Genomic DNA, 65,081 nt, shown 5'->3' with positions numbered 1-65,081 from the left:
CACGTGTTTGTGTCGTGATCAGTAAACTACCGGAACCCCCTAACCGATTAAAGATGTCTATTGATTAATTGGCGACGACACCACCGAAGCTATCCCGAAATATCCTGTCACTGTCATCGCCCTATTGATTTCCTGCCTGTTTGCGCCAACACTTCGGCTTTCTGTCTCCACCGTTTTTAAAGCTATAATCATCCCATTTAAAGGTTGATTTTTTTATAATTTTCTAAATTTTGGGGGATGCATTTTTACCTTATAACACCTATAATTGTACCTATAATGATTTAAATATGCCTACCGACAATGACTGCAGAAGAACTACTATTCTAAAAATATTAGCTTCCGAGGTGATGTGGCTGTCAAATCGGCTGTTTCAATCAGATTATTTTGATTTGATACCTCTGATTGACCAATCAAAATCGAGTATTTTCAAAATTCATGGTAGAAACGACAATTGTGGTTTTCTAGGACGGCGGTCTTGGGTAATAAAGAAATTATTACACTCGCATATGTGTCATACTGGTTTTAGGAAGCTCGTGTAAGACCGCATGTGTTACACACGCTCTCGCTCATTTTTCGTAAAATCAGTATGACACAAATGCTCGAATAATAATAATCCCTATATATTGCTCGTGATATTGCTAAAAGCGGCCTGAAACCTAATCTCATTAAAATAAGATCTATAGTCTCGCTGCCGCTAAACAAAGAACTAAGACCTGATTTTAATGAGATTGCCTAAAACCATACTCACTCACGCACATTTGTGAAAAGATTAAAACATAAAATTAACACAAAGGAAGCATTTAGTCCCGTGGTTATAGTTTGTGATAGATATACATCAACATCGGATACAAGATGACATGAGAGCCTACACGAGAGCTCATCCTCGATTATCAAGTGTAGTACATCTCCACTCTGTCATAATACATCAAAGCGTCGTTTCAGAAATGACGTCAGCATCTCAATCTATCCTATCACTAGCTAATGACCGAATTTCTCTCGTTACTGAGTGCAAGCTGATTGGACGGCTAGTGTCATGTAATTTGAACCTGACTCAAATTGAGGTCGACACATGAAGATTCGGGCTAGAATAGATCTTCAGAAACCCATGCTTGCCGTAAGAGGCGACGATGCTTTTTCGTCAAGAGGCGAGTAACGGGATCGGGTGGTCAGGCTCGCTGACTTCGTTGATGCAAGTCATCGTATCCCAATTGCGTAAATCGGTGCTCACGATATCAATCACTGGATTGTCTGTATGCATAAGGTACATTAAATGTACATATACATTTCATGTCTGTAATCATATTCACCCCCAAATTTACCTAAACTAAGCGGCAAAAGAAAGTATAGGCTGGCAATTTGTATTTTCCTAAAAACAGCGATAACTAGTGGAAAGTGGGCATTGGGAATATGACTGCCCAGGAACAGGTACCAGAAAACACCTCACCCGAACGCGCCACCTTTGACGGCGCTCGTGCGGTGACAAAAAAAATGGTGTAACCGATTTCCCGCCTATGGCATAAACTGCACGTGCATGTTAGCTGTATAAATGCCTTCGTCTGCAGGGTATAACCACACGTGATGAAAGCACACAAAACAAATGCCACGACTGTCACAGGAGCAGAGAGAGAGAGCCATCGGTATGGCCGATATGGGGGCAACACAGGTCCAAATTGCCAGAAGGTTTGGTTGTACACCATTTAAAGTAGCCAGGCTGGTTCAACGGTACAGGCAGACAGGGAGGACATAGGACAGGCCTAGAACCGGACGACCCTGGCAACACAACTGGAAGACGGTCAGATACGGCTAATTCACCTGCGAAACAGATTCGTAACGGCGACGGCGACAGCAGCAACAGCGTTGGGACATCCCCATTAGCCAACGTACAGTACTACGACGACTTCCTGCTGCTGGAATCCGAGCGTATCGTCCTTTCCGAGGAATGGTACTGACTGCTCAACATCCACGCCTGAGACTGCGATGGGCGAGGCTGGTTCGACGCTGGCAAGTGAGAAATTGGCGTCGAGTGCTGTTTACTGATGAAAGTCGGTTTAACTTGTTTCGAAATGACGGCAGAGAACGAGTTTATCGACGCAGAGGGGAACGTTTGGCTCAGGCGTGTTTTCGAGAGGTCCATCCATTCGGCGGGGGAGGTGTCATGGTGTGGGGCGGTATTTGTGGAGATCAGAAGACTGATTTGGTGATTATACAGGGAAACCTGAACGCTGTGCAGTACAGAGACCAAGTGTTGCAGCCAGCTGTGCTTCCGTTCTTATAAAGCCATGGTTTCAACACGACAATGCCAGGCCCCGTACTGCAAGACTGACTCGGAACTTTCTAAACCATCAGAACGTTGACGTTTTGCCCTGGCCTGCCCTCTCACCCGATATGAATCCTGTTGAACATCTGTGGGACCATCTTGACAGAAAGATTAGAGCACGCCATCAGCCTCCCGTCAACAGACAAGAATTGCAGCAGGCCCTGAAAGACGAGTGGCAACGGATTCCAGTCCACGTCATCAGAAGACTGACGTCATCGATGAGGCGGCGTATCACAGCATGCATTGAGGCAGCTGGATGTCATACACGTTATTGAAGGCAAGTGTGTCGACAAGGAACTTGTAGTGTGTCTGACAATTTTTGGGTGACATTTCAGACAACTTTTGAAAATGAAATTTCTTACCCCACCATTGTTTACCTTAGCTTACATTACCTGTGATTGCACAATTTCATTCAAACTGTGGTTGATCAATCATTTGTTACCCCTCTTCTTGTTATTATTTTTAACGATCATGGAACTCGACCTATATTATCTTTTGCCGCCCAGTTTAGTTTGTACCCTGCCCTATGACGGTGTTCTGTAAAATAACAATTCTGGATTCTTGATTTTTATGGCACCACTCCCCCTCCATCAAACTAAGCCCCGATGGAGGCACGACAGCTGTGTCCCCTGCAACCCAACCCTGGGAGAGTAACTTGACACGACAGAACACTACCTCTCGACAAGCACAGGAACGCGCGCCTGGGACACTATGGAAGCGAGGTGCTCGTTTCACGGATCGAGAGTTCTGGCTCAGAAAGAAATATTTGAGAAAACTCGCTACAAGCATTAATTCAACATCAAACGCTCAGCATGACCAGGAAGATGTTAAATTTGTATGTATGTTGACCTTGAAATCAGACATTTTAAACAAGATACAAAACATAAATAAGTGTTTCTTGAAAATGATTCCACTCGCTTCTTAAAACATGGTTCATGAAACAGTTTTGGGTGTTTACAATTTGAAGTGAACGTGAAGGAGACATAAACGAAATGCTGTTTATCAACAGGTAGTCATTCAAGCGAGACTGTGATCCTGCATTCACTGATCACTAAGTGTTTACATGAGTGGAACCACATTACCTTACCTTTGTTTACCACAGTGCCTTTGTTTACCACAGAAATCCCAAGCCTCCTTCACCAACTGGCATCGGCTGACATGTTTAAAGTTACCTGTGCTCGCTTGTCTGTACAGTGAGACGATCGACGGCAGCTCCAAGATTCCTCCGTCCTGTAACGACTGCCACTGCCACGGAGATGCGGGTCCGGACAGGCCGATGAGGGAAGAGACGGGGGAGATGAGAGGGGGGAGGGGGAAGTTCTCACCGTGTCATGTTACGGGTTTCCGCTTCTGGACAGGGGGGGAGATGGGAAGATAATGAAGGGAGCTCTACAGGACAGTTTCCTCACGGCGAGACACTGTAGACAGATCCTGGTACCTCCATCACAAGGTCTCTGAACCGATGCTGACTGACGCTGAAAGTACACGTTTTTACTTCTCTGTTGTTTACATCTCGCGCAATCACTATAGCAAACACACCTAGTTGTGGTGAAACGCTGATTTATTGACACTGATAGACAAGTCACAGATGGACACACAAGTTATATCTAAACACATACATATAGAACTAAATGTTTATACCGTACCATTTCCCTAATTTAATGATATAAAGTAACTAGCATATTTCCGCACTAAAAAAATGGGACACAAACCTGCAATTTTTGCAGGCGAAAAATGTCACTTTGGGGAAAGCGTAAATTAAACACCTACAATAATGACTGTACATTAATGTTAGATGTACCAGCCACTACATCCGTGGCCGCACCACTACTACTACTACTACTACTACTAATGTACCAATAACCTGTGAACATGTTTCTAAATTATCTATTGATTAATAACATTCAATTTAAAATTTGATCTGACCAGTACTACTACTACTACTACTACTACTACTACTACTACTACTACTACTACTACTACTAATGTACCAATAACCTGTGAACATGTTTCTAAATTATCTATTGATTAATAACATTCAATTTAAAATTTGATCTGACCAGTGTGCTATCTGCTTGTAGACTGAAAACTTCTCCCCACTCTACCCCTCTTGAAACCTATCCCAACATCCGTTCCCACAGAAGTTCGTCTGTCCAGAATCTATCGCCGCCCACTTGTAAACATGTGGCACAAGACCCAAACCTCAAAAACATTATCTTCTGTCTAATCGTTGAAATGTAAGAAGATATATTTAACAAACTGTTTGTGTTCTGATATTTGTCCCGTATTGACGAAAGAATATTAACCATAAGGGCGCGGATTTAGATGACATTATTTCCAGTTGTTTGTAATGAACATCATAGAAAGGCTTCCATTGTGGTCATTGTTAGCGAAGAGACCCATAGCAACGTGACGTCATAGGAACGCTGTATCGCAAGTAATTGAAGATAACGTCATCCATTCTTCATGACGTCATGTGCGTGTGACTTTGTTCCAACAATAGTGTGTGTGTGCGTGTGTGTGTTCGACTGTTGTTTAACACACACACACACACACACACACCCCCCCCCCCCCCCCCCCACACACACACACACACGGATGTCAGAGAGACCATATATCCCCTCCTCTTCAACCCTCACTTTGAAGTCGTGTAAAATTCAAAACACATCATGCACACACACCAATATTCCAGCTATACGACGGCTGTCTGTACATAATCGAGTCTGGACCAGACAATCCAGTTATTAATATTATGAGCATCGATCTACACAAATGGGATACGATAAAACGCATCAACCAAGTCAACGAGCCTGACCACCCGATCCAGCTTGTCGCCCCTTACGACTAGCATAGTCACCTTTTACGGCAAACATGGGTTGGTGAAGACCTATTGTAACCCGGGACTTTATGGGTCCCCACATCCAGTGAACCTACCTGGGCTCCGTGTGGTCACGGTGTCATTACTTCACGTTGTTATAGCCTGAATCATACACGTATCTAGGACGTGAAAAAAACCTCACTTGTCCATACAGGCAGCTGAAAGTTCTGGCGTGTCTTCATACAGCCACCTGAAGGTTCTGACAACCTGTCTACACAGCCACCTAAAGGTTCTGACAACCTGTCTACACAACCGCGTGGAACTTCTGACAACCTGTCTACACAGACGCCTGGAGAGTTCTGACAACCTGTCTACACAGACACGGGACAACCTGTCTACACAGCCACCTGACGGTTCTGACAACCTGTCTACACAGCCACCTGAAGGTTTTGACAACCTGTCTACACAGCCACCTGAAGGTTCTAACAACCTGTCTACATAGACACCTGGGGGTTCTGACAACCTGTCTACACAGACACCTGAAGGTTCTGACAACCCTTCGACACAGTCACCTGAAGGTTCTGACAACCTGTCTACACAGACACCTAAAGGTTCTGACAACCTGTCTACACAGACATCTGAAGGTTCTGACAACCTGTCTACATAGACACCTGAAGGTTCTGACAACCTGTCTACACAGACACCTAAAGGTTCTGACAACCTGTCTACAGACACCTAAAGGTTCTGACAACCTGTCTACATAGACACCTATATGTTCTGACAACCTGTCTACACAGCCACCTGAAGGTTCTGACAACCTGTCTACATAGACACCTAAACGTTCTGACAATCTGTCTACACAGCCACCTGTCCGTTCTGGCCTGTCTACACAGACACATGACGGTTCTGACAACCTGTATACACAGCCACCTGAAGGTTCTGACAACCCTTCGACACAGTCACCTGAAGGATCTGACAACCTGTCTACATAGACACCTAAACGTTCTGACAATCTGTCTACACAGCCACCTGTCCGTTCTGGCCTGTCTACACAGACACATGACGGTTCTGACAACCTGTATACACAGCCACCTGAAGGTTCTGACAACCTGTCTACACAGACATCTGAAGGTTCTGACAACCTGTCTACACAGACACCTAAAGGTTCTGACAACCTGTCTACACAGACACCTGAAGGTTCTGACAACCTGTGTACCCAGACACCTAAAGGTTCTGACAACCTGTCTACACAGCCACCTGAAGGTGCTGACAACCTGTCTACATAGACACCTATAGGTTCTGACAACCTGTCTACACAGACACCTGAAGGTTCTGACAACCTGTCTACACAGCCACCTGAAGGTTTTGACAACCTGTCTAAATAGACACCTAAAGGTTCTGGCAAACTGTCTACACAGTCACCTGCAGGTTCTGACAGCCTGTCTACACAGACACCCGACGGTTCTGACAACCTGTCTACACAGACACCTGAAGGTTCTGACAACCTGTCTACACAGCCACCTGAAGGTTCTGACAACCTGTCTACACAGCCACCTGAAGGTGCTGACAACCTGTCTACATAGACACCTATAGGTTCTGACAACCTGTCTACACAGACACCTGAAGGTTCTGACAACCTGTCTACATAGACACCTAAAGGTTCTGACAACCTGTCTACATAGACACCTAAAGGTTCTGGCAAACTGTCTACACAGTCACCTGAAGGTTCTGACAGCCTGTCTACACAGACACCTGACGGTTCTGACAACCTGTCTTCACAGACACCTTAAGGTTCTGACAACAAGTCTACAGACACCTGAAGGTTCTGACAACCTGTCTACACAGACACCCGGAAATTCTGGTATACTCTCTATACACACAACTGAGCACTCTTACAGCCTGTCTATACACAGACACCTGAAAGGTCAAACACCCTGTCTACACAGACATCTCAGAGCTGAGAGTTAGTGAGTATATTTTATCATTATCATGACTGGAGACACATTAAGGAATGGAACCTAGACTTCTGTGTGACACACGAATGCTTAAACTACCAGGCTACACTACCATCTGTCCATCTTGTTTGTTTGTTTGTTTGTTTGTTGTTTAACGTCACACTCATCAATATTCCAGCTATATGATGGCAGTCTGTGAATAATGGAGTCTGGACCAGAAAATTCAGTGATCGATACCATGGGCATCAATTCACACAATTGGGATACGAAGACATGCATCAACCAAGTCAGTGAGTCTGACCACCTGAAGTCGTTTATCACCTCTTACGACAAGCATGGGTTGCTGAAAACCTATTCGAAGTTGGATCTTCACAGGTGTAAAATATTAAGGACACACCAGAAAATAACTTCATTTACTTTTATTAGAAAAAATGAAAATGAGCACAAATGGCGTAAAGAAACATTCATCATTATTTGTACAAGAAACAGACTACACAGCATAGTCAGCAGATGGCTGCACTTGCATCTTAGGGACCAACCATTTTATAACTGGGGGGTGGTAGGGATGTTATCGAAAAAAATATATTGTCCCCGAAAATTGACTGTTGAAAAAGAAGAAATTGCCTGCCACAGAAAAATACATTGTTGCAACGTATTTTTCAGGCTCTTAGTTTAAAAAAAAATATGTCTGGTTTTGTAGCTGTAGCTGAAAAAATATCTAATCTTAATACAAAATCCTGGCTCACCCCCTCGAACATAAAATGGTCAGTCCCAATGCACATCTCTCCTGGGGTAATACGATTCACCGAACAATTGGCTCATCACGATACGCTGTGCCACAATACAAGCATCATATGGTGAGGTTATGTATTGACACAAAACCATACACCTCTGTATAATAAGGGTCACATGTTTGTTTGTTTAAAGCCGCACTCAGCAATATTCCAGCTATATGACACCGGTCTGTAAATAACTGAGTCTGACCTGACAATCCAGTGCTTGACATCATGAGCATTAATCCATGCAACAGGGATACAGTGACATGCCTCAATGAGTCAGTGAGCCTGACCACCCAATCCTTTTGGTTAGGTTGCTTGGGACCTATATTCTTACCAGGAACCCCCACAGGTTACGAACAATATTGTTTACCGGTAGTTGCTGTTGCCAGGTCAAGCAGTATCAGCAGGTTGTCATGATGAGCAGATCCCGTGTTCATTCACCGGAAACTCCTACTGAGCCTCTCACGGCTACGTTACACGTCTAAATGCATGCAGGTGAAACAGGAGTAAGAAAAATGGAGAATAAGTGAGTGAATGAAAATGATATAAAAAAGCTGCTGGTTTGTGGTTCAGGTAAGCAGGTGTGTAAAGGCTTCAAAAGTGTATTACAGGCTTATACATGTTTGATAAAGCATTCAAAAGGTTTCTTCAAATCCTTATCACAAGTACTAGACAAACCACCATATTTAAGGTTACCCTTACATAAACTAATAGATCCGAGATACAGCGATAACTATCTGTCACAATGATAACTATCTGTCACAATGATAACTATCTGTCACAGTGGTAACTATCTGTAACAATGGTAACTATCTGTCACAATGGTAACTGTCTGTCACAATGGTAACTGTCTGTCACAATGATAACTATCTGTCACAGTGGTAACTATCTGTAACAATGGTAACTGTCTGTCACAGTGGTAACTATCTGTCACAATGATACTATCTGTCACAATGATAACTATCTGTCACAATGATACTATCTGTCAGAATGATACTATCTGTCACAATGATAACTATCTGTCAGAATGAAAACTGTCAGAATGATAACTATCTGTCACAATGAAAACCGTCAAAATGATAACTATCTGTCACAATAACTATTTATCACAAGTATCTCTTCTGTCAGAATAAAAATGTTTCTTTATTAGACATATGCAATGGCAAGTTTCCATATTTTAACAGTTGATTTCTTGTACGTAGAAACAGAGAGTGGACAAATAGTACTTAACATGCATAAAGAAGTTGCAAAGTTGTCTTCTTTGGGGTGGACACAATGCAGGGGACACCCTTGAGAACCCATCTAGATTTCCATAGTAGCTACTGCATCACATAAACCTACCACAAACACATTGAACACTGAAACATACAATATCCTGGACTGACACAACCATGTCTTGTTCACAAGTTTCCTCTTGTCAAGTGACACATGTGCAGATGTGACCGAGAGTAAGTCTACAGCCACAGTCCTAGCCAGAAATCCACTGGACAGGACAGCCATGACCTGTGAGTATGAACGTGAAGGAAGCACGCAGCGCCTCAGTTGGGGACGTCGATGATGAGGTCGGTGTCATCCTCCTCCCCTCCCATGATGTCACTCAGACTGAAATATACAACACTCCATCACGAACACGGCGTTGACAGGCTGATTCAGCAGCTCAGAGCTTCCCCTACACCTTTGATAGTCTCATCCAGTACTGACAGCACAGCTGGCAATTTAAAGACTCAGCATTTTTCTTAAAGATTTGTTCTTCTCTGCAATAATTATCTTTTTTTTTTCACATGGGTTCTCGTGTATGTAGAGAATTTCCAATTTCAAAATTGTCAATTCAGAACTGTGAATTTTGATATATACTCAACATAATCATTAATATCTTTGGGACATTTCTGGTCATGAAGGCTGAGCCCACAATTTCATACACAGATCCCTAACTTCTATATATTACATCTAGCAGTTTAAACTACATAGTTTAGGGCCCTCAGAATTTCACCAATAAGGTACTAAAATATCAGAGTAATCTTTTTTTCTTCTGCTGAGAGTGTTTACTAAATTCAGACACATAGAAAAGCTTTCATATGCATATAGGAAAGGGAAGTAACCCGGTCATTCCCAAGAGTTTTCATTCTGGTTCATATTTTATTTCCCCTGACCATCAATACAGAAAATGGACCTCTTTAAGAAAAACAGATATTTTCCAAATCTTTTCATGTCTTAAATCAACGTGCTCAAGAGATTTAATGCATTTCGTGAGGCAAGACCTGTTTCATTTCCACTTGACCCTGTGGTTTGGAAAAGCTACAAACCACACAATTACAAAAACGGCCTTCTGTACACAAGATGAAGGCCAAGATGAAGGCCAAGATGAAGGCCAAGATGAAGGTGGTACACGGTGTGGGAAATCTGCTGTGGCACGAGATGGAGCGGAAACTTACATCATCTGCTGCAAGCATAACATGCAGGTGGACGATGGCATATTAGGTTGCTGGTGTCGGCATTACACACCCACCAGACCAGAGACTTTCTCCCCTTTCCAATATGGCAGATTGATACCTTAATAGATAAAATAGGTGTTTTCTCATGAAAAATCAGCAAATAAGTAATCCTTGTACGTACATGTGCGCCCTCACAATATGTGAAACATGGTAATGATTCAAACAGCTTTTGAGAAACATTTTAAGATGCTGACACATTAAATTACCACCCAATCAACATCTTCCTGAGACAAGGGTGTTATCTGACTATAAAGGTCCAGTTACCACCCTTGCCGAACGAGGCTGGAATTCCAGGGTTACCTTTTGGCTGGTCTAAATAGCCTATGCATAGCCCAATCGAAATTGTGTAACAAACTAGACATCCGGTTCTTAAGCAACATGGATTTCAATGTGTAGATTTCGGTCAACTGCAGGATTTGCAAATCATGTGTACCGTCAACTTGCTGGGATAGATATTTTCCAAATCTTTTCATGTCTTAAATCAACATGCTCAAGTGATTTATTACAAAATAGAGTCTGATTATTGATCAGATCATCTTGACTTGGCACCGCTATTTTGTTTGAAGCAAATGCAAGTGATACAAGGGATATAGAAGGGACAACTCATAGCTGCCACTGGTGGCGCTACGATCAAGCCATGAAATTGCAACCTAGTTCAGCAAGGAGGGATACTGGACTTTTATAGTCAGTTAACACCCTTGACTCAGGAAGATGCCTAATCAAGGGTTATAGGCATTGTACACACCTAATTTCCACATCCATCTACATATCATGGAAATCTCTGCTACAGTACTTTTCGGTGAACAATAACCCGAGGCTCCTAATACTTCTTGAAGCAAAACCCTGACCTTACAAGTACAGTGATATTCCAAAGCCCAAAATACTAAATTATTGCGTCTCAATGAAATTTTTTCCAGTCAATAGGGGCTGGGACAGCCTGTAAGATAAAGACCCAGGTTCGATTCTCCACATGTGTGAAGCCCATTTCGGGTGTCCTTGCCATGATATTGCTGGAATATTGCTAAAAGTGGCGTAAAACAATACTCACTCTACATTTACTTGTGACAGTTATGTGTTTGTCAGAATCTTTCCCTGGAATTCAGCTAAAAGTGTCACAAATGTAAAACCTTACTCACTTCATGTTAAAAAAATAAAAAAATAAACTGACCAAATGTCAGAATATTAATTTCTTTAAAACAAGCCTCACCTGTCTGGGTTGGAGTTGTCATTGCTGAAGATTTCCATGGGAAGAAGCGTTGGAGCCTTCTCGATGCCAAATGAGTTCTGTTTCGCATCTAGGTGGCGCTCCAGCTCCTCCCGAGTCATCTGACCAGGCTGGCTCTTCACTGACTTGCGCTCGGAGGACTTTGGGTTAGCTGTGATGACACAAACCAATGTCACAACACTGACAACGTTCAAAGTCTGCCATAAATCATGTTAAACATGAAGTACTATTAACAAATGTACTAGTACTTTTGGGGGTTGAGTCCCATCCGGGATTCGAACCCACACTCTCAGAGTAAGGCACCTAATCACCAGCACACAAAGTCAGTGATCTAACCAACTCAGCCACCAAGACTTCCAAAAAAAATGGAAGTCCAACAACTGGTAGTCTAGATCACGTACTTTGTGTACCCCTCTGACAAGTGTAAATAGGCACGGCTCCCATGTCCAAAAGCTATGAAGACACAATGCCACTTAGAAGTGGTCAAATGTAACAAATGTTATATTTGGGATAACAGTTTCTTTGACCGGATAGGACTCGCCCAAAAGTACTAGCATTGTACTTTACTTCGAAAGTGTTGTCCCAAATATAACATTTGTTACAGCTGACCACTTCCTAAGTGGTCTCGTGGTCTCATGTAGTACTACTAGAACTTGGAACTGTTTGGGAACATTAACAGCAATTGTTGGGCATAATAAGTTTGTACCAACGAAACAATGATTGATTGTGATATGGTGCTACTTTTTCCGTATTTCCAAAAATTATCAAAGGACCTGATTTGGCAATGATTCTACAATTGCAAATACTTGCCTGGTTGCATATTGACGAGAAATGTGATTGATCTTTTTTGAATAATTATTTGATTCTATCCTGCTTTTTCTCAAATATTCCAGTCTGGACCAGACGATCCAGTGATTCATGTGAGCAGCGTTCCACATCATGAACCAAATCACAGAGCCTGAACACCTGATCCTTGAAGTGGTCTCTTTTGACCAGCATCGGTTTCTGGGAAACTACTCTGTCCCAGAATTCCCACATGGGGAGAGGTAAGGCAGCGCCATGCCAATTGTCAACACACGACCACTTCCTTGGTCTACTGGATAGAAAGTCTGACAATCAAGCAGGTCTGTGGTTCAATCCCCGTGTCATGCCAACAGATGTGAAAAGATGGTATTTGTTGTTACCCTGCCTGACACTTGTCATTAAGGGTCAAAAACAAGGACTGGTCGACTCGGAGTCAGTATACTGTGTCTGAGTGGGGTATTCATGCTAAAACTGTGGCATGGTATCTATGTGGGCTAGCACTATAAAACCAACATTAATCAAGACTAGTACAAGAAGACAGACACACATAGTTTTGTTTGTTTGTTTGTTGTTTAGAACCGCACTCAGCAATATTACAGCTATATGACGGCGGTCTGTAAATAATCGAGTGTGGACCGGACAATCCAGTGATTGACATCATGAGCATCGATCCACGTAATTGGGATGCGAAGACATGCATCAACCAAATCAGCGAGTCTGACCACCCAATCCCATTAGTCGCCTCTTTCGACAAGCATAGTTGCCTTTAATTGTTACACAAACAGACACAGACATACCAACGTGTGGCTATATCAGTGCAATAACCCTGACGTTAAACCCCATTTCGGCCAACATCATCAACACACTGCACTGAACACAAGGGCCCCAATAATCAACACACTCACGTTTTCCTTTCTTCAAACTGCTCTTCTTCTTCTTTCCACTGTCGCCTCCAGCTGACCCCGACACCTGCAGGCAATACAGAAAGTCCTCGAGTACAGAAACTGAATAAACTTCACAACAACTGATTCTCAGGCACAGCTTTACCGGACACAAATTGAGGAGGAGCCTGACCACACCGATCCCGTTCGTCGCCTCTTACGACATGCATGGGTTGCTGAAGAGTTATTTTAACCCGGATATTCATGGGTATTTAGTTAATTTCATATCACCTGTCTTGGATTTAATGTTTATGCTTTGAAGACTCCAAAATTATTACAAAGGCTCCCTGGACACAAAAACGTATGTACCCAAGTACATCCCTTAAAATCAGTGAGGACAGGTTGACTTTTTTTTTTCTAGTTTATTGAAGTGTACTAGCTGGTCCTGAAATTTATTTTCCATATCCATCAAAAGCAATGATAAGATGCCATCATTCTGTTTTTTAACTGCTGCAAGTGGGTTGAGAAACTATTAATTTTCACTTTGTTGTTTATCCGCTGCTTTGTCACAGAGCATGTTCACACAGTGCAGAATCTTTGACAAAGAATGACAGAGAAATAAACAATCAAACCAATGATGTCATATTTACATCCTGATACTAGTGTATGTTTGTAGTTGACAGAAGATACACAGACATGTTGTCTCACCTGTGTCGACAGCCCAGCCATGCCGGCACCTCCGATCAGATGAGCCAGTTCCGGCGGTACCCCCGACTGCCCCGGACTCACACTCGCCAACTTCCGCCTGGGTAGAACAACATGAAATACTGTCAGTCTGGAAAGTTTGGTGAGCAATAAAGTACTGTGAAAACTGGGTGCCACACTCGCAATAATTTCGTGATCCAATTATTTATGTACCCTTTAGCATATCCATTTTGATGACATCTTCTGTGAAAACTGCAACTGACTCACACTCGCAACAATTTCATGATGCAGCTATATATGAACTCTTTAGCGTGTCCAGAATATGAGTGAGTGAGTTGGGTTTAACGTCGCTTAAAACATTTTTCCAGTTATATCGCGGCATGTCAGCTTGAATGGGGGGAAAGCGCGAAGTGATGCAGGTCTCAGACGTTTACCACTTCGATGAAACCCACAAGCACGGGTATGGTTCTGACAAACCTAGAAACATAATTGGGGTGAACTGGGATTCGAACCCACAATCATAGATTTCTGGCGTGCCCATGGGACGCACAGCGAATCACGGTGCCTTAGACGACTAGGCCACCCGTGCCCCCCCGATAAGAAAGAGAATGATGTGGCAGGGGTAGTCAGGTGATCAAGTCGTGTCAGATCACACACATGGGAGTACAGTGCATGACCCATTTGTCTGGGTGGTGACCATGGTGATGCTGGGATGTGTTTGGGTGAAATGGAAAACTTTGTTCAAGCATGTTTGCAGGTCTACACCAAAATAGAAAAAAATTGGCAAGGATCGAAAGAAGAAGGAAGAAATGCTTCATGTGATAAGTTTAAATTAAAAACATTTCTAACCATGGGTACATGACACCAATTTTAATACATTACCCATACATTGCTACATACTAAAAGTGTAAAGACCTACTTTTTGGCTGGGGTGTCCTTGTGCCCATCTCCATCACTGTCACTGGAGGCTGTAGCATCGCTGTCTCCGGAGGAGTCATTCACCTTCTCATACTGCAGCAGCCGATCCAGCAGAAAACTAACAATCACAACAATCAGGTTATTCCCCTGACACCAACACATACAAGTCTGGGAAACGAGTAGCTGTCTCACAAACAGTACCACTGGGAGTGTACCAGGTTATTCCCCTGACACCAACACATACAAGTCTGGGAAACAAATAGCTGTCTCACAAACAGTACCACTGGGAGTGTACCAGGTTATTCCCCTGACACCAACACATTCAAGTCTGGGAAACAAGTAGCTGTCTCACAAACAGTACCAATGGGAGTGTACCAGGTTATTCCCCTGACACCAACACATACAAGTCTGGGAAACAAGTAGCTGTCTCACAAACATTACCACTGGGAGTGTACAATGTTAGATGTATAAAAGTACCATATTCGACGTAATAAGCGCCCAGGGCGCTCTCAAAATTAAAAATAGGGGGCTCTTATTAGAATATTATTTTGGTGAAGAGTTGAAGACAGATATATTTTTCCAGTATTTAATTGCCCATAATTAAGGGTGCATATAACACATGAGGGCGTATTATACACAAATAAATAAGTCTTGTGTACATAGTCAATCGGAAGGGGTGTTAATTGGGACTGTTCACTAGCCAATGTATTAGCAAATATCGCCTAGGGCACTTATTAGATCAGGGCGCTTTTTGCGTCAAATACGGTATATATATATTCGACATATTCACGCTGCTCCAATAAACACCCCCTGACTATCTGACTGATCTGTAAGTAATCTTATAAGTGCCCCCTACTAAGACCAAAATGTGTATTTGCTGGTGGATATTGCAGATTTGTTTAAAAAACCAAGCAATGGAGAAGGCATATATAATTGCCTTGTAACTATTTTCAAATTTATTTTAGTTTCATTGATGTTTGCACTAATTTAGTTCACTGCTGCTTGATCTCTAACAACAAATAATGTGCTGTTTATGGGTTTAACAAGAACCTCCCATTTGCTATCAAGCACCTGAGTGCTTATTACGGCTATTATGGTAATATGATGGAACTAGACACAGAACAAACCTCCTGTCCCGTGACACCTTCAACAGCTTCCTCTGGGCTTTCCGTAATTCTTCCAGGAAACATTCTTGCTCCTGAAAAATTAATTCTCTTCAGTGAGCGAGTGAGTGAGTATGGTTTTATGCCACTTTTAGCAATATTCCAGCAATATCACGGCGGGGGACACCAGAAATGAGCTTCACACATTGTACCCATGTGGGGAAACGAACCCGGGTCTTCGGGGGGACGAGCGAACGTTTTAAACACTAGGCTACCCGACCACCCCTAATTCGCTACAGCATGTTCAGTAATTACATCCATCTTATGTAGAAAAATCAATACCAGTCGGATCCATTCGATTTTTGTAGCAAAGATTTTGTAAAAGAACGATATCTGAGCACATAGAGTGTGATAATTATATGAGTTAAGCTATCTACTATAAAACAGAGCATAACCACTTCTGGTGTTTCTGTTAAAACTGGATTAATAACTACCTCAATCCTGAGAGACATCCCAACAACTGCCCCAATCTCCTCTTGCCTGACTGGTTCACATACCAAGTGTGTTATAGCACTGATTAAAGTATTAGTAAAGTGACGTTAAGTTATGTTAGATTTGGTTTGTTTGTTTGTTGTTTAACACTCAGCAATATTCCAGCTACGGCAGTCTGTAAATAATTGAGTCTGGACCAGACAATCCAGTGATTGATATCATGAGCATCAATCCACGCAATTGGGATACGATGACATTCATCAGCCAAGTCAGCAAGCCTGACCACCCTATCCCGTTAGTCGCCCCTTACGACAAGCAAAGTCGCCTATTATGTTGAAAGCGAACAGTAGATGGATGGGTGACCGTGTTCAGTAGCTTGACTCCCGCAAACGTTTCTAGGCCTTCAGTCCTGCACCACAGAGCACATTACATGTGGTGTCTCCTTAGACAGGACTTTGTTTGAAATATTCCTCTGTTCAACAGTGACTGTAAACTTTCTAGCGCATCATAAAGCAGTGTGGGCTGAATACTCCCCAGGGAGCTGAGAATGAAATCTGAGTGCACACTAATCCATTGAACGGGGCTACAATTCACTCAGTTAGAGCATGCTTTAGGGCACCTTTAAAAACCAGTTTCCACCCTTGCTGAACTTGGCTTGAACTCATTAGTCAAGCAAAATATAATTCCATTATTCCAGCCTAGTTCGCCAAGGGAGGAAATTAGACTTTTATACTTCGTAAACTCCCTTGCCTAGGGAAGATGGCTTTAGGATGTGAATATTGTGCATTATAAATATACATATTATTGTTATTAATTATTATTTGATCTGATACATTGACGTACATAAACCAGGAGCTTTAATTTCTTCTTAAGAGTCTTATACTTTCCCTTGTAGTCAATCTGCTGTTCACCTCCATAACCATCTGTAACAAAAAAACAATTTGTTGATCTCACAAGGACATAAGGCATATACCACACAACAATTCACAATCCATATAGCTAAACAATGTTGTGTCAAAAGTGAGAGAATTTATGGATGGGATCTAATTTATATGAAGAACACGTTTTAGAGTACTGTAAATCGTGAAATTAATGCGTATCCGAAAGAATGCGACTCTAGCCAAAAATGCGACTCAATATGAATGCGACACCCCCTCCTCTCAAGCATCAGTGGATTTCTATCTAAAGATGTCCTCAGTCAGGTTTAGAATCCTCACCTTAATCCAACCTTACATTAATCTAATCACACCAAATAGCACCGCTTATTAGCGCTGAGTAAAGTACTTCCGCAAAATCAATACATGCGCGCTGGCTCATGTCGGCCTTTGATGCAGTCGCTAAGAACAAAGGGTGACGTCTGTCTGGACTTGCACGTGTGATCAGTGATGACATAAGTGAATAGAACTCTTGTCTTGACCCCAGCAGTGACAATTCACAGGATGTAGTCAGTGTTTGAATGATTTTGTTTATATACTTTATATACAAGTGCTGCTCAATAAACAGTGGTGTGGAATACATCAGCGTATGTTTAAGTTGGTATTTTTGATATCCCAAATGTCTTATTGTTGATATAAATGCGATGTTCAAAAATGCGAGCAAAGACCACTCGCATTTTTCGCATTTAATTTCAAGACTTACAGTATATGCCTTCATGAGGTGAATGCAACATGAGTGTTATACATGTTAAAATTTAACTAAGATAAATAATGATACAGACATTGAATCTGATTAATGCATTACACTTCAGATCCATTACAATACATTTTGTTTGTTTGTTGTTTCACAACGAGCTGAGCAATATTCCGGCTATAAGACGGCGGTCTGTTAATGATGGAGTCTGGACCAGACAATCCAGTGATTGACACCATGAGCATCAATCCACGCAATTGGGATCGATGACATGCATCAACCAAGTCAGCGAGCCTGACCATCCGATTCCGTTAGTCGCCTCTTAGACAAGCATAGCATGCACAATACATAGATGTACCATACTCTGATATGCAGTTACACCCGACCTCTTTGAGGATCACAAGTTAACATGGTTCAATTAAGGCCTTTGTACTGTGATATATTACATTCATTGTAACAGAAAGATCCACATTCTTCTTATCTTTCCGATGGTAGGGGACCCAAGGCCAAACGACCTATTTAATGGCCAGTGATAACTAGTTATGTAATTGAGTCACATCTCCAGTTCGTAGCTATATTGCGCCTGTGGTATCTTATGAAAGGGTTGTTTTAGGATGCAGTAATCATCAACCTGAGCCCGGTAAATTGGTAAAACAGAGTAAGGAGGGTTCACGATCCACAGTTTGCAAATATTTAACACACTGTACAGAAATGCATTAACTGATAAAAATGTAAAGGTATAACGTGCATTCATTACCAGCAACTGGCATCATTATGTAGTCGTTAATGTTAACGCCGCATGCACTGAAATGTTTGTATTGTCTTTTTCTCTATTTCCTTGAAACGAAAGTCGGTGTTATCCCCCTTGGATCCGTGAACTACGTCATCACTTTACGATGGCAAGTGCTCTACGTTGCACTTTGCGACTTCCTTTTGCAACTTCATTGGCGATGTAGGTGGATAGTCATGCCGACTTACATTTTAAAATCCAATATTATCGCTATAATTATTTGACATCCTGCATTATAATAACAATTTCAAATAAGATAATAAATTGTATTTCTAAATATGCCAATATTGTTCAGACATTACCTGGCATTATTGGTATATTTACTCATTTTGGTCCGGCATGTAGTGAAGCCTGGTTCACAGGACACATGAATTGTACACTCACAATGTTTACATCGGCACATATCACAATATATCTCACTGAAACATGTATGGATGCCCAGTGCTATGTTATTTGTCATCTTTCACATTTTAGTTTCACTCACGATGAAAGATAAATGGCATGGCATCTTTGAATCGGCTATGTTATGCTAGTAAATTCGAAATAATTTTGCTCAGTCCAGATGAATTCATAGATTTTTTAATCTGGTTATTTGGTAGAATGATTGGGTTATGAGGATGGCTACGAACGTGGGTCATTTTACTATACAATGGTTGGAATGAAATAAAATAAATAGAACTGGTTGATCGTAGATGGGCCTGTATGCTTTGTAGAGATTTGCAGATTCAGAATCAGTATTAATTTTCAAATTTTCACCGTGTAATTTTTTTTAGGACGCTTAAAATCACACGGACAACGGTAAAACATATTACTCACTAAAGTCAACCATCACCTGAGTATTTACATTGCAGTGTGACTCCACACCCTTCGTTATAGCAGGAGTAATCTCGATAAACATGGCCATCCGAAAGCGTATGTTTTATCCGACACGATATTACTTGAGCATTTTGAAAATAAGCAAATAAATCTTTTAGGAAAACAGGTATTCCTTCATTTATTTCAATTACTATCTTTTCGAAGATGTAGAAATTGTTGACCATTAGTGGTTCAAGGGCAGAACTTGTTATCAGAGCAGACAAGTGAGGATCAGGGTTCAGTGTATCTCATACTGTCTGTGGATAATTGCTCATGCTGTATAGCACTAGTCTGACCTATTTTCATGCCGTCATACACTTGAAATATTTTTTACTAAAACTTAAAACGACTTCACATTGTTTGATATAAAACATAAACAGAAGTATACAGTTTTGTGTAATAGTAATACTGTTGGATAGAGCAGAAGGTTGTGGGTTCAGTCCCTGGGTGTTTAATACTTGAAGGTACTAGTTGCCTTGTGCTCGGCATTAAGGCACACACACACACACACACACACACACACACACACACCACTATATAAGTATTATAAGTGCAATCTTGAACGAGATGCTAAATCATATTTCATTTTCTGTTTAATACATAAGCTGCACGTGATGCTGCCTCCTCATCTGATTAAGACTTTGGCATAATGCTCAATCTGCTTGGTCTGCTATATTTTCAAACAATCCTGATAGTGCAACACGTCAATTTTAAATCACACACATTCTAGTACACACACCTCTTTTCATGTATCCACATTCACCCGCTAACCACACAGGCTGCGGACACCTAAACGAGCCTCCTGGTGGTAATGAAGGCCGTGAATCAACCAAGCGCTAACGGTGAAGCGCTATTCAAAGTCCTTTTACATGCTCTTCAGTGACTTTGCCCACGCACGCGAAAAACCGGTGTCCTGCAGTAGGAATTGAAAATCCACATCCCAAAGAGGCCACGCTGACTGATAGTCAGTAATGGTCAGTCTTTACCATGTTTACTTATCTGTAATGTATGTTTCAGATGGGTCCCAAACCAGCGCCAGCAGCCCAAGTGGCTAAGAAAAAGGTCAAGAAACCAACATATGTTGAGAAAAAGATTGGTGGAGACAAAAATGGAGGAAGTCGACGTGTGGCCATCACCAGATATGTAAGTTAGAAAGTTCCTACTTGTTGAGGGCAACATGCAGATCTCTAAATACACCAGCAATTGCTGTATATCAGGGGTTATGGGCGTCTTAGTCGTCCAAGGCGCTACAATCACTGTACAGAGTTGCTTTGGCACGTACCCATGATCGTGGCTTCAAATCCTGATTCGCCCGGATTATGTTTCTGGGCATGTCAGTAGACTCTACACCATACCCGTGCATCACTTTGGGGTTTCCTCCCACATTAAGCTAACACACCGTGATATAACTAGAATACTGTTCAAAGTGGTTAGGCCCAAATCCCACAATGCTGTATATCAGATAAGTGCCTTTGTTTTTTATCTCATTAGTTAGGGGGATAGAAGCTAACATTTCTGGTCCACTACTCATTATACTTCTCAAAGTTTGCTGAGTGTCAAGTTTGATATAAAAAAATCATCAAACAAGTAAAGATTGAAGTATCCCAGTACACACCGTTTGGGTAACCCCAGTAGGACCTCAATAATATGATGAACAAACGGGCATGCATTTATGGGCACGATGTGCGCAAGGTGCTTGAATACCTGTGTTTAGATGTATCTTGACAGAATCTTTGCACATCATTGTCAGAGAGCACAACAACATTTGCTATTGAAGATTGTAACAACTGAATGCACTTATTCCCCCTCATTATCAAAGATGTCGATAGTACTTGAAGACCAAAGTAGTAGGCAGATGCATAGGCATTATTGAAACTGGATCATCACAAAGTCACATTGCAAACATCTTTGGTGACCGCCAATTGGATCAGCAGGTCAAAGAATCGATACAAGACGTTTGGATCAGCTACCCAGTGACATGCACCACACAGCGGGAAGACAGGTTTCTCCTGATTGCAGCAAGACGTCGTCACTTTGTCACTGCTACCACACTCAGAAATGACATGCGGAACATAGTGGCATTAACGTTTCTTCTCAGACAGTGCTTATCTCTGTTAGGATAGTCTCCAGTCAGATTTCAGGATATCCAACATCTCCGAACATGACAGCTTTGGAGAGGGATCAATCATGATTTGGGGGCATGGGTGGCCCAGTCGTCAATGGCGCCGTGAATTCGCTGTGTAGAGTTGTGTCCCTTGGGCACGCCAGAAACCTATGATTGTGGGTTCTAATCCCGGTTCACCCCAATTAAGTTTCTAGGTTTGTCAGCACTGTACCCATGCTCGTGGATTTCACTGAAGAGGTAAACATCTGAGACCTGCATCACTTCGGGCTTTCCTCCCACATTAAGCTGACACGCTATGATTTAACTTGAATACTGTTAAAAGTGGCTTTGAACCCAACTAACTCGCTCAATCATGATTTAGGGTGTGATCAGTATTGCTAGTAGAACCAATCCCACAGTGAGGCAAGATGGCAGGTGTGTTTTGTTACTGGGATTACATTCTGGATGTGTACGCTAAACCATATGCTGTTACAAAAATAACAATTGGACAGGACTTATCCTCATGGACGAAAATGCACAACCTCGACGTGCCAGGGTTGTTAATGCCGACTTAGAGTAGGAGACCATTGTATGCGTGCAGACCCCCAACCTTATCGAACACCTGTGGAATGAGCTGCAGATCGCCCTCTCATGAGACCCTGTGCTTCCAGGAACTCTACAGGAACTCGGCAATGCTTGAAGATTTGAACAATCTTCTTTGGCAACCATCCAGACACTTATTGGGAGCATGAGACAATGGTGCAAGGCAGTGATCGATCATGTGGATCACATACGTGCTACTGGGAGTTGTTTGTTTGGACAATGAATTAGTTTTTGTGATTTTGTTTTACTTTCAGTTTTGGTCAGATCCACAGTGTGGCAATGAGAAGGAGAATGAGGTGGTAGGGGTAGTCGGGTGATTTAGTCGTGTACTGTCACAATGCATGGGATTACAGTGCGTGACCCATTTGTTTGGGTGGTGACCATGGTGATGCTGGGATGTGTTCAGGCAAAATGTTTTCAAAAGCTGGTAACTTCGTTCAAGCATAATTCCACATAAGGATAGGACGAGAACTGAAGAAATGCATGGTGTGAGATAGGATAAGTATATAAATATAAAATTAAGTGTCAAATTTACAAGTTTGATGTGTGATCTGATTATTGGTCACATGGCAAATGCCAACAGACTTTTTCCATTGGACACGATGCCTTTGTCTTTTTCAATTTATGCACACAATTTGACGTATTACCTTTAAAAGTGATGATTCTTAGCAAACTTTGAGTAGTATATATTAACATTGCAGAATCCTTAAAAATTGTGAATTTTCAGAAGGTCGTTATGATCCCTTAATTATTGGGCAGTTTGGCAAGGGTTATAAGACAAGTGCCTATTTCTATGGTTAAGACACCAGACATGGGCTTCACATATTGTATCCTTTATGGGGAATCCAAACCAGTGTTTTTATTACAAGTCACAGCCCTATCGTTTGGGGATGATTGTGGCCCCATGGAGCAGTGTTGGGAATTGGTTGTAAAATCATGATTGATGATTGGATCATCCCAACTGGTCGATCATCAAAATTAATCAGTTAGCATAATTTTTAAATGTTTTTTAGTGTTTCATGCAGTAAAACTATATCACACTTTTAGCTTTCTTATGACTAAAAAGTGCTTGCCTTACTCTTTCTCACTTGTTTCTCTGAGTACTAAGTAGTAAGTAGTGGATAAATGATTATCCAATCAATTGCCATGGAAATACTTGCAATTTATTTATTCTATTAGAACAGTTGAGAACTTGAGAGAGGGGCCAGAGTCATGTGCATTCGATGGCTTGGTCATTTGGACCTTCCAATCAATCTTCGATAATTTCAATTAATTGGAACACTTCTCTGAAGGAGACGCAATTTTTTGTGGAGGAGCTTGCAAAAAATACAAATGAGTTATCTCCCTTAGACTCATGACTACAGCCTTATAGCGTACCATGCTTACCGAGTTCTTTTCTCCACAGCCCCGTTACTACCCAACAGAAGATAAGTCTCGTGACCTGAAACACAAACAGAAGGCATTCAGAAACCATAAACACAAGCTGAGGAGCACCATCTCCCCCGGCACTGTGCTCATCATTGTCGCTGGCAGACAAAAGGGAAAGGTAAGATGGATTATTGTTACATTAGTCCTAAACACTAATGTGCCTATTACTAGGCCGAGGTTAAATTAAGGTGGAGACTCTAACTTAAACAAAGTGTGCACATGATCATATGCCTATAGACTCTGTTTTGAAAATAAATTGTTATTTTGGGCCTTGTTACACTAAAAGAAATAAAAGAATTTGTTCTCAGGCATTGACTTTTAAAAACATAGTGAGGGCGAGTGTGTTTTATTGTTTGCATGTTCAGACTAGTATGTAACCAAATAAACAGTTGTGGACAATCAACCTGAGAAAGGGCCTCCCTACATAAACTGTATTCATATCTTTGCAGCGTTTTTTTGTGAAAGTGTTCTATTAATACATGATTTTCAAATTTGTTTTATTTCTCTAATGTTTGCGTGTTCAATCAGTTCTTATCCCATTTAATTATCCCTGACTTGTGGCTTTCATAGTGTTAAACAATCACTCATAAAAAAATGTTGATAAATAAAACTGTTAAGCCTGTGAAGCTTTGCTTGTGGTGATAGCAAAGTAAATTGGGGGTAATTATTTACAATGTGTGACCCTGTTCCTTTGTTTCAGCGCGTTGTTTTCCTGAAGCAGTTGAACTCCGGATTGCTTCTTGTTACTGGTGAGTGGTTACTCTAGTCATTCTCTCTTCACACGCCTGTAGACACTTGAACATAGTGAGAGTTGCCTCTCCTTTGCATCTCCTGTTCAAATAGAACATTCCCACTTCTATCCGATCATCCTTCTGCATGTGTTTAATTGTTGTTAAACGCTGCACTCAGCATTATTCCAGCTGTATGGCGGCGCTCTGTAAATAATCAAATCTGGACCAGACAATCCAGTGATTGACATCATGAGCATTGATCTATGCAATTCGGATACGATGACATGCATTAATCAAGTCAAAAAGTCTGACCACCCAATCCTGTCGCTCGCCTCTTACAACAAACATGGGTTGCCGAAGACCAATTCTAACCGGATCTTCAGTTATTCAGGATGTAAAAGAGTCGTAATCAAGTGATTAAGTCATTGGCTCAACGTGCTGACGCTCTGGGTTTCATTTACCACATAGGTACAATGTGTAAATCCAGGTTTTTTGGTGGCCCCTTCTGTGATGAGGGTGGAATAATGCTAAAAGTGGAGCCTCACCCAACTCGCCACTGATGTGAAAATTCAGGGCATGCATACCAACCATTCGTGACCAACTCGTGTTATTCCGGGACAAGCCGAATAGCGACTCGTGCCCCTCTCGTGGCCATTTTTTGCGACCGGGTTCCGTCTTAGCGCAAACGGGCATACCTAAAACAATTGTCAACTCGTTGCGTAATGGTTCACATATCTTTCCCCATATATTATATATATTTTAGATACAATTTAAAGCACATCGGGACATGCGGAATTATACAGTATGATTGACCACGTTTAACTGTGTCTTGGGTATATTTTTAGATGTAAGACACATGTTAAATCAAAAATTGTTTCAGAGGGATTCTTTGACGTAGAACTTGAAATCATACGCGCATTCTGATTGGTTTGTCGTATTTTCGCACATAACATTCATCGATAGGGGGACGAGTCTTCTTGCAGGTTACGGAAAGGGGCGAGTGCATGGTGACGAATGGCATACCAACATGCAAGAACTAAGGGGCATAACTCTGCTGTTATTGTGTATATTATAGCTGTATGTTTTCCTTGGGCTTCAGTTAAAAGGGATTTACTGATTTTGAAGCAAACAGTTGGAAGTGGTTAGGACCTTCATGTTTGTTTGTTTGTCGTTCAACGCTGCACTCATATTCCAGCTATTTGACGGTGGTCTGAAAACAATCGAGTCTAGATTAGACAATCTAGTCATTGGCATCATGAGCATCGATCCACACAATTGAGATACGATGATAAGCATCAACCAAGTCAGCAAGCCTGACCATGTCATTGTCATCTCTTCCACAGGCCCTTACCAGCTGAACAACTGCCCTCTTCGTCGCATCAACCAGATCTATGTGATCGCCACAAAGACCAAGTTGGACATCAAGGGTGTGAAGCTGCCCGACAGACTCAATGATGATTATTTCCGAAGATCTAAGCAGCGAAAGGCCAAGCAGACCGAGGGAGAAATATTTGACACTAAGAAAGAGGTGGGGATATGTTATGAAGTTCATTATACAAGCCTTCGTCCAAAGTATTGTTTTTGTAAAAATTGTGCTTTTAGTTTTCTGAGTGTCACCTTGAATGGCGTTAAGCGAGTACATATAAAGTCTGTAGAATGGTGTGCTATGTTTGTGTATTTGTAAAGAATTTTTAATGTGAAGTTAACAAGATATACAGCTTTATGATTGGGCAAGATGTCGGTCACATGACCTCCAAATTGACGTTTATATGTGTATAAAAGATACAATTTGACGTTCATATGTTTTTCACGAGACCGTATTCTTGAAATGATGTGAACCCTGTGTATGAACGTTGTTGCAAGCTCCCACGTTCATACAGTTTGGCCCTCACACTCCGAAGGTTCATACTCCAATGAACTCACACAAAGTGAAAGTCAATTCTTAGGTATACATGTGGACTATATATTTAAATCACATGAATTTGCTTAGTCTCTCAGACCCTGAAACAAAAATGATATTTTATATATATTAAAAGACAACTGAAGAAAGAAAACGATTTTCAATCAGAGACTAAATGGTTTTGTCGTTGCTAAATGTTTCTCTCTTCTGGCACTCCAGAGGTACCAAGTGTCTGAGCAGCGCAAGGCTGACCAGAAGGAGGTGGACAAGCAGCTGCTGGACGTCATCAGGAAGAACTCTGAGAAGAAGCTCCTGTTTGGATACCTCGGCTCCATGTTCTCACTCCGCACCAAGGAGTTCCCACACAGGATGGCCTTCTAATTGTACAGACTTATTGGACACATTAAACTTGGGAACCCTAGTCAGGCTCTGTTGTCGTGTCCAGGTCTCTCGATTTAGCCCCTCCAACCCCCCCAACATGGTGTTTCCTGGTTGAAATAAAAACCCAGCAACCGATGCTTTGTCGTGAGAGGCGAATCTGGTTGTCAAACTCAGTGACTTGGTTGATTGTTTGTCATTGTAGGATGACAGCGTGGATCGCAGTCTCATTAAAATCTGTGGACAGTGGCACATTAGACAATCAGAAAGTAGCTTTGTCGAGCTTAACAGCACTGGCTCAAACTGGCAACGTCATTCCAGACTACTCATTAACAAGTATTTTGACAAAGTTCTCTCTTCAGATTTTGAATACTAAAGAAAAGAAAATTCTAGAATGTCCTCAAATATGGCCGAGGTTGTATGGCAGTATATATCAATGAAGGTCCATTCCGTTTCAAATGTTATTCGACTGAAGGGGGAGATAGAGGATGATTCTGAAGCCCGTAACTGTTCAACTACCCGATAACCTTTTCAAAGTTGCATAATGAGAAAACACATTCCAACTGTCACTTTCCCAATCTAGGCGACTTTGCTTCTCATAAGAGGTGACTAATGGGATCGGGTGGTCAGGCTTGCTGCCTTGGTTGATGCATGTCATCGATCCCAATTGCGTTGATCAATGCTCATAAAGCCAATCACTGGATTGTCTGGTCCAGCCTCGATTATTTACAGACCGCCCGTCATATAGCTGCAATATTGCTGAGTGTGGCGTTCAACAACAGACAGTTAGGCACCCTCTGATAGGTTGGATGAAAGATCAGAAAACTGACCCGTAATGGGATGTCCTCAGATCTTTGTTTTGCTTAACCACCGAAAGGTTCGGGTGGTTAAGCCCCTATTACACAGGGCTGCGACCTCTGTGCCACCTTTGAGCGATCAAAAACTGGCCAGGACGCTCAGTGGTCGCCCAAACCCAGAAAATCATGTTTCTATGTAACTAGTTCAGCAGTAACTGCTCGAGTTGTTCAACGTCTGCAACCGCAATGAAACACTGCAGGTACAAGCCCTATATTTACAGGCAGGCTGAGGAGGCACTACATGTAGCTCAAAGGAGGCAGAAAAGAGGCAGAAGCATTGCCATGGTGTCTCAAGTGTTGCCGTGGTCGCCGAACTGAGGCACGCGGATCGCCATACTCATCGTTCAATGCACGCTGTTGGTCGCCCAAAGAAGGCACAAGGGAGGCAGAAGCATCGCCCAGATTTACGGGACAGTATTTCAGCAGAACGCATCTATTACCTGGCGACTATTTGGCGACCACTGTGCCTTCATTCTGCAACGACGGCAATGCTTGTGCCTACCTTCTGCCTCCTTTGAGACACCTTTGAGCAACCAACCTCCTCGGCGACCTTTGTGCGACTGTTTTGAATTCTAAATCGATTTAATATATGTTATTATCAAGCTCTGAGTAGGGGAATTGTTTAAAGCAAACTCCCAGGAAAGTCTCAGAAGAGATGTTCATTTTTCCTATACATAGTTTTAGTAGCAATTATAAAGTGATGTTACGTACAGGCATACGGCTTGTATATACTTGATGCATGTGTCAGTATCATAAATGGACACATTTAGAAAAAGAATCTGTCGCGGACGGTGTTGATGGAGGTTCCATCATCTGGAGAACATGTAAGAGGTCAGAAGCAATGGGTTTAGTACTCGGGTAAAGGGTTGTTTGAAATACCTAATTTAAACTTGTTAGTGCGTCAATAGAGCTTTTTGAAGAGCATTTTCAATATGCACCATGTTGGTCGTCCGAAGTCATTTAATGGATCGGGTGGTCAGGCTTGGTGACTTGGTTGATTGCATGTCTTCATACAAGACGTGGGACGTGTCTCATGATCTCAAGACGAAGACCTCGTGAGTATGACTTGTGCTTTATCCATTTGACTTTTCACAATAAAATATGTTTCACTTAAAACAAACATATCAATCACTGGATTGTCTGGCCCAGACTCGATTATTCACAGGCCGTAGACCGTCATGCACATGATAGAATATTGCTGAGCGCGGCGTTAAACAACAAAGAAATAGATATCAGTGTTTCCTAACATCATAAGGTTTGAAGTTAATCTAATTTTATGAAAAGAGACTTCAAAAGGCACATAAAAAAAACCACACACACCTGGTAGGCGCAGTTGACGTCATCTGCAGAACATATGGTTTTGGCAGTTTGATGTTTGTCATGTAACCCATAGTCGACAGGTTTGCAATGATGATGTATGTTGGAGGAAGGCAGATCCGACATACATTTCCCCCTGCCCGTTTGTCGATAGGTGTACATGTGGTTGAGCCGAGTGCAAGAGGCATACTTTGAGGACGGGAAGCTGACTCACTGAGTAGGTTTGGCCACTTCTGTGTCACTGCCAATTTTCTGGGTGAGTGAGTAAGGTTTCTGGCCACTTTGAACTGTATTTCAGTCATATTACGGCATGTGTCCTAGACGTTTACCACTTCAGTGTGTAAGTATTGTTTAATGCCGCTTTTTTCAGTATTCCAGCGGCGGGGGACACCTGAAATGGACTTCACATATTGTACCCATGTGGGGAAACGAACCCGGGACTTCGACGTGACGAGCGAACGCTTTAACCACTAGGCTACCCCACCGCTCCACCCACGAGCCCGGTTATGGTGCTGACAAACCTAGAAACATCAGGGGTCGTGAAGTGAACTAAACCACACTAAAGTTACAAGAGGCGAAGCTAATTTCAACGAAACAACACCAACCACTGGTTTATCAAGAGATGTGGGGCTCCGGGTCAGAATATAGGTCCCATAGTCGACTAAATGGATCTGGTGGTCAGGCTCGTAGTCTCTCTGAAAGATACATGTACCTGGATCCCTCTTGGTGTATAAAGATTTCCTCTGCTGGTATAAAAAGTCTCTCATCATCATTTGCATAATGATTGCCTTTCAGGTCTTCAAGTTTTGGTAGTGGTGGAAATCTGATGGTGCCAAATCTTGTGAATACGGAGGACGTTCAATGAGTTCAAAGCCACAGTCGTGTGCACAGGTGCATTGTCCTGGGGGAATAACTAACCTTTAGTGAGTTTTCCACGACATTTTGCCTTGATACTCTCACGCAGTGGCCTAAGCAGATTAACACAATATTGCCATTAATGGTCTGACTTATTAGGTAATAATGTACCAGTAGGATTCCTGTGGAACCCCCAGAAAATCAAAGCCATCACCTTGCCTGCTGATGGGACAGACCTCTCAGACTTCTCATCCATGGTTAGAAATCGCTCAACAAAATCAGCTGGGACTGCTTCAAAACGGCGTAAATTGTCACGAGAATAATGAACCTGGCACGTTCCTGAGTCGGTAGTCGGAATACAGCGTGCTGAAACCTTTGTTCGATCTTTAGAATGTTCTCAAATCTGTTTATGGACAATCATCGTTAGCTGACCATGAAAGTCATGTCCCACCCTTGCCGAACTATGCTGGAATTCCGGAGTTACATTTTGGCTGGACTATGCATATTCTGACCAAAATCGCATAACGAACTAGATATCCGGTTCGTAAACAACATGGATTTCAACGTGCAGATTTCGGTCAATTGCAGGATTTGAAAAGCACGTGCACCGCCAACTGGGTGTCGACATATATTTTCCATCTTTTCATGTATCTTTCACCTCGACGTCCGTACACGCGAACCCGTCCATCACTGTGGCTGAGGTGAAAACGAGACTCGTCATTGAATAGAACTTGTCCCCACTGCATGGCCGTCCTGCGTAGACGCTGTCTGCACCACTGTAGACGTGCTTGACGGTGGTTCCTGTCAAAATGGGACGTCTGGCGGGTCTTCTGGCGACAATCCCTGGACATCTGAGGCGGCGACGGACGGCTTGTGAAGATATTCGACGAAGGCCAGGGATGCTTCTTGCAGTCACTGTTGCTGGCTGGAATCGATTTCGTAGGTGTTTTGTTCGAATCCAGTTGCCTTGACGATTATTGGTTACGCGTGGCCTGCCACTCCGGGGATAGTCTCTGACTGCATTCGTGTGTTGCCAACGTTGCCATAAACAGCAATTGGTGTTTCTGTGGACGTTAAATTGTCTTGCAACATCACGTTGACTCGATCCTGATTCAAGCATACCAATGGCTCGCAGACGCGCATTTTCGGACAGGCGTGGCATTTCGAAATGTTGAATAATTGCGTAATTTTGTTGTTTTTCTGAGTGGTTGTTGTCAGCACGATGCATATGGAATCCCGTTAACGCACATGTTTTTATACCCATTCTTGGGTAGTGAAATGCATGGGGCTTGCATAAAAGTCAACTTTTGCATTGAATTCATGCTTTTCTGTAGCAGTTACGTTTATTGTGACTTGATTCCATACATGTACTACAATATTGAAAACCAAACTTTACTTGTTTGAAAAAAATACACTAAAATATTTGTGTCACAGGAACTTTTGTTGTTGAGTATAGATCTTGATTATCGATCAGATCGTCATGACTGGGCACCGCCAATTTGTTTGAATCAAATGCATTTAATATGAGAGGTGGAATCTGATTAGTCAATAGGAGGGACATAGAAGGGACATAACTCGTAATAGCCACTGGTGGCGTTACGATCGAGCCCAGAAATTCCAGCTTAGTTCTCCAAGGGTGGGAACTGGATATTCATAGTCAGTTAACGCCATTGCCCCGGGAAGATGATAATTTCTTTATGCTCTCCAAACTAAATACCGATCAATGATCTGTTCCCATTTGTAGCGACAAAAATACTACTCAAGAGAAGTTAAGGAACACCAGATTCTGTCATATTAATATAGTTCCTCTGTCATGTTGCATTTAAAGTTCACTGCTACATGTAACCGCAGTCAACTGCCTGACGAAGCTTTCCTCGGATTGTTACCACGTGATCAAAAGTGAATGAGTGAGTGACTATGGTTTTACGCCGCTTTTAGCAATATTCCAGCAATATCACGGCGGGGGACACCAGAAATGGACTTCACACTGTACCCATGTCGGGATTCGAACCCGGGTCTTCGGCGTGACGAGCGAACGCTTTTACCACTAGGCTACCCGACCGCCCCTCTAAAGTGAATGATGATGTTTATCGCACGCAAAATGGACATTTCTTGAAAAGCGCACTTTCCCATTTTTGTCATTGAGTAATATTCTTTATCGACGGACTGGCTTGTTTTCAGGTTATAAGTACACATAAGTATCTTTGTTAATCAATCATCGCGATATTTCTTTCTATTTGAAATTGCGAAGCCTATAAGTGAAGCCTGGTGCATAATGACTCAGTACCGTCACTGACTAACATGATGTACATCAACGATCGTGCAACTGGTCGTGTGTAACCTGACAAGACTGCTGAAGATGGGACAGTGTTCTACTGGCACGACTTTTTGCTTCATAAATCTGTAAAAACCTACATAGTGAAACTGTCTGTCAAGGGGGATTAAAGTTCGTTAAAGGCAACGATTGTTTTTCATCTTTAAGCTTTTAAACCTCCATAGTAGAGCTGTCTGTCAAAGTAGATTAAAGTACGTCACAGCCAACAGCTGTCAATCAAGGCAGCTGGTATTACATCACCACGAACCCGTGAAGATCCGGGTCAGAATAGGTCTTGGTTGATTACGATAGCAGCCTCTGTACCGAAACATGCCGTTTATAACCACCATCACCATCATCATTGAAAAAATAAAAGAGTAAGCTGACATCCATATGTCTATCATGTCTCAATAACAGTAAATTAACTGATTAGTATGAGACGGCAGGTCATTCAGTACAGGTGGCCCAGTCGTCTAAGGCGCCGCGATTCGCTGTGCAGAGTAATGTTGCGTCCCTTGGGCACACCAGAAACGTATGATTGTAGGTTCGAATCCCGGTTCGCCCCGATTATGTTTTTGGGTTTGTGCTCGTGGCCATGGGTTTCACAGAAGTGGTAAACGTCTGAGACCTGCATCACTTCGGGCTTTCCTCCCACATTAAGCTGACACGCCGCGATATAACTGGTATACTGTTAAAAGCGGTGTTAAACCCAACTCACTCACTCACTCACTCATTAAGTACACCTTATCAGTGACTGCGTTTGGTAGCAGCGTGGGTACAGCGCTTTTGTTAAGGATGCATGTTGTTAGGTGAGCTAACATCGAGATGGAAGAAGGCAAATCCGCGAAGCATTTTTGGGGATACCCGTGTGCACGGCCGTGTTATTGTTGTTGAAATCATTTCATAAAGTGGATAGTTGTGGCCCTGTAATACGTTAATTCCTTCATACGTAAAATGCCTGGCAAAAGAAATTATACACAAATAAACGATTTACCAGTGTTTTCCAAAACTTACTAGGCTGAAAACAGTCTCCGAAACACTGCAAACTTATTATCCGAAACACAACTTTGATACCCGTATCAAATACATCACTATCGAATAACCATTTCCTCTTTGTTTCATTTTGGCCACCATAAAACTTGGATGTGTACTTTCTTTTGCAGTTTAGTATACCCGGACACCTGTAACACTATCATAAAAATGTCAACCATACTTAAGGACACACACACGCACGCACACGCACACACACACACACACACACATACACACACACACTCTGGCTACATGCCTCAGCTATATGACGACGGTCTGTAAATAATCGATTCTGGATCAGACAATCCAGTGATTGACAAAATGAACATCGAACTACGCAATTGGGATACTACATGCATCAACCAAGTTAGCGAGCCTAATAATAATATATGCATTTGTATAGCGCAGCATTCACTGTGCATATGTGATGTGTGCGCTTGTGAAGAAAAGTGAACGAGATAACAAACAGCCGAATCCAATATGTTTCTACTAACCTAATATGACACTTTATGGGGCAGACGATAAAGGGAGACAATTTGAGGGGAGGTAACTCTTGTATGACAATAGCTCCGTCAAAGTGTTATTTTCCCAGCCATGACATATCAAGTGTTATCTTCACTGCAATGAAAATATCACTTTCTCAACTTCGGAAAACTCGATCCTTCACACTGAGGTATAAATAAATGTATATATATGCTAGGCGACTACGGGATCTCCACCTACATTCAAGCACGTGAAGATTCCGGGGTAGAATAGGTCTTCGATCAGCAACCCATGCTTGCCGTAAAAGATGACTATGCTTGTCGCAAAAGGCGACTAACGGGATCAGAGGGTCAGGCTCGCTGACTTGGTTGATGCATGTCATCGTATCCCAATTGCGAGGATCGATGCCCATGATATTAATCACTAGATTGTCTGGTCCAGACTCGATTATTTACAGACCGCCGTCATCTAGCTGGAATATTGCTGAGTGCGGCGTTAAACAACAAACCAACCAACCAACAACTGTATGGGGCAACTAAAGACACCATAACGAATGTATTATGTCGAAAAGTTTACATTATCCGTTATCTTTATCGCATATGTCATATCAAAATGAAAACTTGACGCTTACAACCAGTTTAAATGACAGGACCAGTATATATGTTTACAATACAACGCTTTAAAGTAACCACAAACGTTAACAATGGAATATATAATGCACTGAATGTGAATGTTTAAACACGTATTATATCTAATATGGATAGAATTATCAGAAATATGCGGCCCACTGTAACTTGATATCAGACCGCTTTTCTCTAACGACGGGCTGATATCTTTTCTATTTTTATGTGACGTTATTGGCGTCACGTTTCTTGTTTGTGACGTCATCCTATATTATGTTCTATGACGTTGATATATTTGCTGTCTGTTAATCAGTGACCTTACTTCGAGGCAATATAAATAGAGGATCGTGTTTCGGTTGAAATTTAGAGGATATTTCATGTGTCGAGTGAAATATCATGTTTCTCTCATCGATTGTTTCTCTCCCTTTCCCCCGTCACGAGATAAGAGAAACACGATATATCACGAGGCACGTGGAATATCCTATTTATTATATACTATTTGTGTAGTTGTCTACCAGAAAATAAAATTATTTTATTACAAATGTAAAACCTTGAAACTTACATTCCCCTACCTTAACACACAGGGACGGTTCACCAGCCCTTGTATTTGCGACTTAAAAAGTAGTTTCTTGTTTACAAAATCTTAAAAACATATAGACAAAAGTAGAAAAAAGTATTTAGGGTCACGAAAATTCTGCATCATGCATATAGGATAGGTATGATTATATATAAAATCAACTTATTTCAGCCATATCGTGACTGTTACAGAATACACGCTGGACAAGTAACAAAAATGGCGCTTTGCTAAACGAACAGTCTCGACGGACGAGTTTATATCGAAACATTTTCAATAGAATAACAAACAGCATGATATTAACTCCATTAATGACCATCTGTCATTAATTTGCCTCGTTAATGTGGAACTAACGTAGAAAGGAAGTCAACAGTTTGTGTAGGGGTTAGACAGTAACGATAAAGGGAGACAATTTGAGGGGAGGTGGCTTTTGTATGACAATAGTTCCGTCAAAGTGCTATGTTCACAGCATTGAAATATCAAGTGTTATGTTCACTGCAATGAACTTTCCCCAACTTCGGAAAACTCAGGCTTTCGTCGATTTCAAGAATAAGTTGATTTTGTAGATAATAATATCCAAGTGTATGATAAATAGATGATATTTCACGAGGCACATGCAATATACTATTTACTATATACTTTTTGCGACGTGGAAAAGTTAGTTTTTTCATTACAAATGTAAAACGATGAAACGTAAATTCTACCCACCTAACTCGCCGGGACGTTTCACCACCCCTTTGCGACTTAAAAAGCATCGATCTACGCAATAAGGATACGATGACGTGCATCAATCAAACACACCAACACTTTTTTTTCGTTAATTTTAATGCTTCCATATGCTGAAAAGAAACTACGCCACGTCTGCTTACAGACTGTTTCCTGATTGGCTGATAATAGAATGGGCGGGGCTTGTGTTGGATTATTGCACTGGACCATGCCACTGATTTAGTATTGTTGTCTACAGTAATTTGTGTGTTAGTCGTTTAATAAGCAGTCTCTGCAGTTGTCTTTGTTAACTTATTTATAAGAATTCACTTCAATGTGTTTCTGTTTATGGAGTTATGAGCGTAAAAATCGGTATGCACCCATTACACAAAATCTGTTCTGGTCTGACCCCGCGTTTGGCGGCACAATCGTCTGCTTGTACAACTCGGCTACCCTAATGTTGTATTACTTTTAAAAGCACAACTAACCTACATCTATATGAACTCACGTCACGTCGACACATTAATCATTTGAATTCTGACGTGTGCACTGGTTCATGTCAAATCTAGGATTAAAGTGCCTTTCAAACGAACAGACGGCTTTTAGGAAACTTAAAAGTGGGTGTCCAGGGTTCAACGTTGTTCGACTGAATTTACTTTGTAACCATTCATACATTCATCTAACAGATAATACTTTGTCAAATTACGGAGTTAAACTGAACATTATATCACCTTGAGGGCATATTATGTATATTCCGACATATTTGGTCTACATATTCAGTTTGGAAATGTAATTTAAGACCGCAAAATATTTATTCTAAGAAAATGTCCATCCAACCACAATTTAACGTGTACATGTATTTCCTCAAACTGTTCATAGGGGCGGACGGCTAGCCTAGTGGTTAAAGCGTTCGCTCGTCACGCCGAAGACACGGGTTCGATTCCCGACATGGGTACAATGTGTGAAGCCCATTTCCGGTGTCCCCCGCCGTGATATTGCTGGAATATTGCTAAAAGCGGCGTAAAACCATACTCACTCAAACTGTTCACAGCAATTCCTCGTTCAGTACAGTGTCTGAATGCAGTGTTAACATGAGGTGCTGTTGGGTGCTTTGGTGGAGTTTGGTACTTGGTTTCCAGGCTGTCGAAGCTTCTGTGGCATATTTGAAAGGTGGAAAAGAATTCTTTTACGAATCTTATGCTTTTCAGTCGATAGCTGTCTGGAGACCTTGACTCTGTGTTAGGTAAGTGAATAAGATACTAGTTTATACAGAATATACAAAAAACAGCGATTACTCAAAATTAGCTCTTCTGGAGCGTGAACGAATAAACCTATTACGAGATCATTCTGATATTTCAACCTGTCTTGACGTAATGGTAGCATCTGGAGATCTTTTTAAAACCTGCTTTACCCTTAAACGAGCCTTAAACTATCGTGAGTAAGCGTCACCTGGTTTTTCAACATATAAGATCTAAATGGTGTGGAGAAAGGGAATTCCTTTGTGACGTATCAAATCACGAGTTACTTTAGATCTTCCACTCTTTGGACATCATTCGATGGCTGCCTTCAGTGAAAAGTTTGGTCATAACTGAAAACTCGTGTCACTCGGCCAGGCTACGGAATAGGACGAGTGCTGACGTCTGCGCAGTGCATGGTATTAGTGGAATGAGGTGCGCCTATCGTAAAACTGTGAGCTGTACATATAGCGCCCTGTTCGTCCTGACAGGGGACATGCTAGCAGCTACACGTCAGTGCTAACAACGCTTGTAGGAAATGTGGTACACTGCCACCACGGGGATGTGGCTAGACATGGCGGCAGCTAGTGTCATGCATGACGGAATGTCCCACCATACATCGGGTGCATTTGTCACCACTCGCATCTTTCCGTAACCTACAAGTCTCCATTCGGCTTTTCCCGGAATGGCACGAGTTGGTCACGAATGTATCGGGTGTTCTCTAGCTAATATACTTCAGGTCAGGCCCTATAATATTTAATTTAAGGTTGTTGTTCTCATATTAAAAAACAATACGCTTGAACAGTGTTATGTTGCAACATGGTTGCATTAAAAACAGTGCGCATGTGCAGACAGTGTTTTAAGAAGACCTTTTCGTCGCCCGTCTGGTAATCTTCGGAAATGAAATAAACAAATCTCACCAACGTGTGCAATCTCATTAAAATCAGATCTTAGTTCTGGCTATCGCTAAACAAACATTTGAGGACATCCCATTACGGGTCACGTCAGAAGGAACTTTCATCCGACCAATCAAAGCGTCGCTTAGCAGATCATGAAAGTGACAATCGGAATGTGTTTTCTAATCATGCAACCTCGAAAATGTTAACACGGGGTATTCCGAACGACAGTTACGGCCCGTACGACTGTTTCCGTCTATCTCTCGCTTCCGTGGAATAAACATTTAAACGGAGGAGGCGTTGTACAGTACGTGGGAAGCATTGCCAGGCAATCTCAACCATACATTAGACATTCCGGAATGTTCGTTTGTTCAGTTTCCAAAATTTTAATCGAGAACTGTGTCAACATATCTTTCAAGAGTAGTCTGAAATGGAGGTCGCCAGATTGAAACGAGTGTCGTAAAGCTCGAGAAAGCTTCTTTCTAATTGGCTGATGTCGACTTCTTCTTAGTCATTTCAGCGGTCGGTCAAAGTTCGCGAAAGGTCGTTCTGACGTGACCCGTAATGGGATGCGGCAGCGGCAGCGAGAAATTAGATCTGATTTTAATGAGATTGCAAACGTGTGCAAAAAATGTACATTTGGTGTTCTTCGACATACGGAGTGTGGATATAAATGTGATCAATGTTGTTATAGTATGTATGTTTTCTTGAGAATCTTCTGTTTGTTTCTGACCATTGTTCTCAGTGTGTATTGAAAGAAGACATCTTTTGTAATTGACGGAAATGACGGACGAGAACAGTAGCTTGAACTCATCGCCTGGTGGAAAGGAAAGGTTGATATACGATATAACCTGCCGGGCAAATAATTCACACTTCACTCTGCTCATTACTGTGTGCTGTGAAATTATGTTCCCATGTTCTTTGAGACGTCATATGCGCGTCATCTGTTGTGAGATACTCATTGATATGAGTTAATGAGTGAAATTTAACGTCACATCGGCAATACTCATTGACATTATGCGTGTTATATCACCTATGATACCCGTTTCAAAATTCCTGGAACTTTCTATGAAGATTTTAGATTTCAAGAAATATTCCAGAGGGGAATACCAGAAATATTCTTTGTACTCATGATGGAATCCAAACCGTGCATTTGACGTGACAAACGATCGCTTCTTGAACCTTTAGGCTCGGGACTCGTTGGCTCTACTTCCGGTGTCAACAGATTCTCATTACATAATCCACTATCAGTGCAATAAGCCTACATGCTCCATTGTCCCTTTGAACATACTGTCTTCCCGGTGTAAAACCTGATAATGAGGTATATGTACAAGGCGGCACGACGCCATAATGGCTTACGCAACTGACGTTACGAACACAACACGAGTCACGTGACACAGACATACACCACATTGCAAGTGACAAATGACCTATTTTTCTACAGCGAGTTTTCGTCTAATACTAACGGACTCTAGGACTGCTCCCTACAGATATCTTAGGACTATGACTACCTATAGTTACTTATGTTAGAATATGAGTGGGGTGAGGCGAAATGTTTAACGTCGCATTTAAAATTATTGCACTTGTATAGCGACGCTAAATGTCTTTGTAATCGACAAAGCGATCTTAGCGTCACGACAGCCTCATTCTATTGAAGGGTATGGGTGAGGTGGGGTGAAATGGGGATTAACGTTTCGGTCTAGGTTATTGCACATATATAGCAACGTTCATGCACGTGTGCTTGCGTACGTACGTGTGTGTGACTGTTTGTACTAGTCCGGACTATTGCCACAGTTTTAACATGGATACCCCACTCAGACACAGTAAACTGACTGAGCCGACCCGTCCTAGTTTTATCCTTTAATGCCGAGTGTCAGGCAAGGTAACAACAAGTACCATCTTTCAACTTGTTTAGTATGAAGCGACCTTCCGCTCACCAGCCTGACGTTCATCCCGCCTGACCACGGAGGCGGTCAAAATATAGAAGTTACGATAGTCGTAGTGTTAAGATCGCGTCAACAAGACCTCACGTCGTGTACGTTGTGTTCTGTGAGGACATATATTCATTGTTTAATAACTAGTACTCGATTTATCTGTGATTAAATTTCAGTAACAATACATATGGTCTGAAAATTGTTTTTTGTTTCTGCTTTGTCGAGAATTTGTATCCTGCATGAAATACTTCACCAGTTCAAACTGTGAACATAGTGTTTAAAAAAGACTGGTTAAGTTATGCTATTTGTTTGGTGATTATTGAAAATTTGAAAACGGAACAATAGAAAATTCTGGAATGTTTTATAACTGACTGAGATTGTATGTCAGTACTTTCCACTGGCTATGAAAAGTCTCTTCCGTTTCAAATCTTTATCTCATTAAAGCGAGAGATTAAACGATGGTTTTGCCGGAATCAGTCGTACAGACCTAACTGTCGTTCAGAACCATATTATCCTTTTCGAGATCTGATTTTAACGAGATTGAGTAGCAGTGTGCGGTCGCTTTTGAACCGACGATACTGCACAAACATGGGATCCATTGTTGTAGTCGTATGTTTGTTTTAACAGATATTTATTTTTTAACAAAACACTACAATAAACGCGATGTATCAATAGCAGAATATATACGTGGTAAACAGTGTCAATACAAACAGACTTGAAGCTAGGTTGTCGAAGAATATTCACAATAGTATAACAAAAACACAAATGTGGAATTAAAGTCGGAGGAAACACATGGAGAGAAGATCACACAGAGGTAAATAAATTACAGAATCCCAGATGAATTTCTGCAATGGAAGCCATTTTATCAGACGTGTTTTTGAGCTATTATGACATTCAGACTGCAATTGATTGTCGAGACTAAGAGCATCCCATATAACGGAACATCTTTACATTGTTTCATCGAGATCAGTCAACCGGGGATGACGAGGACACCATTATGGAACATGATCCCAGCTCAACACTTCCTATCCTCAGTTCAGAGATGGGACTCTACAACATCCACAACCAAAAGGTCGAACACCTGCTGCAACGTTTCACGTTTCTGATATAGTTATTCTCCATAAGAACCTGGGAACGACCACTTTAGTCGCCCGTTGCGTAGTGTTTGATCTCAAGGTTAAGGGCAAGGTCATCAATGTATCAAGGGGAGAGAACCCGCACCGCCGTCAGTAGTCCTTGTTTGGGTTCTAGTCTAGTGCTTGCATCCATGTTTTTGTTTTGGGTGGCTTCGTCGGCGTCTCCTCTTCAGTTCCCCAAGAGCCCCAAAGTCTAACCCCCCGAAGCCCCCAGGGGAATGGGGGTACTGCGAGGGTGAAGGGCTGTTGCGGTTGAAATAGAAGTTGTAGAAGTAAGGTTTCTGAACGCGCACAGGTTTTGGGGCTGGGTTGAGGAACACTGTTGGGGGAGGCCGTTGAATCGGTACTGGATAGCGGTAGTGGAATGATGATGGCGGGCGTTGGTAGACGACCCGAGAGCTGGAGGGTCGATGCATTGGCCTCACGTATCCGCGATTATTCGGAGTCCAGCGGTTCCGAGTCGGGGGCCGGGGTGTGGTGGGGAACAACCACACCACTCCTGAAGCTGGCCCGTTGTACTTGGAGCCTACAGACTGGTTAGGGTTGTATGGAGGCTTCTGGAGAGCTCCTGACGTCATGATGGTTCTGTTTATCGCCTGGACATACGGTGTTCTCGCTCCCACTCCTTGTCTGAAAGGGCCGGATCCAGACTGTAGCATACTCTCCCCGGGGAGTAGAGGAGGAAGGAACTTCCCACTGACGAGGGTTACAAAAGGTGCCGCTGGTTTAGTTGTCGTCATCTCTACCGGGGTATTACCCACAAGCCCGATGATTCCGGCCGACGGAAGTTTCACGTCTGTGTTCTGCTCGCTCAGTGTCTGCTGAGTTTGCCGAGCTGCTCCTTTGGCGTCGACGTTTTGAGATGAGATAGGGAATCTGGAATTGGCTTCTGAGATGACAACGGGATGTTTCTGGGCATTCCGCACCTCTTCCAAAACGGTGCCCTGGTTCTTAATGATTTCAGCCAAGGTCGGCCCACCCGAACCAATGGGCCTGGCGATACCTGTCATGCCTGTCGTTCCCGGAGTCTTGGCACCACCCTGACTCTGACCCCCCGGGACGATCCCACTTGTCCCCGCCTGACTTGCCAGAGGGGAAGGGGGCGGATTTGGGAAGCGCAGACTCTGTTGAGCGGGCGTGCCTGGGAAGCTCTTGTAAATCCGTCTTCTATTGAGCGCCTGAAGAGGCCTGAAGTTGTCTGCCATCTTTTTCGGGGCTTTCATCGCCAACCCGTGACCGCTAATAGGGGAGTGGCTTTCGTGGTCTTGTTCGTATAGTGAGCGCAGAGCATTAAGCTGCAACAGAAAAACACAGAGTTTATATATTTGTCATGCAAAGTGAGTGAGTGAGTTGGGTTTAGCGAAATAAAATCGGGACGAACTGAGATTTTAACCCACAATCGTAGGTTCCAAACGTGCCCAAGGGCGGCGATTGGACCACCCATGCAAAGATTTTAACAATGGTGGTATAACGCTGACTTCAAGATTACTTCATTAATATAGCGCGTGTGTTAGTGTGTGTGTGTGTGCGCGCGCGCGCGCGCGCGTGTGTGTGACTGTTTGTACAGCCAGGAATACTGCCAAAGGTTTAACATGTATACCCCACTCAGACACCCCTTAACCCCTTAGTTCCGAACACCAGGCAGCGTAACAACAAGTACTATCTGTTAACGTATTTTTGTATGAAGCAGCCGGGACTCGAAACCCAGAATTTCCGTTCACAGGGCAGACGCTCTATCCATTAAACCAGGGAGGTGGTCTCTCGCGGTGGCGATAAGAGGGAAAAAACACCCACATTTGACCAATAGATACTTGTTGGCGCGAAAGAAAACGTTTAAACCAGATTTCCACATGCCTATCAATTTACTGTTACTTTCGGTTCGCAGAGTTGCGTCCCTTGGGCACACCAGGAACCTTCGATTGTAAACATAAACTTCCGGTTCTCCCCGATTATGTTTCTAGGTTTGTCAGCACCATAACTGTGCTCGTCTGAGACCTGTATCACTTCGGGCCTTCCTTCCAAATCAAGATGAAAAACTCCGTGATATAACTGGAATGCACATCAGAGCGGAGTTAAACCCAGTCCACCCACTAACTACCTTACTTAACAATTAACATGACAAACTGCAGGGAATATCAGAAGAACGGCTGTTACACCAGTTTGACCTGCTTGATAAATGACAATTGTAAGAATGCATCACACACACAGTACGAAGTAGGCGTGCGTGCTCGACTGAACAGGCACGTGGGCGATACCGAGACATGACGTCACATAGGGACCATTGATGTGGCAGGTGATCTACATCAGCCCGGCCTTCTGTGGGTCACCCGACACTCGCGGTTGATGATCCCAGGTCACGTGACACAACACTCACGTGACACAACACTCACGTGACCAGGCACACAGGGAAAGTCCCATTTCTTACGAGAACTGGAACGTTATTTGATCTGAAGTGAGTTATACACGTCTATTTCAGGCCATGAGCCTTGAAGGATTGTGTTTTCCATCGTTTTAGGCAGGTTGTGTGAGTGCGTGTGTGCTTGCATGCGTGTGCGTTTGTGCGTGGGTGTGTATATTGTATCGAGATTGGAGGATTTGGTGGGGATGACGGGTTGATGTGGATGGTAGTGTTTGTGATGGATAAGGATGGATGGCAGTGGCTGTCATGGATGGAGGTGAGGTGAGGTGAAATGGAGTTTAACGTCGCGTCCAAGATTATTGCACTTATATAGCGACGTGCATGCACGTGTGTGTGTTTGTGTGGCTGCTTGTACTAGACTGATGCCGATTTATAGTGCTAGCTCACTGAGATACCATGCCACAGTTTAACATGAATACCCCACTCAGACACAGTCCTTGTTTTAGCCCCTTAATGCCGAGCGCAAGACAGGGTAATAACAAGTACCATCTTTTAAAGTCTTTTGGTATGACGCGGTCGGGGATTGAACCCCGGACCTTCCGCTCTCCGCGCGGACGCTCTACCACTAGGCCACGGAGGCGGTCTGTCATGGATGGAGAGGGATGGTAGTGTTTGTGATGGTTTGGGAGGGATGGTAGTGTTTGTGATGGTTTGGGAGGGATGGTAGTGTTTGTGATGGTTTGGGAGGGATGGTAGTGTTTGTGATGGTTTGGGAGGGATGGTAGTGTTTGTGATGGATGAGCATGGAAGGCAGTGTCTGTCATGGTTGGGGAGTGATGGTGGTGTCCAAGGTGGGCGGAGAGGGACGGTAACACCACAGCTGTGTCTCCCACCTGTCTCTCGGACACAACCTGGACCTCGGTGAACACCGTCCACAGCACGCTCTCGTAGCAGGGTGGAGTGGTCAAGCTGCCCTCATAGCGGTAATAGGAGCTCAGGTCCTTAGGTAGCAAGGCCCGAACTGAGCAGTTGTTGATCACCTCGTAGCTACCTACAAAAGGGTACGAAATATGAGACGTATATAAGGCTTGCCATTCTAAATCCCTCGTGTCATTCCGGGAAAATACGGAAAGGTGCGAATAGTGACGGGAGGTGACAATGTGATAAATCACCTATCCGTGCACATTATTGTTTTGTCATGCATGGAAAGATAGTTTGATGACCTTTCACAATCTCTCGTGTTTGTTTCATTGTTTATTTGTTGATTAACGTAGCCATCATACAATATTCCAGCCATATGACGGCGGTCTGTAAATAATCGACCTGTGAAGATCCGGGGTAGAATAGGTCTTCAGCAACCTATGCTTCTCGAAAGAGGCGACTCGATTATTTACAGACCGCCGTCATGCAGCTGGAACATTGTTGAGTTAACAAAAACAACAACAACAAACAAACACACTGTAAATAATCGAGTCTGGACCAGACAATCCAGAGATTGACATGAGCATCAGTCCACGCAATTGGGATACGATGACATGCAACAACCAAGTCAACGAGCCTGACCACCCGATCCCGTTAGTCGCCTCTTACGACAAGCAGAGTCGCCTGTTACGGCAAGCTTGGTTTCCTGAAAGCCTATTCTACCCAGGATCTTCACGGGTCTCTCTCGTGTCAATCTGGGACAAGGGAAATAATTACTTCGGGTTCTATGACGTACGATATTATGAGTGGCGTCGTGAACGATATTTCAGTTATATCACGCGTGTCGACTGCATGTTGGAAGAAACCAAGATTAACGCGTTCTTGTCTGCGTTCACCAGTATGGGATTCGAACCCATAATTGAAACCTGGTACAGCAAAATGAGGAGCTTGAACCAACTGGGCCACCTTCTAACATCTTAGATGAAGTACAAGAAGAACCGTTGTTATGGTAACGGGGATACATATGTAGTCACAATCACTGTTGCCATACCGTAGTGGACGATGTTTCGCAGTGCAGACATAATCGGCTGTAGACTAGGATTATCCTTTTCCGAGACCTACAAGCAAAACGACTGTATATCATATACATAGATATATTTGTAGCTCAAACTCGGAACTTAACGTTTGGGGATATATACCATCCATTTTACACAACCTGGTCCCATTCCACGAAGCGATCTTAGCACTAAGGCGGTCGTAACTCCCATACCTTAAAACAGACTTGCGACAATCGTAGCGCTGAGATCGCTTTGTGGCACGGGACCCTGGTACAAACATGTATGTTTATGTTTGTATTATTATAGTTCTGGTCGTTTTGCGGTGGAACCAGATTACCTTGAAGAAGACCCCAAGCACTGCTAGTCCGTCTGGATGTTTCATGGCCTCGGACAGGTTCCCGTACTTTTCAGCGTAGTTGACGATGTGCATCTGTAACGACACCAACGGCATATTTGCATTCATATCATGCACAGTACGAGGGCGGATCCAACACTTTTAAAGAGGGAGGGGTCCAAAATATCAAAGTCCTCTCTCATTCAATTTTACTGCCTACAACATACTACATTTGAGTTGGGTGGGGTGGGGTGGGGTGGGGTGGGTGTAGGGTTTGGGGGTTGGGATGGGGATGGGGGTGGTGTTTGGGGGTTGGGATGGCGGTGGGAGTAGGGTCCGGCCCCTTGGGCCCCCATCTGCATCCGCCAGTACATTATTTGAACACATACGCACCTGAGAGTGTATGGTGTGCGTGTGCGTGTGCGTGTGCGTGTGCGTCTGCGTGTGCGTGTCCTGAAGTATGCTTGACATTTTTATGTGATAGTGTTACAGGTGTTCGGGTATACTAAACTGCAAAAGAAAGTACACACCCATGTTTTGTGTCCTACCGGGGCGGTGGGGTAGCCCAGTGGTTAAGGCGTTCGCTTGTCACGCCGAAGACCCGGGTTCGATTCCCGACATGGGTTCAATGTGTGAAGCCCATTTCTGGTGTCCCCCGCCGTGATATTGCTGGAATATTGCTAAAAGCGGCGTAAAACCATACTCACTCACTCACTCACTCACTTGTGTCCTACCACTGGACCACAGAGGCGGTATTAAACCTCAAGGGCTTCTTTGTAGAATTATTTATATTTAACATCATATATATCTATATTCGGGGACTGTAGGCTAATCAATATCTACAAAATCTAAAGCACATACTTCTAGGGGATACTTCATCCCGTTCAAGGCGTGTTCCGACCCCCTGAAGTTGTCTCCGCCCCAGTGGAAGTGGAACTCAGCAGTTCGGTAGTGACCAGCCAGACCGCCGCCATCAACGTAGTAGTCTCCCTTGAGTGCACAACTCGCTGTACCGGAAGTAGAATTAGGGTGAAGGTCATACGTGAACTTTTGATAAGAAACGTAAAAGAGATAACTTAAACTGGGCTCATTTGTGTCTACATATTACACAGACATGCTAGAAGTGAAAAATTAACGAAACAAGAACAGTTTCAACATTTCCGATTTATAAGAGTTAGATGAATTTCTACCTGCGTGTCCATTGTTCGTTATGTTCAAGATTGTGTTGCCTGTCAGCTGACTGTACACGTCAAAATTGTAGAGTTGAAACTTTGGTAGATTTGTATTGTACTCTATAATGTTGTCATCGAAGCTGACAGGCGACTGACGGCGACCCCCGCAGATATCGTAATGCAGAGGCCAAAAGTCAGGACCTGCAGAAAAAAAACACCATAGTGACAGTTCTATTTACAGAGATACATAAAAAGTTATGTTTCAGTGAGTGAGTGAGTTGGGAACCCCAGAAGACCAGGCTGATGTAGAACAGCTGCCACATCAATGATCCCAGTGGCATTATTTGTCTGTGTCGCCCACGTGCCTGATCAATCGAGGATGTACGCCCACTGGATAGAGTGTGGCGTGTTATTCATTGTTAAAATTGTGATTTATCAAGCAGGTGAAACTGGCAGTGCCGTAGCCAGCCGGGATGGGGGTGTGTGTGGTGTGTGTGTGTGTGTGTGTGTGTGTGGGGGGGGGGGGGGGGGGGGGGGGGGTGCAGTTTTATTTGAATCATGAAAATACGAGTTGGAGACAAGTGATACTTGTACAAATATTTGCCACCCCACCCCCCTGTAAAAAAAAAGTTGATTACGGCCTTGATTGGGGTTATATTTGTACTTCTGATTTCCCCTGAGGTTTGCGATTAAGTTTGGTTTAGCGTCTCCTATGATATAATTCAAATACTGTGTTTATAATTTTTGGGGTCAAATCCAAATGTTAAATGGATACATTCTTTTGCCCAGCAGTGTATACGGATCGTAAAAAATGTAGTCTTTTTGTAAAATATGATTCGGTTGTTCCAATCGGTTGTGCGCAACAGTACTTGCGTTTGATTTCAAAACCTTGGTTGATGAATGTCAGCATGTGTTAACATGCCGAGCAATGAGAACCTCTCGTTTGCTTGTGTTATAGCAAAACCAATGGCCGTCTTGTTTCTCCTTTCAGCAACCATTTAATTCTATATATAAGGTTGCATTCTTTTGCGTTTTATTTCGGGTACTGCCCAAAGTTATTTTCAGTTAACTCTGGTTTATTCAGGTTGAATCCTACTTTTTATATTTGAAACGCGCGTAGTGTTATCCCCAAAACACACTCACCGTCCTCTCCAGTGTACGCCCAGTGGTGTTTCAGAACAGGCTTTGGGCTTGGATCTGAAAAACAAAAAAACAACAACATATACCCAGCGTCATTATTTGGGGATCACACAGACAATATTAAAGAGATAAAATGACGCAGTTTCAGCTTCCAAGAGTGTAGTTTAGTTGCATCTAGAATGAACCATTTTATACCCACACTGACTGTTACTTTTATTTCCCCTGCATTGGACGAGCCACTTGTTGCGTTCAGGGGTGTGTTTTGGGTAGTCACCTACAATCTTGCACGGTTCATTGTTTTTGATAGTCATTGTCCATTTTTCCAGTTTCATAAAAGCATCCAATCTGTGTGACATAGGCATAAACAACATGTTCTTCAACTGATAATCGACCCGTGAAGATCCGGAGTGAAAAGGTCTTCAACAACCAGTGCTTGTCGTGAGAGGCGACTAACGGGATCGAGTGGTAAGTGTTGCTGACCTGGTTGATGCATGTCATCGTATCTCAAGTGTGTGGATGGATGCTCATGATGTCAATCACTGGATTGACTAGTCCAGATTCGATTATTTACAGACCGCCGTCATATAGCTGAGATATTGCTGAGTGCGGCGTTAAACAACAAACAAACAAGCAGGCAAACAAACAAACAACTGATAATCACATTGTCAACATACTCAGACCTATTTCCGCTTTTTGGCATATGTTCATGTTTGACGCATTACATACTTAGGGGTGAGGTGAAATCGGGTTTAAAGTCGGGTTCAAAATTATTGCACTTATATAGCGACGTGCATGCACGTGTGTGTGGCTCGTTATACTAGCCAGGACTGATGCCGATTTTATAGTGCGAGGCCGCTGAGATACCATGCCGCAGTTTAACATGAATACCCCACTCAGACACAGTATACTGACTCCGAGCCGACCAGTCCTTGTTTTTAGCCCCTAATGCCGGGCGTCAGGCTGGGTAACAAGTACCATCGTTTAACGTCTTTAGTCTTGACACGGTCGGGGATCGAACTCCCGACCTTCCGCTCCCCGAGCAGACGCTCTATCCGCTAAGCCACGGACACCATACATACCTAATGAAGCTGAGTATATTTAAGTTACCCTTCTTTGAAAACCAATGTTATAATTTTTTTTTTATAATACAAAAATGACGATAAGAAACCCGACATGCTCCTAAAACACTATGTGTTTCATAAAACATATTGACTGTATTTCAAAAATATGGTTACATGATGAAATTCATCTGGATTTCGCCCAAATATTAACTCTTTTAAATTCCAAAGCGCAATTTCCATAAATCTTTGGGCGCGTTTCAGTTGTCTGGCATGCGCCGTGACCTGAGGTCACAGATACAGTTAGGGGTCAAGTATTACAGCAACCTTGTATGCTGTAACCACACAACTGTCTACACCAATATAACATGCGCCCTAACGCCATGGAGGAAACGTAGCACAGGGTTTTCGAAATGAGAAAAAAAATGACATTTTGACCGACAAAAATAAATCCAAGGTTGGGCTGAACACGTCTCAGTGTCTTAAGAAAGATTATATATGAGCGAGCGCAGGATTACTGTTGTCATACACCATAGCCCACTTGTGTGGTCCCTACTGCTCCCAACAGCTTAAAGGCCTACGTCCCCTATAAATACTGGACCTCTCCTAAAAGTGGCGGTAACAATCTTGACTCCAAGCCTTTGAAATGCTACAACACTTGGATTGCTCTTTATAATTTTATTAATAGTTCAAAGGCATATCTATGCTCAATTTCACTCCATTTAATCCAGGGAGTTCCGAGAGTAAATCGGCCATAAATTCGGTTTTCAAATAACAATCGTGAAGAGATATTTTGGAAAGAAAGCGAAATTTCTCAAGAAATTAAAACTTCTGACGTTTGACGAGTCCATCTGTGAAGGTCGTAAGGGGATACGGGTGCAGCCGAGGACTGTAAACACAGTCGGGTGGAGGAAGGGTGTGTAGAAAGATGGTTATCTGGGGTCATTACCGCTGTTATCACAGGTTTTTCGGTATAAGTGAGTGAGTGAGTGAGTATGGTTTTACACCGCCTTTAGCAATATTCCAGCAATATCACGGCGGGGACACCAGAAATGGACTTCACACATTGAACCCATGTCGGGAATCGAACCCGGGTCTTCGGCGTGACGGGCGAACGCTTTAACCACTAGGCTACCCGACCGCCGCTCGGTATAAGCGTATTACCCTAAGTGAAAGAAATGTTGGTAAAGAGACAAAACACATGTTTATTCTTACAAAATACTTTAAAACAGTAAGAATATATATATACATATATTGCACTTATACAGCGACGTTGATGCAAGTGTGTGTCTGGCTGCTTGTACTAGTCCCGACTTAAGGCGGTTTTATAGTTTTAGTCTACTGAGATATCCTGTTACAGTTTAAACATGGATATCCCACTCACCCGCAGCCTACTGAGCTAACCAGTCCTTGTTTCATCCCTAATGCCGAGCACTAGACAGAGTAAAAATAAGTACCATAATTATAGGTGATAATATAGACCTACCTAAGGATTTCTTAGTATTGAAATTCTGTAACAGATTCAGCGAGAAATAGTATAAAGAATTATGTTTTATTTATTTGTTTTTTTAATTTTGGTCTTCGGATCTTGTCACCAGTATAGGCCTACCTAACTCTATGGCAACACTATAAGCATATAGCTAAAGTTCCCATATATAGGGCAATAGAGTGACACCTCCTAATTGATGGACTTACTAAACCTTCTTGTTCTATATCGCGGTCTTATGACCACCTAATGTGACATGTAACGACGGTCCACGCCGTTAAAGGGACATAAGCAGGACAGGTGATTCCTTAGTGTTGTTGTCTATGTGTATATCCTCGAGGAAACAGTTAGTTGGCTGAGAATAGACCGACTGAAGTGGGTAAAGTTTAACCTCAGAACAAGATGAAAGAAGCAGACTTTCTCGACATGCATACTAATGAAGGCAGGAATAGCCTTGTCTGTTATTCTCATCACATGGATGGAGAAACTTACAAATATGTCTACATGGCGAGGATCGGCCCGATGTGTGCTTAAAATACAGATATATCCTGCAAAACTGGAAATATAGAGCTATTCAAGATCTTTATATATCCTACAAAACTGGAATTATTGAAGTATGCCAGATCCTAATATATCCTTCAAAACGGGAAATATTGAAGTATGCAAGTTTAAGAATATATCCCGCAAAACTGGAAATATAGAGCTATGCAAGATCATAAATATATCCTACAAAACTGGAAATATAGAACTATACAAGATTACAAATATATTCCGCAAAGTTGAACAAAATTGAACATTAAAAGATTACGAATATATCCTGTTGAGTTCGACAAAATATTACTACCCACGTTTACGAATATATCCGTTTAAAGAAGTACGCAATGTGTTTGAAGTAAACTAAGTAATGACAGGTGTACATGTCTTCATATATTCACGTATCTGCTTAGTTGATGACACACCACGCATCCACTATCGAGTTGCTCGCCACGAATGGCTGCAAAACTGTTGATATGGTTTAAGTACAGTAAACTAGGGTTATAACGAACTCAAAGGGACCACTAATTTTAGTTCGTAATAACCGTAGTTCGTTATATGCATATACATGTATACAGCATATATTCATTAAAAGGCCGGGACTAAAAATAAGTTCGTTATATCGGTCAGTTCGTTATAAGCGTGTCCGTTATAAACGTAGTTTACTATATAACTCTCTACGAATTAAACTCTCGTAACCTGTGTTTATGGTCTGATTGTGTGCATCTTCCCGAGGCAAGGGAGTTAACTGACTATAAAAGTCTTGTTTCCACCCTTGCCGAACTAGGCTGGTATTATTGAGTTACATTTTGGCTGGACTAACGAGTCTATGCATAGTCCAATCACAATCACGCAACGAAATCGAAATCCGGTTCGTAAACTGTTGTGCACATTTCGGTCGATTGCAGTATGTACAAAGCAGGCGCACCGCCAACTCGGTGTCAACAGACATTTTCAAAAAAATTCCATGTTTTTAATCAAGGTGCTCATATGATTTGATGCACTTTGCGATGTAAGACCCGTTTTATCACAATATAGATTTTGATTATCGATCAGATCGTCTTGACTGGGCGCCGCCATTTTACTTGAAGAAAATGCAAGTGATAAGAGAGGTGGAATCTGATTGGTCCATAGGAGAGGCATAAAAGGGACATAACTCGTAATAGCCACTGATGGCGCTACGGTCGAGCCCAGGAATTACAGCTTAGTTCAGCAAGGGTGGAAACTGGACTTTTAAAGTCAGTTAACTCTCTTGCCTCGGGAAGATGGCGGGTGTGAGTGAATGAGTATGGTTTTGCGTCTGTATCAATATCATAGACATATTACGGGGACACCAGAAATGTGTGTCACTTTGTACCCATGTTGAGATTCGAACCTGGTTTTCGGCATGACCAGCCAACGCTGTAACCACTAGGCTACCCCACGGCTCCTCCATGCATATACGTTCAACAACATCAGCGTCTGGAGTTGGGATTTGTTTTTGTTACCATCTGAATCCCATCCTATTGCCAACGGGCAAAATAACACTTCGCTCAGTAGGCGACCCTGCCACATACTTGTAATTGACAGCAATGGCTTAGACCGCATAGAACACGCCATCTACAGGCACATCAAACGTTGCAGTGACGGTGACAAATGATGGGGATGCTGTTCTGATGTTGCCCAGTTTAAGATGCTGCTAAAACTGTGTTACAACTGCAAGTTCAACGCTTCCTTAATTTAGAGGAGTAATCGTTCTCGTCCTGTTGTTTGGCACAATGTTTCAGCGTCAATGCACAGAGGACGGGGATATCCTGTGGACCTGGATGCCATGACCAATCATGACCAATCATGACCAATCATGGCGCCGCTGTACTGCCCATCAGACGGACAGTTTCCATCTCTGTGGCTCAGTGTTTGTTTGTTTGTTTGTTTGTTGTTTGACGCCGCTCTCAGCAACATTCCAGCTATAATGACAGCGGTCTGCAAATGATCTAGTCTGGGCCAGATAATCCAATGATTGATATTACGAGCATCGATCTACGTAATTGGGATACGATGACACGCATCAACCACGTCAGCGAGTCTGACCACCTGATCCCGTTAGTCGCCTCCTACGACAAGCATAGTTGCCTTTTACGACATGCATGGGTTGCCAAAGTCCTATTCTAACCGTGTCGTGGCTCAGTGGCAACAAACGCTTTCGAATCATACTGAAAAGGACCTTTGGTTACACATCTTTTCATCGTTTGAACATTTGATGTTGATAACAGAACGAGTATTTAAAACTTCAAAGCCTCTTTAGATAATTTATCACCGAGTTAAAATAGAAGTGTCATTGTATCTACTAGAAGAATCGGGTAGCTTAGTGGTTAAAGCATTTTCTCGTCACGCCGAAGGCCTGTGTTCGATTCTCTACATGGGCACAGTGTATGAAGCCCATTTCTGGTGTCCACCGCCGTGATATTGCTGGAACATTGCTAAAAGTGGTGTAAAACCAAACTCAATCAATCAATCAATCAATAAAGCGTCTGCCGGAGAGCAAAAGCTAGGTGGTTAGATCCCTGGCTGCCTCCTACTTGTTGTTACCCTGCCTGATGCTCGGTATTAAGGGATAAAACAAAGACTGACCAGCTTGGAGTCAGCATACCGTGTGTGCGGCATGGTATTTCAGTGGGGAAGCACAAGTAAACAACCAAGTGCAATAATCGGTAACGAGGCCCCATGTTGCTTCACCCCAGCTTCTGATGTCGCCCTGACATGGCCACATGTTGTTGTGACTAACGTAAATTGTGGCTTGAAGAGAACTCAACTCACTGCACCAAGAATATCGATATAGAGTCACTGAAGGCACCTGCCTTTCATCACTTAACTCATCAAGAATACCTAAACATATTACAAAAAATATCTAAAGATTATATTGCAAAGATCATATTCATCGTTACTTACTTTTCCATTTGCATTTTACAATAAAACCTGCCTTGGTACCCAAACCGCGTGAGTAGGCATTAATGTCAAATCGAGGCAAGACATCATAATAAACATATATGAAGAACCTCCAGAATATCGATAGGCGCCTTGAAACTCAATATTCACTGCTCAAGAATGGTCGGTGGACTTTTTTTTACTGCAAACAATCAATCAACAAACTCATACTTAGAATACCACTGTTTCCACTGCTACCGATATTGTCAGCGATCAATTTGTAAGTGAAAATAAGTTTCAAACCTGTTGCTTTTGGGTCGAAATAGTATCCATACATAAGTGACATAAACTTGAATATTCCGGACACCAACATCGTGGGGAATTGACCAACGAAGGTTGGATCTCCTGTATGACTGACCAGTTCTACTGCAGCTATACTGTCCGCCCAAGGTATTAACACGGTGCTCCAACAGAATTCTTAGATATACCTGTTATTGCAATTTGGCACGCCCCCTTCCCCTTGAGATTTAACATTCTACATGCCCAACACATTTAACCCTTTACCAGCGCCTTTAAGTTATCGGTTTGGAACATGCACCTGGGTTTTTAATGTAAACTGCAAAAAGGGTTAATGTCATGGCACCAAACTGACATGTCCTTGGAGGTAGTATTAATCTTCGCTAAAAAATGCCAGGAATTAACTTTGGAAAGGCGGCTTTGAGAATGTTGTTTTCTTATAATCCTGTGTTTTTGTCATTGATGCCCCATGCTGAACGTGGTGCCCCCCTTAATTGACGATGTTATCTTGGATGACCTAAAATACTAATCTAACACACGTATCTAAAAATAGAAGATTACGACATCAAAACCATGAACAATAACGCCTCATTAAGTTTTTAGACATTGAGAACGACCCCCATGAACCTTATTACATTCCCTGGGGCAATATGTTGAAGTACGTACACTTTACCCTTACACGACATTAGGGATGCGATCTAAGATGGCAGGGCAAATAAACTTTACCTCTCAGTTGTTTTATCTCATGTTTGATTAATTGAAAGTATCTAATGTAGGCAATATTGTATCCAAAAATGAACTTACTGGCCCTTAGTCAGCACTCAAAGAATACTTCTACCTGGTTTTAGTTTTTATATGATTTGATTTAAAACCTTTAAAAATTAAAAATAATGAGCATGATACACAACTGTTGATGGGGTTTTAAGGCATTTGTGACCCACCATGAGATAAGGGACCCTGTGCGTGGAAAATCTCATTTTGACTTCTTATGTTTTAAATCTTTAGAATTTTAAGACCACCAAAACATTCATAAGCTTTTATTCATATTTATTAGAGAGATAAATAACATCAAACATTTGGACTCACATTTCAGATTTATAACTGTCTATGTAATGATTGCAGTTTTTAGAAATAATGTCACATTTCATGAAAGTAGACATGTATGCTGAAATGGTTTGAGATTAGGTTTTCTCTTACATTACGAACTAGCGAGAGAAATATATGATATAATGTACAGTTCGAACACATGGCAATTTACGGAAGTAAGTTGACGTCAAACGTCTTCTTTATGACGTCATTATGACGTCACAATTGTATCCTGGCACCCATGAAGTCCCCTTTCGCCTAGTGGGTCACAATTACCTTTTGAAAATTAGTAAATGTGCTTTATTTCGGCACATCTTTATAACATTTCAAACATGGTAGGGGTCATGCAAATTCATTTCTTACCCGAGCCTTTATTGAACCAATTTCTTTTTATACAACATTACCCAGCCACAGATTCCTTTTTTCAAACTGTTTCAGAAATAAATGACAGTTTAATAGACATAATCAGATGTAACAACAATTCTTTCAATTTTCAATTACATAACAAACAAACTAGGTATATTTTCTTTTGACCCTGAGTTTACACACGGAAAGATGCACCTATAGAGTTGTGACCGTGTCTGGTTCAAGACATTCAGACTTGAGTCTTGGAGAAGTCATTGCCGTCTTCGTTCAGAGGTGAGGGCAACTGCTGGTTCTTACATGGCCATTGTATAATAATTGCTTTTAAGACATTTGCTATGTCAAAATGTAACAGACAAAACATGACACTCCTGTTCACCACACGCAACTATGAACCTCCCTTAACCTAATTTGCATATTTCTTTAACTCCCCTAAAACTGATATTTCACTGATACTAATGCAAATGTTTGGCGTTTAGTAGATGGTAGTATTCTAGTAATGCTACATTTTTATGTCAGGGAACATTTTTGTGTGTAATACAAAGACATTCTAAGGGATTCCAACATGCAATACCTCAATTTGTATTTTAAATTTACAATTTCTTGTAAAGGTGTTGATTAATTTGAGTGATGTATTTTGACTTTTACATGATTTATTTGACATATTCAGAACAATGTTCTTTTAAGATGACATCATAACATTTTAAAACCTGCATCTTGAGCTTGTTTAACTTATTATTTATGTGTTTTAAAATATAAATATCTAATTCGGGATAATTAATTCCGTTCACAAAAGCCTGCCTAAAGGTCACTGACTAGGATAGGATAAGGTCTTAAATAAAGCTTTTGACACACCTCCCTCGTTATGGAGCGGTATGTCGTTTTCCAGTCACAAAGCTTGACATAAATTCAAGACACTTTTATTAAACTGATGACACTACCTGGTGTGACTGCTGGTTCATCTTTATGTGGCGGATTCGTTTTAACTATCGGCGTTGTAATTTAATGTAACTTAATCCTGTGTTTTATCCTTTGGCTTAGGGTTACATATCATACAAAACTCCCATTTAAAACTTTGAAGGATAAGAAAATATTCCTAATGTTCAAGAACCTTCTTATAACTTGAAAATATTAAAGGGACGGAGTAAGTAATCAGTGTGCCATGTGTGTGTGGTATAACATTACAACATTACACCTCCTTACTAGATGAGGTGAGGTGAAATGGGGCATAGCGTCGCGTAAAACAAGAAAGACCACCACCAACAACAACAACAACAACTTACTCAGGACGTGCATACGTGTGTGTATGTGTGGTGTGTGCATGTGTGTGTGTGTGGCGTGTATGTTTGTGTGTGTGTGGCATGTATGTTTGTGTGTGTGTGTGTGTGTCATTGTTTTATCCCCTTCATTTGGAGCACCAGGCAAGGAAACAACAAGTACCACCTTTTAACTTCTTTTGTTATGAAGGGGCTCTCTCATAGGCTTCCGATCTCTCACAAACATCTTGTGTATTCTTCCCCGGGAGCTGAGAATGAATTTGCACACTGATTCCTTATACTGTTAAGAACCTTGAGCGTATGCAATTGGTGTTTGAATATTTATCAGCAAAATAGGATCACGACAGATATATGGAATGTCTTCTGTTGTCTTGGTTTGTGATGTACATACTTTTCCTCTTGCTTTAAAATATGCTCTTATGTACCACCATAATACAAAGAGGTGAGCGTATCCTGCCCCACCAGTGGCACCCGTCACAAACACATGCAAAGGCAAATCAAGTGTTCACCTACAAAAACAGGAAGATATGATACGAGTCAAAATAGGAAATTTCATCCAACATAATTTTTTTCACTGATGCGTCAAACGTGGAAATGTCCCCCACGCGTCTGCCATAAAACGTTTTGAAAGCAAATTTAACACTTTATGCAGTTCAGAAGCTTATTAAAAGAGTCTACCCCTTATTGTGAATAAATCTGAAAGCGAAATGACAAAGACTGCTTTAATTTATAATACGTTATTGTGCGAAATTACTACACAAGCCTAAAAAAATAAACATTATATAAACTCCTTTGACTTTAATTTAAAATTTAAATCCCTTAATAGAATATATAGCTGTTGGGTCAACTTTGTGCAACACCAAATGTAGTCATTGTACGTTTAAACAGATATGCGTGTCACTCAATGGAATAACTGTTCGGGGACCCCCCTTGCATTAATTAGTTTCATTTTCGTTCTTGAAACATGACACCGTGTAATTAAGTAGTCTGGTTTTGCTCCGAAAACGTCCAGCACAGATTAGAATGCCACATATACAGGATGCCATACTGGCTGACTGAGCGAGAGATGCAGCCATCCCGACTGTGTCAACTTGACCATCTGGTTTGACCTTTTACTCCCGTATGATTACGACCGGAATCCACGCGTTTATTGTTAATAATAACCTTCAATGTAACGTGAAATAATTTAGACATTGTTGGGGTTGGGGTAGGCGTTGGGATGTGCTGTGGCTTCTAGGGGAAAATGATTGTTTTTGGCTTTCAAAAGCTTTTATTGTAGACCAGTGGAGGAAATTAATTTGACGCATCAGTGACAAAAAATGCTGTCCGATGCAATTTCCTATTTTGACTTGTACAATACGTTCCCGTGTTTTGCCGGGTGAACAATTGACTTGCCATTGCATGTGTTTGTGACATTTGATTTGCTGGGGGTTGTGTTTGAGATGGGAGAGCACATAAACTGAGGGGCAAAAGAAAGTATACCGAATTTTTTAATTTTTTTGTATGTCATGGACAATTGAAAGGACTCTTGTTAATTTTATTATGTCTATTTAAATATCACTCACTGCTGCAACAGTTTGTAAAAACTAATCTGTGGCTTGGTATTTTTACGGAAATATATAATGGTTCAATGAACACTGGGATAAGAAATTAATTTGCAACCACATGTTTAAAATATTGTAAATCTGTGCCCCAAAAAACAAATTTATGATTAAGATGTCTAACATACACATCAGCAGTTTAAATTTTTATTTAATTTAAAAAAAACAGTTCCAAGTCAAATAATATGTTTTAAAATAAAACCACCTAGAAGTATACTTTAAGTGCTGACTAAGCGCCAATACAGTTAATTTCTTAGAGTGAGTTGGGTTTAACGCCGCTTTTACCATTATTCCAGTAATATCACGGCGTGTCAGCTCTTTTGGGAGGAAAGACCGAAGTGATGAAGGGCTCGGACGTTTACCACTTTGGTGAAACCAACGAGCACGAGTATGGTGCTGTCAAACCTAGAAACATAATCGGGGCGAATCGGGATTTGAACCCACAATCAAAGGGTTCTGGTGTGCCCAAGGGACGCAACTCTGCACACCGAATCGCGGCGCCTTAAACGATTGGGCCACCCGTGCCCCCAAATTTCTTTGATATAATATCGCTAACCTAACATGTTTTCAATTGAAAATCAAACAAATGATGAAATCAGCTGCGAGGTATTATTTCTTGTTTTCCCCAATTAAGATATTAGTCGAAAAATGCTGATCTCAACCATGAAAGCAAATGATGCTTAAACAAAGACATTTACCTTGAGATGTTTAGTATTTCAGTAGGAGGTTATTTTCGTAACGTGTTTTCTCAAGGCAAGACGTTTTTTCGCAATGTGATTTTTTTGCAGACAAGATGTTTCTCATGTATTGTGTAACACTTTCACACAGTCGAGTTTCTGTGAGCCTTCGTGGTTAATGCTGGGTGCACACTACTGCATTATTATTCTGTTGCCCCTCTTTAAATTTAATTAAATTACAGAGTCGCGTCTAGACATCCTTACATCATCCCCCTTCAATACCCTACCATCACAGTCAGCTACAATGACAGACTGTCATGTCGGGGACATGAGTGTGGATGTGAGATTCACAAAATATTCCAAGGGACTGGCAATTTATTATATGTGGGACGGTGGTGTGTGTGTGTGTGTGTGTGTGTGTGTGTGTGTGTGTGTGTGTGCGTGCGTGTGTGTGTGAAAGCCATTTTTAAAATTTGAACATTATTTTGGGGTACTAGTCATTTATTATAGGGAGGAATGTATTTGGTAGGGAAGGGGAGGATGGCGCATGTTTGTTTGTTGTTTGTTTGCGGTCTGTAAATAATCGAGTCTGGACCACAAAATCCAGTGATTGACATCATGAATATCAATCCACGCAATTGGGATACGATGACATGCATCAACCAAGTCAGCCAGCCTGACCATCCGATCCCGTTAGTCGCCTCTTACGATAAGCATTGTCGCCTGTTACGGCAAGCATGGGTTCTAACCCGGAATTAATGTCCATGTTCGTAAATATAACCGGATACATTTGTAATAAATAATAGCAAGCCCATAACACAACCTTGTCTGATACAGTTGCATAAATAGCACTCACTGGCTAGATGGCTATAAACGGGTCGGCTGTACCGCCTGACCTGCTTGACCACTGTCCAGGGTTAGGGCGACCCAGGTGTACAAGGTCATACGTCATATGGTCACGTGCTACTGACCGCTTGACATATTCACACTACGACCTTGAGTATATGACAGAGCACCGGTTGATAGGCAAACATTTGAAAAAAGAAAACGAACGAAATTTCAAGAAGAGAAAAAATGGTACAAACGGTACAATGCGAAATTATTTAAATTAGTGAATATAATTTTGGCTAATTACAAAAATTATGATTTGATTAAATAACAAAACGAATATAATTTCAAGAAGAGAAAAATGGTACAAACGGTAAAATGCGAAATTGTCTATGATAGTGAATATCATTTTTGCTGGTGACAATGAGTATGGTAATGATTATGATTATCGTTATATATGATACATTCCATTTTTCAGAATGGAAAATTAGATATTATGAGTTATTGAAGTTTTTGTGTATATTTATTTAGCTGTTTTCTTATTTTCTTCACCTAGAATGTGAATAACGCCACTGTATGAGACACTACTGACAAAACAGATGACAGTTGGGAGTGATAAACCCTCAAAGATTTGCATGTGGAGGTAATAGACGTCGGAAACACATCCTTAAAAAGCCTCAAGTAGGCTACTGACTGACTCATCTCACAATAGGATGTAACATTAATAGCGGTACAATCCGGAACAGCCCTGACAGCTTGGAAACCCTATGCATGTCACAACAGAAGTATTTCTGTGTCGTCACTGTAGACAGACAGCCACGCGTTCCACAGCTCCTAGGGCGGGTAGCCTAGTGGTTAAAGCGTTCGCTCGTCAAGCCGAAGGCCCGGGTTCGATTCCCGACATGGGTAGAATGTGCGAACCCATTTCCGGCGCCACTACAATGATATTGCTGGAGTATTGCTAAAGAGCGGAGTAAAATCCAACTCACTCACTCTACAGTTCCATTATGGATGGCAGCTCAATAGGGGTATCTTAGTCTGTCTTACAGACCCTGATACAAATATATATCAAACATAGCCCATGCAAGTCTATAATGTTTGGCAAGTCTAGATCACTGAGGTATCAGGCTGAAAATAAAGAGAGTCACTGGGCTCCTTTTTATTATATTTTTATAAGATAACTGAACTGTGTTTTTTTGTACGATATGTTCATTTCATAGACTAGATGTTAGTCTAGGGTTATCTATATTTGTATCTTTGTCACAAGAATAGAAATGACAGAGAGAAATATAACAACATTCACTCACATTGTCATAACATAAGCTCATCACGATATGGCTGAAATATTGCCGTTGTGACGTAAAGCATATACTCACTCACTCACTCATAACATAAGCGTGAAATAGAAAAGATCTAAGAATTCTTACATTGTACTCTAATCCAACAACTATGAGAATCTTACAATGACTGAATATTATTTTATACCGCTGTTATCAATATTTCAGCAATATTAAGGCGGTCGGTGTGTGTGTGTGGGTGTGTGTGTGTGTGTGTTGTAGTAGTGGTGGTGGTGGTGAGGGGTGGCACACAGTGTACCCATATGGGGAATCGATTCGAACACCCCTCTTCGGCGTGACAAGCGAACGCTTTAACCACTACCCCACCCGTATTCACAGCTTACCATACTAACACCATCATGTTGTGTTAAAATGTGTCGCCACATTCTGATTTGCTTTTTGTTTGTTGTTTAACGCCGCACTCAGCAACATTTCAGCGAAATGGACCAGACAATCCAGTGATTGACCACAGGAGTACCGACCCACGCAACTGGGATACGATGACACGCAGTCAACCAAGTCAGCATGCCTGACCACACGATCCTTGTTGACGCCTCTCGCGACAAACATGGGTTGCAGGGGACCAATTCGAACCCGAAATGACAACGGTTGGTCAGTCTGACGGTCGGAATTGAAACAAACGAACGCGTTATCCGTTAGACTACCCTGCCGTCCCCATAATGTTAGCACATTCTACAGGTTGAAATAACGTAGGGATCTCGTATAAATACCAGTAAAACCCCCAAAACAGCTCCTGCCGTAAGATCATCCCACCTAGCCACTTTGGAAACTACTACAAACAAGCACGAATGCTGATTGTGAACCTAAGCATCGTTTGTCGTACGAGGTAACGAACTATGAAGAGAAATAAACACATAAACTGGAAGCTTAAAAAACAACTCTGATTTGTTTTCGAAATAACATCAATAACAATAAGCTTCTATTAATTATATTAATAAAATTCTAAAAACATATAAATTTGAAGTAAATAGGTAAAACAAATTATTCCCAGAACGATTATCTTTGTTATCTGGGATGAAGATGCTGAACAAGCATATGCGCCTAGTGCAACTGATATAGGTGCAACCAATAGAATGAACACATCTAGAGCTACTTTGTTGAATGCTGCAAGTTTCAAAAATATATATAACTAAACGTTTTTAATTACTTTTGCAAGATATTGGTATTTATCTGATGCCCTTTCCATAAATTTAATAACATGTTTCAAAGAGATATTAGATAATTAATATATAATATATTGTTGCGATTGTTGTTGAAGGATGTGTTTTATGCTTGGGTTTTTGTCATGATAAATATACCAAAAATATTTAAAAGAGATTTTTTGAAAAGTGTATATAAAGGAAAAAATAAACTCACCTTTCAACCTAAACTTCTCGTTCAAAAGTGAGACGAGAAATAGAAGGGATACTTTAACCATGGTTATCCTTCCACTGGACCACTCAGCATACCCAGGACCGCGTCCGTTCTCCTGTACCCCTTTCCTCGGTGTGTGATCCCTCCTCTGCAGCAAGCCCCTTATGACGGATTTCGGTACCCCCGATCAAAGTTGCCATACATTCGCGTCTCCATGCCGCTCCATCAACACACGTCAACGTAGATTCAAGCACCTGTCACTCAGAGCGCAGTCCATCCTCAGACAGGTAAATAAATACAGTGAACAGGAGGCGTTGGAGAATGGAATGCTCCAAGACGAAAGCGGTGTTGTTTTTATGTTATTTCCTTATCATAGCTGCGATTAAACTTCTTGTCACACTTCTTTTTAAAAAAAAATTAAAAAATTGTTGAGTGATATGTTTGGAGGCAGAATTTGCTTTTATGACGATGTCCTTATATAAAGGTAGGAGTATTACTGGGCGAGGTGATGGGAAAATAATACGTATTTTTAATGCAACTTCTTAGTGGCGGATGGACAGGTCGAGCAGCAGGACATACTTAGCCTTGGTGGCATCAAGTATTTAAAGTGATCCATTCATATAATTCTTTACCTCTATTTCGCCCTTCAAGCTCAAAGGAATCTGTTTCGGCAGAAATCGAGAGTGATTATTCTCTTGCGTTGACGTTTTGGATCATATTACTGTTCTACTCCATGCTTCTGTATTGTCGATCGTGCTCTTTGAAGTACCTGCAGGTGGCATGCAAAGTTTAACAAATAGTTCATAAGTGTTGATGTTGAAAGAGACCGCCTCCGTGGTCTAGTGGATAGAGCGTCCGCCTGGAGTGCGGAGGGTCGGGGGTTCGATCCTCGGCCGCTTCATACCATTAGACGTTAAAAGATGGCGCTTGTTGTTACTCTGCCTGCCACGGGGCATTAGTCCGGACAAGTACAAAAGGACACACACACACACACACACACACACACACGTGCATGCACGTCGCTATATAAGTGCAAGAATCTTGAACGCGACGTTAAACCCCTTTTCATCACAATCGTCACTTTTCAATGCACTTAGAGAAGTTCTCACTGTTGTAATTGGTTATGAAAGAAAAATATAATGCGTGAAAATGCGCGTGTGTGATAGTTAATGCGTGATAATGCATGTGATAGTTCATGCGAAATATTGTGTGTATGATAGTTAATGCGTGATATTGTGTGTGTGATAGTTCATGTGTGATCAAGTCAGTGTGATAATTAATGCGTGATATTGTGTGTGTGTGTGTGTGTGTGTGTGTGTGTGTGTGTGTGTTATTGACAGTGAATGCTAATGATAAATTGTTGTGTGATTGCATGTGTGAAAGGTCATGAATGATATGATGTGTGAGAGGTGTGTAATAAACACATACATACACATTTCCACAGTCACAACACGTGCATCAGCAGATCTTATAAGAGTATTACCTATTCATCTATGTGATGATCCATCTCAAATCGTTCTTTATTCCAGAACGTTCCAATCCGTATTACCAGTTCCCAAAGCCTAATTGCTCCTTAAATACATTAGAAATCCCGTATGACTGTTTTTATGTCATCAATCATGCAAGGTATGGATGCACTTTTTTATATCGAAATAAAAATAAATAAACGTCAACGGCAGAGGCGGAAGGTGCCAATGCCTACGTCATCATACCAGTAGCTGGCATTGCACCTTTGGCATTACATTTGAGCGATAAGCTTGTTGTGGGGCTTATTTACGAACTTGGGGCAGTTTTAATCTACATAGTTGCGGCGTGAGTCATACTTGTCGTTATTCTGTCACCTAAAGCATAAAAAACATTACATAAACAACTTCAATGATAAGTTTATTTTGACAGGTATCGCAGTGCATGACAGCTCTTGTCAGATATAGGCATTCCATAAGTGTCGTCCCCATGACATATTTCCTTAAAATAAGGAATAATAGACGACTTGTCGTCTCATGAAATGTTTGCTATAGCGTACGGAATCGTAATTATATTCTATAGCATACGGACACATTGATATATTATCCTCTTTTGATGAATGTCACATGGCATGCGGAATCGTAGATATATTGTTCCCTCTTGATGAATGTCATATGGCATACGGAATCGTAGATATATTGTTCCCTCTTGATGAATGCCATCTGGCATACGGAATCGTAGATATATTGTTACCTCTTGATGAATGCCATCTGGCATACAGAATCGTAGATATATTGTTCCCTCTTGATGAATGCCATCTGGCATACGGAATCGTAGATATATTGTTCCCTTTTGATGAATGTCACATGGCATACGGAATCGTAGATATATTGTTCCCTCTTGATGAATGCCATCTGGCATATGGAATCGTAGATATATTGTT

At 41.9% G+C, this 65,081-nt stretch overlaps 3 protein-coding genes across 5 annotated transcripts; 1 reads left to right on the top strand and 2 right to left on the bottom strand.

Annotated features, from left to right (window-relative positions):
- Window positions 1-8,230: 8,230 nt before the first annotated feature.
- LOC139456489 (INO80 complex subunit E-like) lies at window positions 8,231-18,986 on the bottom strand. 3 transcript variants are annotated; one of them, XM_071238229.1, is made up of 9 exons: window positions 18,867-18,986; window positions 17,333-17,412; window positions 16,022-16,092; window positions 14,896-15,012; window positions 13,980-14,076; window positions 13,296-13,359; window positions 11,569-11,737; window positions 10,302-10,419; window positions 8,231-9,471 (listed from the first exon to the last, which is right to left on the bottom strand). In XM_071238229.1, the coding sequence occupies exons 1-8, from the start codon at window positions 18,889-18,891 to the stop codon at window positions 10,344-10,346; spliced, it is 699 nt and encodes a 232-aa protein (XP_071094330.1). In that variant the 5' UTR covers window positions 18,892-18,986; the 3' UTR covers window positions 8,231-9,471; window positions 10,302-10,343. The 3 variants fall into 3 exon arrangements, with proteins under 3 accessions (XP_071094330.1, XP_071094331.1, XP_071094332.1); XM_071238230.1 differs by having other exon boundaries at window positions 18,876-18,986; XM_071238231.1 differs by lacking the exon at window positions 10,302-10,419.
- Window positions 18,987-19,007: 21 nt separating this feature from the next.
- Window positions 19,008-26,950, top strand: LOC139456490 (large ribosomal subunit protein eL6-like). The gene is made up of 6 exons (XM_071238232.1): window positions 19,008-19,070; window positions 20,781-20,906; window positions 23,876-24,016; window positions 24,599-24,647; window positions 25,973-26,157; window positions 26,749-26,950. The coding sequence occupies exons 2-6, from the start codon at window positions 20,781-20,783 to the stop codon at window positions 26,908-26,910; spliced, it is 663 nt and encodes a 220-aa protein (XP_071094333.1). The 5' UTR covers window positions 19,008-19,070; the 3' UTR covers window positions 26,911-26,950.
- A 14,034-nt stretch (window positions 26,951-40,984) lies between these two features.
- Window positions 40,985-54,207, bottom strand: LOC139455778 (uncharacterized). The gene is made up of 8 exons (XM_071237321.1): window positions 54,138-54,207; window positions 47,856-47,909; window positions 46,731-46,913; window positions 46,402-46,547; window positions 45,544-45,636; window positions 45,200-45,266; window positions 44,121-44,278; window positions 40,985-42,163 (listed from the first exon to the last, which is right to left on the bottom strand). Exons 1-8 carry the CDS (start codon window positions 54,205-54,207, stop codon window positions 40,985-40,987), a joined length of 1,950 nt encoding a protein of 649 aa, XP_071093422.1.
- Window positions 54,208-65,081: the final 10,874 nt, after the last annotated feature.

The sequence above is a fragment of the Haliotis cracherodii genome, unplaced genomic scaffold, assembly GCF_022045235.1.
Source record: "Haliotis cracherodii isolate W230 unplaced genomic scaffold, xgHalCrac1.p SCAF_11, whole genome shotgun sequence".
NCBI classification, from domain to species: Eukaryota; Metazoa; Mollusca; class Gastropoda; order Lepetellida; family Haliotidae; genus Haliotis; species Haliotis cracherodii.
The sequence above is the reverse complement of the archived record's forward strand: the minus strand, read 5'-3'. Positions and strand labels throughout refer to the sequence as shown.

Bases quoted from the DNA above. Each gene is read 5' to 3' on its own strand.
- LOC139456489 (XM_071238229.1), bottom strand. From the start codon at position 18,891: ATGATGCCAGTTGCTGGTAATGAAT. The intron at 17,413-18,866 runs GCACGTTATACC...TTTTTGTTACAG, and splicing joins GCCAGTTGCTGGTAATGAAT to ATGGTTATGGAGGTGAACAG. The intron at 15,013-16,021 runs GTTTGTTCTGTG...TGTGATTGTTAG, and splicing joins AAGGTGTCACGGGACAGGAG to TTTTCTGCTGGATCGGCTGC.
- LOC139456490 (XM_071238232.1), top strand. From the start codon at position 20,781: ATGGGTCCCAAACCAGCGCCAGCAGCCCAAGTGGCTAAGAAAAAGGTC. The intron at 20,907-23,875 runs GTAAGTTAGAAA...TTTTCTCCACAG, and splicing joins GTGTGGCCATCACCAGATAT to CCCCGTTACTACCCAACAGA. The intron at 26,158-26,748 runs GTGGGGATATGT...CTGGCACTCCAG, and splicing joins TATTTGACACTAAGAAAGAG to AGGTACCAAGTGTCTGAGCA.
- LOC139455778 (XM_071237321.1), bottom strand. From the start codon at position 54,207: ATGTTGGTGTCCGGAATATTCAAGTTTATGTCACTTATGTATGGATAC. The intron at 45,267-45,543 runs GTAATCTGGTTC...TTTTGCTTGTAG, and splicing joins TGCTTGGGGTCTTCTTCAAG to GTCTCGGAAAAGGATAATCC. The intron at 44,279-45,199 runs GTATGGCAACAG...ACCCTTTTGTAG, and splicing joins GCGAAACATCGTCCACTACG to GTAGCTACGAGGTGATCAAC.